The sequence below is a fragment of the Chenopodium quinoa genome, unplaced genomic scaffold, assembly GCF_001683475.1.
Source record: "Chenopodium quinoa cultivar QQ74 unplaced genomic scaffold, ASM168347v1, whole genome shotgun sequence".
In the NCBI taxonomy this organism is placed as follows: domain Eukaryota; kingdom Viridiplantae; phylum Streptophyta; class Magnoliopsida; order Caryophyllales; family Amaranthaceae; genus Chenopodium; species Chenopodium quinoa.
The window spans coordinates 19,482,930-19,555,018 of NW_018742204.1; the positions used below are offsets into that span (position 1 = coordinate 19,482,930).

The 72,089-nt window shown below is 37.3% G+C and overlaps 3 protein-coding genes and 1 non-coding gene across 4 annotated transcripts in view; 3 read left to right on the plus strand and 1 right to left on the minus strand.

Moving 5' to 3' along the window:
* The first annotated feature begins 9,584 nt into the window (after positions 1-9,584).
* Positions 9,585-9,658, plus strand: TRNAI-AAU. The gene has a single exon. It is a non-coding gene; the product is annotated as a tRNA-Ile (tRNA).
* Positions 9,659-18,204: 8,546 nt separating this feature from the next.
* Positions 18,205-20,016, plus strand: LOC110721636 (protein BIG GRAIN 1-like E). Its single transcript, XM_021900831.1, has one exon. It carries the CDS (start codon positions 18,794-18,796, stop codon positions 19,802-19,804), a length of 1,011 nt encoding a protein of 336 aa, XP_021756523.1. The 5' UTR covers positions 18,205-18,793; the 3' UTR covers positions 19,805-20,016.
* Positions 20,017-37,402: 17,386 nt separating this feature from the next.
* Positions 37,403-37,744, plus strand: LOC110683339. Its single transcript, XM_021859720.1, has one exon. It carries the CDS (start codon positions 37,403-37,405, stop codon positions 37,742-37,744), a length of 342 nt encoding a protein of 113 aa, XP_021715412.1.
* A 32,806-nt stretch (positions 37,745-70,550) lies between these two features.
* Positions 70,551-72,089, minus strand: part of LOC110683420 (protein FAR1-RELATED SEQUENCE 6-like) — a 12,276-nt gene continuing 10,737 nt past the window's right edge. Inside the window, exon 4 of the mRNA XM_021859826.1 lies at positions 70,551-70,815. Within this exon, the coding sequence (XP_021715518.1) occupies positions 70,551-70,815 (265 nt within the window). The remainder of the gene's footprint in view (positions 70,816-72,089) is intronic.

Consider the following 72,089-nt stretch of genomic DNA (forward strand, 5'->3'; position numbering starts at 1 on the left):
CACCCAATCAAACTCGAGCATATATTTGACTGAAACCAGCAAACTAAGTGAGCAAAGTCTATTGACAAAGATGAGATAATTAAGTGAGCAACAAGATGAGCAGCTTCTATTGGTCCTCTTCCAAGCATTGGATAACATGAGGACCACCACTTATGACAACAACATAATGATCCTCCAACACTCGGCCGAATGGGGGAAGACTTGGCCACAAGTAATGTTCTTAGTTATTTATTATTCTTACGCCCTTAAAGATATTAATAGTTAAAGTAATAAATTAAAAGATATGTCAGTTAAAATGATGTATTTATTATATTTACGGAGATAATATATCGATTCTATATTTTATATACTGTATATCGTATACCACACGTATGTCACTTTTCTTTAAAAGTGTAACGGGTTCTAACCATACTTGGTATATGTCGGGCTAATTATCAATTTTACGGGAGATAAACGGAATAAGAATCCAAATCATAATGAAAGTTGATTGTTCATCTAAACTGGCAACTTTTGATGTGTTGCCACTTTGTCCCTCTAAGAAACATATACAAAATTAAGCAGAATTTTGAAAAATTACTAACATCAGTGGTATTATTCATTTAATGGAAATGTCACATTGAAAGGACTCAATATTATATAGTTGTCCTTGTTGATAACATTTGTTGTCACATACTATTGTCGTAAATTATGACAAGGGGGTAACCCCTACCACTAATTTTGTTATCCAGATAGTGACTATGGACCTAGCACAATATGGAAATTTCAGCAATTTGATGTGGCTAGTAGCCTGGTTGGTTTGTGTTTGGTTAAATATAGGCCTAGGATTTATATCATTTTCGTGTGAGATCGACATCGTTGAAAAGGCGCTTTGAATACATATAGCTCATATTATTGAATGGAAATTAAATATCAATCCATATCTATGTTATATGTTATAGCTTGTAGAACAGATGCTACCTCCGTTACAGGTTATGTGCAACGATTCGACATAAAATAGAAAAGAAAAATGTCTAATCGTTGCACATAACCTATAACAGAGGTATTATAATAAATACTATAGTAAGTATTTAAACAACATTTTTCACTAATAAAGGGTTGTTTGGGTGTATGTTGTTGGCTTATTTGAATAGCTGGAAATATTAACTATATGGATTGACTTTTTAACTTAGTTGTTTAAGTCGGCTGTGTTACAAAAGTAATTGGTATAATTATTAATTGTTGTTAGCTGGTTATTATTATAAAGTGGGCATGCAAGCCATAAGCCAATAGAAAAAACTACTTCTATAAGCTTTTGGTGGAAAAGACAGCTTAAAAGCCAACAAAAAAACAACTATCAAACATATTTTTTGGTTGTTTGACCAAACTAAAAAATCACATAAAAAAGACAATTGTCAAACACCCCCAAAGTCTCAACTACATTCATTTAGTGAGACTCTTTTATGATGGATCATTTGAACTATTGGTATGATGATTTAAAAGTTTTTATTTTATTAGTAACGACCAATTAGATCTATAGAAAATCAAGGTTTTATCATTTTTATGTCATATTTTGTACGTCGTATATTCTAATATAAGATTGACATGAATACTAATGGTGGTACTAGTCAACTAGTGATGGGTTGTGATGGAGAGAGTTTATATATGCTTTTAATGGTGCCAGGTATTAGAGGAGTATGTATGGTAATCTACTAGCTCCGTTACATATTACTTGCAATGATTAGATATTTTTCTTCTCTATTTTATGACAAATCATTGCAAATAATATGAAACGGAGGTAGTATCTATATTTGTATGGATGAGTCCAGTTTTTATTATTTTCAGATTACTCATAATTAATAATCAATTGCAAGTCCATATGACAAAAAAAAAAGATTTAATATCTAACAAATACGGAGTACATACTATTAAAAGTAAATTTATATATACACACTTGCTCCCTCCGTTCCAATGGAATTGCTCCATTTGACCATTTTTATTGTGGAATGCTAAATACCGCCGTCCATTTTTATCATCGCCGTCATCATTTGAAGCAAGTTGACAATTTTGCCCTTAGTAAACCCTAACCCAATTTTCACCCTTATATTTTCACTCTAAAGTTAATAATTTTTTTTATCTCAATCATCCACCTTTACCACACAACCTCCACAAACAACCAAAAGCAGGGCCACTTTAGGCAGCAGCTGTGGCGGCGGCGCTAATTGCGGTGGTGGAGGCGGCGCGGATTCAAGTATCGGCGGCAACGGCGTCAGAATGGATGGCAAGGAGGTGTGTTTCGAGTTTCTGAATTTTTTTTTTTCTGTTTCGTTTTTTTTTATTTAATGAAATGCAGGTAACCGGCAGCGAAATCTGGTTACCGCTGCTGGCAACCGGCGACCAAATCCAGTTACCGGTGCTGGTAATCGGATTTGGACTTCGGTTACCAGCAGCGGTAACCGGATTTCGCCGCCGGTTACCTGCAGCGTTGAAACTCGCGGCGGTGTAATGTGCTGCTGGTAACCGGATTTGCCCTCCGGTAACCGCTGTTCACCGGATTTGACCACCGGTTGTCACGGTGACCGGATTCGGTTACCAGGTTTTAAAATTTAAATTTTTTTGAATTTTTTTTTTAAAAAAACCTTATTATTATTTTTTAATTATGCTTATATTTTTATTTATTTGTAATTAATTATTATTAGTAATGTCCCTAAAAAAATGAATTATTTTTAGTAATGTTAATTTTGTTGGTAATAATTCTGTCAAAAAAAAAAATTTAAAAAAATAATTGTTGTTGTTGTTGTTTTTTGTTGTTGTTATTATAATTATTATTATTATTATTATTATTATTGTTATTATTATTGGTTGTAAATTTTTAGTTAATTTGGTTATGACAGTTGACTAGACTCAAAATGACGTTCGATCGTATTGATGGGTCGGGTGAGCGACATACTAATTCTCGTGTAGTGGCTGCTTCGGCTAGAAGACAAAGGTCATCTGTTGCTATAGCCGAGGAAGCGTGTGTTGAAGATGATTTTGAGGAGGGACGAGAGGGGGAGGATATGGAGGAGGAGTGGCACGAGGACCAAATTACGGCTTTGATGGGTGATGATGGGAGTTCCAGACATGTTCGACGTCGGCGAGGTAGAGAGCAAGGCCAGGCCATACATGAGAGGTGCCTGGCAGAGAGGGGAGACGTTGATATCCAGGTGCAGGGTTACTTGATGTTAGTTCTTGGCAACACTCTCTTAGTCGATAAAAGTGGTAGTCGTATTATTCCTTCTTGCATCTTAGAGGTGAAGAAGGAGGATGCTCGACTTTCTCTTTATTCATGGGGTTCAGCTACCCTTGCTTATCTGTATCGGCAGTTAGGCATTGCCTCGCGGATAGATTGTAAACAGATTGCCGGGTGTTTGACGTTGCTACAGTCTTGGATTTACGAGTATTTTCCCGCATTTTGACCTATTCAGGGCTGTTTAGCCGTAGCACCGACTGATGGTCCGGCCGCCATGTGGGACACACAGGCACTGGATAGGGACTACCATCGTGTAGTTTCTTTTCGTAGACGTCTTGATCAGATGGCAGATCGTGAGGTATATTTGGCGCAATGTATTTATTGAAAATTATTGTTTTCACACTTACTAATTATTAACGTGTTGTCATTGTTTTGTTGGAATTGGTTGTAGGTTAATTGGAGGCCCTACACGTTGACTCCAGCTCATTTGGTCCCGAGGACTACTTACTTGGGTTGGATACAGTATCGAGACATTGTTGAGCCATACCACCCTGACAGAGTTGTGCGACAACTTGGATATGTTCAGCAGATTCCTCATCCCATTCTTAGACTTGATTATGCTTACCGGCCAGGGTATGAGACGCGGAGTTACGTGGTTAGCTCCGCAAGTGCACCTCAGTTCTGGGACAGATTTCACTCTGGGTCTTATTGTATACCCTTATCGGATTATTTGCCGTTGCTAGACGAGGAGCCTACTTGTTCTGATGATTACTTGGAATGGTTCTATACGTACTCACATCCATGTCTTATGAGTACTGATGAAGTGCTTCTCCCACCACCTCGACCCGATAGGACAAACGTGGATTACGTAAGTTTATTTAAATATTTAATTTCATTTATTTAATTTTTATTAATTAATTTCATTACCTTCGTTAATTAAATTATCTTAATTAAATTAGACTCAATTAAATTTTTCATTTCATTTGTGTAGTGGGTGCAAAGATTCATGTCTCCATTGCGCAAGTTCATAGCTGAGCAGGGAGGCAACATCACCCCCACGGTGATCGAGGCGCAGGAAGCAATCATGGAGTGGAATGCCATGTTAGAAGATTGAAATGTTTTATTATATTATTAGATTTGGTTTTAGTATTCTAAGTGTTATTAGATTTGGTGGTTTGATGTAATTTTAAGAGTTTTAATATTATAAGTGTTATTAGATTTGGAGCAAACAATTATTAGATTCAATGTCATGTTTTAAATGTTATTATAATAGTATTTCGAACTAAGTAGTAGGAAAACAATACATATCCTATTAACATCATTCACTATCAGATAGATTTTTCCATGTAGCACGCCTATCTTGATATCGGTCCTCCCAACCTATAACGGTATCATCACGTATACGGAACCAAGGAGTAGCAATAGGAGGAATCGGGAAATTATCTTCGAACTCCAATCGCACGAAATGCCACCCTAATGATAGTATGCAAAACTCCCTATACGGACCAGTGGCAGTTGATGGAGCAGTCCAAGGTAGTACAGTGAGGCATGGGTAGACACTACGACCGTCCCTACCAATACCAAAACACATAACAACGACATTATAAAAGTTGGCAACCGGAAACAAGTCATCAATAGCAATCATCCAATGGTCCATGCCGCATCTCCCTCCAGTCCATGTGATACGGTGTATTGCTCCATCTAACTCTCCAGCAGTGTATACTTGAGAATAAATGTCGCGGTGAGCAGCAACCTCATTTACAATCGAACGTCGAGCTAACATCCATTCATTTTGGTTACCTATGAAGAAATCGGCAACACATCGAAATCCGCAGTTTCCATCACCAAGCGGATCACTCCACCCTTGTAAGAACGGAAGCATGAAGGCTGGAATTTTGTCCAAATATGAAAATTCCTCCAAGTTCAAATCATTCCCTACAAGTTAGGACAAATTTAGAAAAAATAACAACAACAACAACAACAATAGAAAAAAGAATAACAATGAACCTGAAGGTGTAAAAATGGGTGGTCTACGACCACCACGACGACCACCCCTACGCCCACCTCGACGGCCACGAGAACCCAAAATATGCTCAAATCCGCTACGATTACGCTTAGTAGAAGTAGACCATTGGCCTGTCGGTGGCCGACCCCTTGTAGTCTCGTTGATCTCTGGATCCGTAAAATCTGTCTGATCTCGGTGTAGCTCCTCAAATAGGACCCGGCTGACACCCCTCACAAATCTCAGATCACGATCTAAGACCTCATCCACCAAAGACCTAAACAAGGATGCATCCTGCTCTGACTCCTCAGCAAAAACATGAATATCAACGCCATCACCGATCACTAAGGTCTTCCAAAATGGATGGACCTGATCCAAATACAACCCAGTGCCAGCACAAATTGCTGTCCACATGGTGCACGCACATGGGAGACCATGCGTCGTCAGCAACGCACACCCACACCTATCAAACACGTCATCAGATAACTCTCTCATCCTCCTTAACTCTCCTTGTAAAATATCAAGACCTCGAAATGACAAAAGGCCGTTAAGGTGAAGTAAAGGCATGACGTTGTGCTGCGAACCCATTCGCCATCTCGAGTCCTCTAATTAGTGACGAATCTCGATCAGCATACCCTCAATGTTGCTATGCACACGGCAGAAGATAGTGTCTAACGCTCCCGTAGAACTGTCGAACCATTGTTTAAGCACGGAATGTTGGCTCTCTACTCTACATGTGTTGACGTTGCCGAAATGCATAACCAAATTCGTCCAACAACGTACAAATTTCTCCTTGTGGACCAACCATTGCTCCTCAACGTATTTCACCAGTGGTGGGTTCGATGCTCCCCATGTCACTTTCATAGTTTGCAACTCTAACTCATACTCGACAATAGTGGTCGAACACATTACAATTATCCATCTACCATTTCGAAATCTCTCGGCCATCACCATATCCTTCCCACACAAATAGTGCGCCTTTGCCAACACATCCTTGTTAATGTGCCACCCGCATAGTAAATGCGCGCAGTCTGGGAAGACCTCTTTCAATGCCTTCATTAACCCCAACTCACAATCAGTTACAAAAAATTTTGGAGCCACCTCATATCCAATGTACAACTTTAATCTTTCCAAAACCCACTTGTAGCTATCATAAGTTTCACTCTTCAATATAGCATATCCGATCAGAAAGTTTTGGTTTGTAGGTGTGACACCAACGAGCTCGAAGAATGGCATGTTATATTTGTTCGTCTTGTAAGTAGAATCCATCCCAATGACATGTGGATATGTACGTAGCATATTGGCCATCTCTAGGTGGGCCAAAAAAGCATGGGTGATAGCACGGGTATCCGGGTCGACATTTATCCAAGTGACATACTTGTGCTCATTTGCCAAGTGAACAAATTGGTGGGCAACATCTTGACCTTCACAAGCATCTAGCCGAACACGATTTCTCACATTGTAGATATGTCTCTTGTTAGGGTTCTCGTTCGGGAACTTCTCTTTCACGGCTGCCATAATGTGACGGGGCTTGGCTGCAGTAGAAGTCATGTCGATAACAAGTGCTTTTGCAGCTGGACTAAGACCACTAATTTGTCGGTGACCCTCTTGATATACCATGAGCGGATGGTTATGCATGCCTTTTAAACCCTTTCTTGATATAAGGACCCATCCTTCCATGTCCCTCAAACATCGAGCCGAGATTTGAAACGTACATTTACAACCTTTACTCTTCGTGTTCTTGCGTATAGAATTCTCTCTATCCCGATTTTCCCCTCTTTTCCTCTCCCCTCGATCACATTTCATATAATTAATTGGAAGCCCGTTTCTCTGTTTCTTATACGATGAATTTGTTAAAAAACAATCCTAATGGAGTGGCAATCTCTCTTGCCCAATCAAGAGCTGCTTCGTAGGTCGGGAACACTTCTCTAGTCTGAAAATGTGGACTATAATCAACACCATCACCGCCGTAGTCCGGTAATGACGCCTGATACAAATAAATATTTTTTTAATTAATAATAACATTGATTATTTAATATTAATAACAATAATTTAAAAAAAAAAATTGGTCAACCGGAATCCATGGTAACCGGATTTGATCTCCGGTTACCGTGGACCGTTACCGGATTTCACCTCCGGTTACCATGATCAACCGGAGGGCAAATCCAGTTACCGTCCACGATAACCGAAGATCAAAACGGTCACCGGAGATCAAATCCGGTTACCGTGATATCCACCAACGGTTATGCACGGTAACCGGAGGCCAAATCCGGTTACTGTGACAATAATCGGAGACAAAACCCGGTTACCGCAACGGTTAACCAGTTTTTGTCTCCGGTTGACGTCGTCAGTCGGTTTCTCCGATCAATATTTCGACTCACAACAACTGGAGAAAAAGTCATACCTGTTCTAAACGTGATGGTGGCGTCACCGGTTCATTCTCTGTCGAGCCACCACGATCATTATCCATTTATCGTCGACTTTTACCGTCGTTGTGGCTGTCCGGTGTAGAAGGTGGTGGTTGAGATGGTTGTTGTTGATTAGAGAAAGAAAATGAGAAAAAAAGTTACTAAGGGCAGATTTGTCGGTTTGCTTGAAATGATGGCGGTGGTGATAAATTTGGACGGCAGTATTTAACAACCCCTTTTTAATGAGGCAATTCCAATGAGATGAAAGAAGTAGCATATGTCCATTACATTTAAAGGGGATTGTCAATCCATCTATTGCAAGTTTTAAGTTACTACTTTGGTTTGATTATTCAACTTATCTTAAACAAATAATTGATCGGATTCGAAGTCACAACTCACAAGTACTACGTAACCTCACCCCCCTCCCCCCCCCAAAAAAAAAAAATTTCAACTAATAAATTTGTACTAAACAAAAAAAAAAAAAAAAAAAAAAAACAACCTGGCTTACAATTATTTAATAGTGAGGATTAAAAAATGGAAACAAACTCACACTGGACTTACAAAGTCCCAAATCCCATGGAAACAAGTTCTCAAATACCCCACTCGTGAAAATCACAAATTTACAAGTCACAATTAACAATCAACATGTAGATTTATCGAAACGAAAACACAAAAATTGGTTAAACGAAGAATACAGAGTTCAAATATAGCCGAAATGTTATTGAAATTTGACTATGTTTAGCCTAAGATAACATGACCTAGACACTGAAATCCTAAAGAGAAAAGAGATAAGAAGAAAGAGATTAATATAACAAATCACCATACATATGAATGTGTAAGACTGTCTATATTGCTGTAAATTTTGCATATATAAGGATTTCGATCAACTCCTCGTACACTTTGTCTTAGTTTAGGCCAACTCGTCTAATATATTTTTTTTTTTTTTATTCAAACGAGGCATTAAGCCAGGTAAAAGAGTAGGCCAACTCGTCTATTATGGGCTTTTTTTTCATGCTTGGCTTGGGCCTTGGGTTATGGACAGTTGGACAGTTGACACTAGGGTCGTTTTCCTATACAGTTGACCTAGAAATCTAAATTTCATTATATATTTATTTATATCTAGGAGAATGAACATTTGAATGACCTTGCTCTTTTGTGCTATTCTGTCCTACTCTGCTCTGTTGAAATCTGTTTTGCATTCCCTATCCTGCCCTGCCTTGCTTTGCATTGTGTGAAAGCAAAGCGTAGCTCTGCTTTGCTGAAATCTGCTCGGCTTTGCCCTACCCTGCTTTGTCCAAAAGCTCAAAAGAACAACGCCTAAATCTCACATGTCCGTCAACTCAGCTATATAAGTATGTACAGTATAGAGGAAAGACAATAGGACCCTCTACTCCCAATTATATGTGATAGATCACCGTGCTTGAGTGTAGACGGGGAAAGAAAGAGAATCCTCTACTCATAATAAATCATCATAATTTACTCACAAAATATATGGTGAATCGGTGAATTCGTTTCACTTTTAGTTTACCAATCCCAATATATAGACTCCAAAAACTAACAAAATATGAACTTTTCAAATACTTAAATGAATTGTCCTAAAACTTATACTACCTCTGTTTCTTATTATATGTAACAAAGGAATATTTTATGTCTCACAAATAATACCTCTTTGTTGCACATAATAAGAAACGGAGGTAGTATCTAAATTTCAAAAATTGAAATTTTCAAAAACTAATATGAAAGCATTGAAATATCCAATAATTTACATCTTTTACACAGTATCACCTGCCCTGTTTGGACTCATATAATAACTAGTGAATCTCAAATAAAGATATTCATCTAAAAACTCTATATTAAAAGACATTATTATGGATATTCGCTTGGAAACCTTTTGAACTTCCACGGTATTATTCATGATAAATTAGTTTAATTATAAATATATTATGTTACAAAATTAAAATCAATTGGCCCATTAGCTCAGCTGGTTAGAGCGTCGTGCTAATAACGCGAAGGTCGCAGGTTCGAGACCTGCATGGGCCAAATATTTTTTTATTTCCCCTTCATAAACTTTTGGGCCAATCAATTTTTTGATGCTCTTACACAGCAACTTTCCATAATGCTACAAATTAAAGCTTCGAGGAACCCACGCTGTTGTCACAAATATCATTTCTCTAGATACATTATATTAGTACTCCGTATTTGGTACGTCGTATGATACTATCAATGATCAAAAGTAGAACATACATGGTCTAGTACTCACTACTAGTAATAGTATAAGGGGGGCTGAATATACTTTTAAACATACATGATCATATTGCAAAAGGTTCGCTTTTATCACACCCTCTGTCGACATCACGTACTTATGTACTTACATCATTGTTGTACATACTCTTACTATCTTTTACTTGTAATACTTTGATCTTTTTGCTCGGAACTAATAGCAACATACGTCTTATATATGCAACTTTTACTTGTATACTTCGTTCTCTTTATTTGGAATTAATAGCAACATACGTCTTATATACTAGACGTGATCATTAGTCGGGTCGGGCCAGGCCGAAGCTAAAAAATTTAGCCCGTTTCTCGAGTCATGCCAAGCTTCAGGCTGGAATTTTTGTGCACAAACCCGTCCAATATGGTTGGGTCATATGGGCCTTTTTCAGGCCGAGCATAAAAATCTATTAAACATACATAAAAATGCATTCCTAAACCCCCTAAAAAAATAATTTCGGGCCGGTCCGGGCCCCACCCTATTCCGGGCGGAAAAATTCTGCCCAAAACCCACCCAAAATCTGGTTGATCTAACTTTGATCACCTCTATTATATACATGTAAGTTTTACTTTATGCTTCGATCTCTTTTTTCGGAATTAATAGCCGTCTTAATTATATATGCAGCGCAATTCTTAAAATATTTTGTACAACAAGAGTACATACTGGAATTAGATAGGAACAAAAGAAAATTTGCAAGTTATGTACTGTTAGTGGGACTAAAAACACAACTTAAATATCAGAAAAGGAGAACAAATAGTCCAAATTGAAATCATAAAACTAGATAAGAGTAACAACTTAATTTCTCCTATCCAATCACATTTAGAAAAAATAAAAAGAAATAATAATTAATGTATGATAATAGTCTCAATGAATCATAGAATAAGAATGGGGAAGTTAATTCAATGAGGGCTCCCTTACTACTTGAGCCACTACTTTTGTCTAACTAAGATATGAAACATGAAACATCCAATTTTGGACTAGTTCAATATTGTCCTAGTTGAAAATTAACAATAAATTCTGCTGAAAATGGACTTTATTTTTTGGACTTGATAAATTGAATTATTAAAAACATTATGAACATGAAAATTAGGGTGATCCACATATTTTTGGTGTTCCAGGGAAGACCGTAAAAAATGTAACCAATTTGGGAGACATAGATTCTTAAAGGCACTATATGTGCATTAAGAACAGCCACGTCCATAAATGATGAGAAAAGTTGATAAATAAAACTGTGGGCTTGGATACATCCATTATTCATCTACAAAGCTATTCTATTCGAGTTCACATAAAAAGGTTAATCGGTTATGTTTTAACACTATCTGTATTCGCTAATCGCTTTAATGTCCTTACTAAATCTAACTTGTGACGTAATACATGAAAATAAATAATTTCATCAGATGATTTATTTTGACATTTCTCTTTGTGAGTACAACACGAATGCTTTCACAATAGAATTGTCACGATTATTTACTAATACACCAGGATATAATGATATTGTTAATGCTACTTGACTGACGTTTTTGTTTTTTTGAAGTTACACGAGCGAATGAGAACTAATTATGTAGTACGGAGTTGTTTAGGCTTTTTTTATTTTTCTTTTAGAAGTAGGGATTTGATCATACTATGTACAGAGTAGTTACATGGTGTGGTACAAGTCGTGTAACTTTGTTGATGTTGTGTTTGTTGCTTTATACAAGTATAAGTTGATGTCATATCATCAGAAAACATTATCTGATCTTCTTATGATCTTATCTCTGATTGGAACTGGAAAATTGCCTAACTGTTAAAACATAATTGGCATACACAATACACAGTTCAGTTTACATAACATGCCAACCATAAGCAACATTGTTGAAGATTGTCCCTTTTTATTACTACAATATGCACATGATTGGGCCCTTATTTTTGGACTTCCAATTTTGCCTTTTTCTCATTTAATGGTGAGAACTCAGGATTTAATTTGGGCCCAAATATTGAGTTGTTGGTTGATCTCTATTACTAGTAAGTTTTTTTTACCTAGATTATGAATTGCTCATCAGTATCTGAGTATATCACTAGATCTATATGCACCTGATGCATGAAATATCTACTACATACCTCCGTTAACTTTTAGTTGCAATTTTGGAATGCACATGATAATACTCTAAAGTTGCAACTAATAGTTAACGAAGATAGTAACATTTTTCTTTTTTAATAAGTGTTGACCTCTAAGTTTTGATGATGCCTTAAGCAAACTCATGCGTAAATCTAAGTTGTATGGACTTACGCCAAGAGAAAGAGAGATTCGAGAGTGCAACTGATTGAGGGATTAGTTGTTGGGTGCTTAAGTTTATTGAGGAACTTGAGCTTGAATCTTATATTAAAATAGGTTGTTTGCCCTATTATAATTAATAAGTTGAGCTTAAAATCTTGAGTGGATCATGATTTTTCTTCTTGATAAGGGTCAAAAGTTTTCCATGCTAAAATCTCTCTTATCACTTTGAGTTCCTTGAGTCATACTTTTAAGTTTTAACTATGTAAAAAGTTTTTTAAGTTCCTTACAAAACAATTCACCCCCTCTTGTATTGTTTATCGGAATCAAGAATAACTACTAGGACGGTTAATGTGCGTCATAGTTAGTCATGTTCGTAGAAAACTTTTGGTTTAGCCTTATTAAGTCACAACTTTAACTTTTTGCGGCATTAATAAGGGAATATATATAAATAAATATTTTTAGGGCATTAATTAGGACAAATAAATAGAAGAACATTTTATATGGTATAGTTGTCCAAATACTAATTCACAAGAATCATCTCAAACTTTTAAAAGGTAGGGATAAGTGAATTGTAAAGTCACAATCACTAATTTGTAAGAAAAATGTTAATATATACTATTAGGAATGATCAAATATACAATTTTTTTTTTTCTTTTTTTTTTGTATGTGGCGTATCAGGGTTGTGTATGTAATGAACCCTATTTTGTGTAATGATATACGAAGTATATGTTTGTGGTTAATAGATGAGACTTAAGGAGGTTACTTTCAAATATTCTCTTTTTTCCTAATCTTAACATGGTACCAAGAACTACTCTAAAGTAGGGTATTAAGTTTTTTAAATCCTTTGTGTGATTACTTGTCGTGATCTTAAATTCGTGTTATTGTGTAATGTGCTATGGGAGTATGATCGTTGGGCTTGCTTGTTCCTTACTGTGTGGTGCCTTACTCATGATTTTGTTGTTGTGCGAGTACTTGCTCTTTTTTTTTTTTTTTTTTTTTTTACATAGAAATCGATCTAGTGAAAATTGAACCTATGAAATATGATTGGAAGGTTTGAGAGTTTCCACCTTGAGAAAACTCAAGTTTATTTATCTTCTTGATGAATGAAATATGCATGCATTAAGAGACAAATTTATAATATTTGAATAAAACCGCTAATACTATAACTCGATCTATAAGCAATTTTAATGTGAACAATGCTATTAGATTTGATTTTTATTTCAACTAATCAAAAAGATAAATCTCTTCCCATGCACCTTTCCACTATAGTTTCTTACCCTCTTTTTTTTTTTTTTTTTTAAAAAAAATAAAAAAAATTGGAAAAATCTTATTACAAGGGTTTACAACAACCACACCTTTTTTCTACCAAAAAGGCTACATTTTTAGGGTACAAAAATGAGTACAATGAAAAGATTTAAGCAAAAACTAAAAGTTGGTTGCTTTTATACCATATGGACGTTTCCACAAATAGGGGGCAAACACTTGAAGTCATCAACCCCTAGCCCCTAGCTAACTAGGAGAGGATTGGATTAGACTCGTATATGTTTTTATGTAGATCACCACTTGATGAAATAGTGTGTGGCCCCTTTTATCCTCTTACTAATTTAAATTATAAGTTCGATTGGTCCATTATCATATTATTCATATATATATAGACCATGTAATTTCTATTCATATAATTATGTGTTACGTCAACACCATGCAACCAAATTTCAGAAACTTCCCCTTCTTGTATATATGAGGTATATATAAGAGGGTAGATACACAATTATTAATCTTATGTGTTTTAGCTAGATAATCTTATATGGTGTGCTTGAAGTTCAGCTCAGTTGGAGCAAGCTTCGGTTTCATGGCTTTAATTTATCTCGGGTTCGATTTACACTATCCTTTCCGCAATTATTGTCTTATTGACCCCTTTGCTATTTCTCGTATAAGTAGTTAAGTTGGAGCCCATCTTGAACTTACTTTACAAAATTATATCTGAATAGTAGGTAAAATTTGTTAAAAAAGTACTGTATATACACAAATAATAATGCAATTTAACGGGTTTTTTTTTTTTTTTTTTTTTTTGGTGAATTTTTCATTTTCGTTGACTTTACATCTTTCTTATGAGTAAATATAATCCGTAAATCCTTTTACCTCCACTATTAAAAAAAACATATATATCAAATCATAATTAAATTGAACATGTACTCATATTGATGATTAATATAATTATGTCTAATACATTATGTCTTAGAGATTTGAGCAATTCTTGAATTAATCTCAATCTTCATATCAAGATTTAGGATTGTTATCCTTGAGGAGCACCCGTCATTGAAAATCACACACAAATATTGTCGAAATTGGCAAATATAAAAGACAATGCGTCACAAGACTCACAACTTATATGAGATTTTCAACTAATCAACGTGGCATAGCTTTCTTCATCTTTGTTATTATATAAAGTTCAAGTTTTTAATATTTTATTTCCTACACAATTGTTCTATCGGGAATCTTCTTCTAAGAGCTTATACACGAGTGATTTATGAAGATTGCGTACCATATATGAGTGACACTATAGCAATAAGTATATGGTTTACATTGAAAGAAAGCAATGTAACAACAAGTATCACTATCCCTAAAGTTAAAAAAACTACCCAATGAATTTCAAGTATGAAGAAATCTACCATAATGCACGTGACAACTGTCGTATTCCCGTTGGCACAAAAATTGCCATATCACCATGACAATAACTAGGCATAAATAGCTACCATGACTAAATCCGTTCATGTAGTTTTCTTGATGTGAGCCCTTCATAGATGTAAGATATTGGACACCATAAATTTAAATTTTCAAAATATATGCGCTAGTTATATGATTCGATGAGCCTACTTAAAAATGGTACACATAACACATACATTCATACAACATGTTAAAGTAAAATGATTTAGATCAGTGAAATTAATGTGCGTGATTTCACAATTAAAGAAAAAAGGTGCTACTATCTTTTTCTTCTTTTGGTTAAGATAAATGTGGGTCATAAGACTTATAACTACGTGCACCATGTTTGTGCTAATTTGAGTCATATGAACTAGACTAGAAATTAAAACCCAACCTCTTGTTATGATAGGACATGATCATGTGGCAATGTGGCATAAATTGTTGAACTTGCTAATTTTATGGAAATAAATTAGTTAGAGTGCTAGTTCTTTTATTTACCTCTATTAGTATCATTAAATAACAGTTAGGTGATTTCTGTAAAGATAATATTAAACGATTAATTCAACCAAAATACAAAGCTGATGGTTGAACTCCAAAATCAATTTATATTATACTCTATCAAATAAAATAAGATGAAAGGAAATTGAAATTACATGGATACAGTACTCAACTACAATCTTCTATATTCTTATATTAATGAGGTTGATTGGTAGTAGAATAATATGTAATACTATTATATAATACGAAGTATAAGTTTATAGGGACTTAATTCTCATACTCTCTCCGTCCCTTAATTAGATTCTACTTCTCTTTATTATGTGAGGACTAAATGTTAGAAATAAAAATTTAATTAAGGGACGGAGGGAATATTATTGGATGTATATTAATCTATAATTTAACAAGAATATATGATGTGTCATTGAAATTGATGATGATATTTTGGAAATATTGAGATAAGTGTTGTGAATTTTGAAACTACTACATTGTGAATTTGTGATCTTGGACCTAATAAAATTATAACGTGGGATGCAGCTATATTTGGGATTTGGGACCGCATAGACTTTCAACGTCATAAATGAAATAACGTCTCTTGCATATTATTGCATTATCAACATCGATCATAAATGAAATATTTTGTCTTGGTAGATCTACTGCTCTTGAATATTGATTATTAACATTATAATCGTTTTGCATTCGCACAACGTGCCACAAGACAAATTGATGGATTGGGTTAATTAAGATAAATTTTACTATACCTCTGATAATTTTTAGTTGTAAACTTGCAATAAAAGGGTATTATTTGTAAGATATAAACAATTTCTTTGTTGCAACTAAAAATTAACGGAGATAGTAGATTGAATATGGACAAATTGGTTTATTTATTCATTCATTAACAATACGTAGTGAGCAAATTCATTAGGTACTCACCCGGTTTTTGAATGGTAGGTTACGCATGGCAAGTGCAGTACTTGGTACGAGTAATAAAATTGGGGACTTGTTGAAATTGCGTCATCTTCTAAATAATTTAGAACCGGGAGTGATTGGATACTCGGTTGGTCATTAATGGTTGAAATATAAGGTACTAAGAAGTCATTAATATATGGAGCAAAATAGTAAGGTACTTGGTTTCGAAACGATTGGTTATGGCAAGTCAAGTACTTTCTTTACTAAATATGTGGACTTGTTGATATCGCTTTGGCTTCTCAATAATTTAGTACTGGAAGGGGTTGGATACTTAGTGATAAATGGTCGAAAGACAAGCTAAGGTACCTTGATACAACATTATCTAAATTAAATCAAATTTGAGAACAAAGGGCTCATTCTTAATCTCATTATATATTTATATAGCTTCTAATTACTAATAGGCTAGCTAGAATGAAGTGGGAAAAATCGTTCCTTTAATTTACTTAAAAATTAAAAATTGGGAAATTAGTCAAACACATTTCTTTTCTCTTTTTGCAAGACATTGAATTTGAATAGGTTTATTCATCTATCTAAAACCCAAACCTGCTCAGATAATCAATTATATGGATTCAGAGACCAGGCCAACCGTAATTAGTATTGGCAAGAATAATAAGACAACTAGGCAACTATCTAGGTTAGACTATATCACTGTATATGCATGGGACATTGCTATAATAAGATTTCAAATTTTCTACAAAATAATTACAAGAAAAAAATTTAGCATGATGGTTTTTCTTATATTGTAGAAAGTATTAGGGCCTGTTCACATTTACTGAACTAAGCTGAATTGAACTGATTGGAGTTGAACTAAACTGCACTGAATTGATTGGAGCTGAACTGAACTGAACTGAACTAAACTGAAATGAATATTTTATGAGAGAGGAAAATTAGGAGCTGAACTGAACTGAACTGATTGGAGCTGAACTGAACTGAACAGAAATTAAGTAAATATGAACAGACCCTTAGTTAGTAGAAAATACATATTTGCGAAACAAAATTTTTGAGTATTATATTCTAACTTGTACTATTATTTAACCTTAACAAAGCTTTGAATAAATTGGGTGGCTAATGCGGGAAAATATTGGTGAATTACTAAGCTAGTTTGAAGAGTCCTTTTAGTTTTTGGCTATATTAATAAGGGAAAAATATGTAAACAAATATTTTTTTAGGGGTATAAACATTCACACATTGTTCTTAAGAATTCAACCAAATATCTAGTTAACACGAGCTGAGGGCAAATAAGTAATAAAAATTTTAGAGGGTATAATTAACCAACCACTATTCATAAGAGTTGTGGAGTAAATCATTAAATCACACTAGGAAAAAGTTAGATCCAATTATCTTTATATAAATAGGGGCATTATATAGGTAAACAAACATTTTAGCATTAAATTTGTAACACTATTTTATAAGTGTTTTATCATACTTTAAGAGGTTAAGGTAGGGATTTATTGGCTAATATGTCTTGGAACTTTTTTCTACATTTAAGTTATAGACGGCCAGATGTGGTTTATTGTGAAAGTAGAAAACCCTTTTTTAACACCATAATGTGTCTCACATTAGAACTTTCATTAAATTGGTTTATAGTGAGGCAAAATCAGTAGACCAAAACTAGAAAATTCATATTTGGTACACTAGTAACTTTCTTTCCCCCTTAATCTATCACCCTAAAATCACAATATTTCATGTTAAGTGACAACTCCAATTAGCACATGTTCAGTAACCCCCACATAATATATTTTTATCTCAATCAAAAACCAAAAATCACGCAAAGAGAAATTCAAATTTTATTTTCCACTCATGGACAACATAAGAAGGCAAGAAGGGAGAGATAAAAGAGAAGGGCCAAAGGGGTGCCCCAATAGACATATAGTGTCTCTATAATACTACTAGATAGATATAATCAAAGATGTTCTTGAGTCACTTTCACCCTCACTCCCTCATTCTCAACCACATACAAGTCATGCCACACTTATAGTTTGAATAACTAACACCCCAAATATTAATCTTGGTAATGTAGCTATTATAACCCCATACATTATATAACTTAAGTAGCACAGTATTTTTCCAAAGAATCCAAAGTATGACAGATCGCACTATGCCCCCCCACAATCCCCAACATATATAATTCTATTATCTTTCACTTACCATACAAAAAAAAGAAAAAGAAAAAAGAAATTCCCATACTTTGTTTTTTCCATCTTTTTATTACACTAAAGCTAAAATATCACATCTATTTATATATATTTGTGGGACTACAATTGCATTAACTTTCATCATAATATTATTACCCTTCTTTTTATCATTTTAACTTAGTCACACCCTCTCTTTGTTAACTACAAGTATTATTATAAAGCAACCACTCTTCATACCACTCACAATTATTTCAAAAAAACACACAACTAACTTAAACCACAACATTGCATAATAATCCTCCATAAACTAGCTCAACACCACCAAAACTCCAACACCCACCACCACCATGTCTAAGAAGCCCTCCCATCGACGGATCGACTCCGAGGAGCTCGATGTGTTCGAGGCGGCTAATTACTTCTCCGGCTACAATGACAACAACATCAACAACTACTTGGTGTCTCAAAAGGCGGTGTCTAAAGAAGAGAGACGCGGTTATTTAAGGGAAGGTAGGGTTAGCCTCGACGTACCTTCCCTTAAACATTATTACATCCACCAACACAACAACCCGTTGTCAATAGTTGAACAACAACAACAACAACAACAACAACAACAAAAAAGCAAGGATAAAAAGAAATACAAACAACCTAGCTCTCCTGGTGGTAAGATAGCTCAATTCTTGAACTCACTCTTTAGTCAAACAAACTCTAAGAACAAGAAATCATCGAATAAATCCTCATCTTTAAAAGATGAAGATGAAAGTCCGATTAATAGGAGAAAAAGGAGAAGTAGTATTAGCCATTTTAGGTCAACTAGTAGTGCAATTGATGCAAGATCAATGTACTCTACTTCAAGTTCCGGGTTTCGAACACCGCCTCCTTATAACCTTAACACTCCTACAAAATCTTGTAAAGATTTTAGGAATTTTTCGGATTATAAGGATGTTTTGGCTACCTTATCCAAGTATAAAATCCAAGGAAATGGGAATAATAATGGGATTCCCAAGGATGATCATAATAATAATAATAATAAAGTTATGAAAGGATCATCCAATAATAATATTGATTGGATTGATGAGAAATTAAGAATGGTTGAGAAATCAAAAAATTACAATAATAATAATAATAATAATAATAACATTTCATCACATGTTGTTTATCAAGAGAAGAAAGAAAACTACAAGAAATTTGATCAACATGATGATGAAGATGGAGCTGATAGTGATTCAAGTTCGGATCTTTTCGAGTTACGGATCGATTACGAATTCGGGTTTTGTTCGAGTGGATTGCCCGTTTATGAGACTACTCATATGGACAATATCAAGAGATCTTCAGCTACTAGTGTTCCCATCAAAACTTGAAACTTTGATACAATTTTTTTTTTTCTTTTTTTTGGGATGAGGATTGATGGTATTGTATGTAGTGAGAAATTCATACATTTTGTTTGGTTGATTTATCTTGTTAAAATAAATAGTTTGAATTTTATTTGTTTGTGTTTTTGTTCAAAAATGTAGCAAGAAACTTTTTTTTTTCTTTTGTTATGTACAGTATGGAATGTTTATTTGTCTTGGAAGACCATATTTTTATTTTTAAATTTTTAAAGAATATTCTCTCATTGGGTTTTGGTCTTTTGGAGCAAATCTTAGTGCAAAAATAAATATAATTAATAAAAATAATAAATAAATAAAAGGGTATAATGGTCTATATTTTGGAAAAAATGCATGAGTAGATTGAGGCATGATTGATGAGTTGAGACACTCTCCAAACAAATTTATCTTTAGTACTTTAGTAAACATTTTTTTTTTTTTGATAAGATAATTTAGTAAATTAATAAAGCATCTATGAAATCTAGTTGTGGACAATAATATTCTTTTGACTTGAATAAAAAGTTGTGCATGCAAATAGTGCAATGCAACATGCTTATTATTTTTGTTATTATGATCAATGATTTTGTATCTGTATTCAACTTGAAGTTCTGAAAATATAATTATTATGATTAATAAGACTATGTTACCATTTTGAATAACAATACATGAAAACTATTAGAAATTTGGATTTATGCTTAAAATCAATTTTTACAACAGCGCATGAAAAAAAGGAATTTTGCTTAATTTGAGTTGATCTATGGAAATTTGTACGGAATATGCTTTATTATTTCAATGAATAGAATTTTTTTTGTAAGGATCGATGCATGTAGATGAATACTCGAATATAACTAAATAAAAGGCACACTTGAACTGGGGGTAAAATATCACGAAGAAGGTAATGAAGACGAAATGAGAGAATGATAATGAGTTGATGTGGTGGCGATTTAAGGGATTATATACTAATAATTGAATGAGAACGAAAAGCCTAGAGGTGACCTTAATTATTTTTCTCGTTTTGGGGTAATACTACTATTAAATTACCCTAATATGGTGATTAATAACAATGACCCTCCAAATAATGGTTACAAGTCTCTCATTTGTACCTCCTATACTATCACTACCTTATTCCTTGCTTCTACAACTACCTTAATTCACCTCCATCTATATTTTTGTACCGTTATTCTCTTAATATACATGATTCACTATCCAAGGATGCCATAAAATTTAAGATTTTTACTAATTGAAACCAATTTTATAATGTAGGTATAAAAATTATTTTAAATGATCATAACTGATTTCGTTGATTGATTTTTTTTTTTTTTTTCTTTTTTTTTTTTTTTTTTTTTTTTTTGTAATTAAAATGTATTCTTACTTGAATATTCATTATTGTTGTGTTTATCCTATGAACATAACTTTAGGGTGGATGTTATGTTATTCAGCATTATAATTGTCTTTAGATCCACATATAAATAATCCTATCATAACTCTAGCTAACTTTTTTCCAACCGTACCGTATACCAAATTATTCAATTAGGACACAAACAAAATAAAAGTATAATAAATACATTAATTTAAAATTCATGAACAAGATATTGGCCTAATTTAATAAATTGAAGTTTGTATCTTTATGAGAAACATCACATAATTCAATATCGTTTCACCATTTTGTCGTACATAATATTGAGTCTTGAACCTATATTGACAGAAACAGAACAACTAATTGATAATAATAATGATAAATTTAGACAAAATAGATTGGAATAATTACACATTTGCAAATTCTTTTCATGGAGTAGAGTGACTTTTTAATTATGATTTGTAAGTTGTAACCACTAACCACCTTTGTATAGAAAAGCAACTCGATGCACAAATTTAAATTACCGTCATTGACGCTGATCCATGTTCTTCAACAAGTACGGATGTCAATGGTCGATCCAATCGATACACTCGTGAACAACTTTGACCAAAGTTTAATTCATTATACGTTAAGTAAGCAAATAAATGAGTTACAAAAAATAAAATAAAATAAAAAAATTTTGAGGCTCAAGCTCAGATTAATTTGGTTATAAAGTAGATAGGGTATTGTTAATAAGCTTGTTTGAATCATGTTCAAGCTCATATTATAAAAAATTTTAAGATTAGCTTGACTTGATTTCAAAGAGATTGTTCGTGAATCAAGCTCGGACAACAATAAACCTAAATAACTCAAGCTCGAACAAACATTTAAAAAGTTTGGTTATACTCAGCTTGAGCTCTAGATGTTCAATCAAACTTAACTCAAACAGACTAATACTTGGAGTGATTCGGTTCGTTGACATCCTTATTATCCACTGGTATTTACTTTATATAAGTAAGGGACGGTAAATTACTAATGGAAATCACCATATACTTGTCATCCGAAAATGTTGTATATAGTGGAGATTGAACCGTCATATGTCAACCTCAAGGTGCGAAAGTGCTATTAGCTTGGCTGAATCTATTTTGTAGATGTCGTAGGACCTTTTCTTCATGAACTAAATCTAGTATATCCCTAAAAAATAAAAAATAGGTCTATTTCATTATGATCATGTAAACCAATAATGTACCATGTTAAGCCCATGAGAAAACCCAGATGTGAGTGGTGTGTTGTTGTCCCACATTGGTTTAGTTTATAAGTAAGAGTTTGTATTGGAAAAAGTATCCCACATTGAAGAAATAAGAAAGTTGTGTCCACTTTATAAGGCTAAGGGACTACTCCCCCATTGCCATATGGTTTTGAGGTGGAACCTCTTTGGTCGTATAAAGTGGACAATTGTGTCGGGTGTGGCCAAACCCGTTTATCATACCACATATTTTGTTTTTAAGTTATATTTGCTGACGCATTTCTAATCTTTAAGCAAATTTCCTCCCCACAAAAAAGAAAAAGATAAAACTCTAAGCAAGTAACCATATCTAATTTGAACCAAAAATTAGTAAGAGTTTTAACCATATCTAATTAAAAGTTGAAGTAATAGAAATTTTATTTGGGTATGCATTATGCAGGCTATGCACTATTAGGGCTATACACAGTTTGGTCTGGACCGTAACCAAAGCAGATCAAACCGTATTTTAGCGGTTTGGTTTGGTTTACGGTTTATAAAATTACGGTTTGGTCTCGATTTTTTTGTAAATATGGTTTATGGTTTGGTTTGGTTTTGCAAAAATTATAAACCAAACCAAATCGTAAACCAATAAACCGTATTTTAATATTTATATAATTTTTCAATAATTTTTTTTATATTATATAAAAAAAATTAAAGAATAAATAAAAAACCATGAAAAATAGATAAAAACTATACCGTCAAAACTCTATAATTAATGACTATAATGTAGTACTCATATGAATATCTTTTATTGTTATGTATTATTTTTATTATGTGTTTGCACTTGATATTTTTATTGTAACTTTGTAGTACAATTTAATCCGTTTGGGCTACTTATTTAAACATTATTATAAATTAGTGAAGTATTATTTGACAATTTTTGGAAAAAAAAATATCATCTCATCATAAATCGCAAACCAAATCGCACCAAACCGTATTATTACGGTTTGATTTGGTTTGGTTTCAATACTAATATGGTTTGGTTTGGTTTGAAAAATTTACTAAAAACCGTATTTTGCGGTTTGGTTTGGTTTGGACTCAAATCGCACCAAACCAAACCATGTTCATCCCTATGCACTATGCTGAGAATGCTGACTTGTCAAATCTGTGTGAACTGCTAAAAGCCTAAAACTGGGCCACAATTACTGACCCACATATCAGCGGCCCATTTCTGTTATCAAGCCCATATGAATGTAGCCCAACGTTTGTGTAGAAACAAATATTTTGTTGTAGTTTAGGTAGTTTGTGTATAAGCACTTTAGAATAACGTAGTACGAAATTTTTGTTTACATGAAAACACAATTGAAATTCAAATGTGTTGAAATAATGTCTAACCCATCCCGTCCAAAAAAAAAATGTCTAACCCAAGGTGAATCATATACACAAATACACTATTGGAATATCGGATATAACAAGCTTGGGCACATAACATTTTGTGCTAAGACGACTCTTCAATGGGAAGTGCAATGACAGTAATCTTTATAACACGAACAAGATAATGTGTTACCTTCGTCTTTGGCTGTCAAAACATATTCATTCACCAGTAGTGAGTAGTCATTGCAGCAACATATTGTTGGGTTTGAGAGTGTGGAGAACGGTTTCAAGAAGGCTAAGGGGGTGCATAGCTTAGGAGATTAAGCTATGGGCTATTGCTTGGTGTAAAGCAATGGTGGATGTCAAATGGCTGACTTCAAATGGGCATATCTCAATATCTAGAAGTGATATTGAGATGATTCAAGTTGGAGGTGATAGCTCGTCTCAAGAGCTTTCCAACGCTTGGTCATAAGCTTGATTTGGTTAAGAATCGAGGGAGTTATGGCCATTTTACGAAGACTTGTCTGAGCAGTGCGGGAGTTCGATCGAACTTCTAAAAGGTTCGGTCGAACCTGTTGTAGATTTTCATTTGCAAAAGCTACTGACTCGAAGTTCGAACGAACCTCTGGAGGTTTGACCGAACCACCCTTGGTTCGGTTGAACATGGGGTAGGTTCGGTCGAACCTCGTGTATGCCCTATTTTCTACGGTTTTGCGACTTAAGCGATGTGGCTTATTTAAGACCGTAGGATTGTTTTATTTAGCCTAGCACTATATATACTTATGTATTGTCATTGTAATAAGAATGAGATGAAGGGAAAGATGTAGAGAGAGAAAGCCTCATGAAATGCCCAAACACTTAGGGTTTGAGTGTTTGAGAGGGTGAGTTTGGGGTGGGAGCTTTCATGGTGATTGAAAGCTTGTAAACTACATTGTTATTCATCAAATTGTTACTCCATAGTGGATTGGTGGTTTTTCTCCCGGTTCTCGGGTTTCCCACGGTAAATTCTCCTTGTCTCGTTTATTACTTGTTTTTCCATCTTCATGGTTGTTAATTGTCGTTAATCGCAAACTTAGCTAGCACATTCGTAATCCCTTTCAATTGGTATCAGAGCCAAGGTTGTTTTGGCGGTTTTTTAGGGTTAGTTTGTGTGGTATGCTTGTTGTTTGTGATTAGAAAGTCCAAAGATTGAATTTTTTGGTGTTAAAATTTCAATTTTGGTGTTGTGGGTGTTCAAAATTTGAGTCTTTGGTATGGATTTCAATAGGTTGTTATTGGAATTGAAAAGTCTTGAATTTTGTGTTTGATTAACAATGGAAGACGGAGTAGGAGAATTATTTCTATGGAGTGTTGATGTTGGAGTTGAAGGATATCAAGGATTACCCCATCTTGATGTCCGGTAGTAAGCTCAACATTGATGGCTACATGTTGTGTGTGAGGGAGGGCCATGGAGAAATTGTTGAGGGAACTCGGTTGAATTTCATGGGACAATTGAGTGGTGCCTTATAACCTTTGAAAACATATGGGTAGTCATGAGGGGGTGTGTTCTTTGCGGAGGCATGGCTTGGTCGGATTTCCATTGAGGAAGAGCCATGGTTTTGGTGTTTCAATGGTGGAAGATGGCCGGAAAAGGCATGCCAAGTGAAGGGGTCTCACATGGATTTTGTGAGGTGAAGTGAATCTTTGAGGTAGGTGTAGGGAATAATTTCAAGCTTTAATCCCACTAGCTTGAACCCCACTGTGATCATACACTAAAGTACGGTGGCGTCCAAAAGAGAATTGAAGAAGATAGAGCAAAAGAGTCGCCAACAAGTTTTTAGGAACTTGTAAACCGTTCACGAGGTGAAGGTTACACCCCTTAACGATCCAAGAGATCGTAAACTCCATAAGGTCTAGAACCAAATAAGGGTTCGGGGATGAAGGTACAAATCCAACCTAAAAGAGATTGAACGAACCTGCCCTAATAATAGGCCTCTACTTTATTCTGATCGTATTCATGTGCGCTATTTAATTAACATGCAATCAATAAGATTACCCCTAAAATTGTTTATCTATGTTGGTTGAATTTAATGCACAAATAAACTATTATTGGCGATCACTTGAAATCATAATCAAATTAACCCTAAACAAGATTATTAATTATCTTATTAATCGTGATTACAAGTACAAATTCCCTTTAAACATGCAATAAAGGTGATCAAGCAATAACGATAAAGAATATCAAGCAACATAATAAATAATCAATATCATGAATAAACATGAATAATAATCATAATCATGTTCGAGTTAATATTAAAGCATAATAATAATAGCAAGATCCTAGGCATGATACTAACAAGATAAATAACAAACCCTAGCATGTCACTAAGCAATAAAAACCAAATATTTAACCCTAACATGATACTAACAATCATGAATATTAGGAAGAACATAGGAAGCATCGCAGGAATCATATTTAATATTAAAATTACCCTAGACATGATACTAGGAATATCATAATAACAATTAAAACATGATTTCTACATCATAATATCAATAAATCAATTAAAGCACTTACTTTGATGCCCCGTATCTATTTCTAATAACAAAATACACACGTTAGTAACTTCAAGGAAAATAATAAACAAACAATTAAATTAAATAATTGAAATAGAGATTTGGGGACCAAACCCTCAGAAATTAAACCTTTCACGTCTAGGGCGAAGGCAACTTCGAATATGGCTAGGTGTTTCTAGATCTTGCGAATGCGGAATTTTGTATGTGAAAACAAGTTTTGAAAAAAAAAGAGGAATGAATTAAGAGAGAATTAGAAAATTAAATATTGCGAATGAAAACTGATTGTTGACGAGAATTGGTGAGAATTGGTGATAATCAGTGAGAATTGGTGAATGATTACGGAGTTTTTAATACGTTATTGTAGACACCCATTTGTGTCTCCCCAAAACCAAACCCAGTGATGAGTACCTTTCACGTCGAATCATAGTCGAATGAAACGAAAGTGTGGAAAGTTTAGTGTTGCGGAAAGTTTTAATTTCTTTTCTCTTCTTTCTGTTTTTGAAAACTTTATTTTAAGAAAACAGCCAATCCAGTTTGGTTGGTCCATGATACGGGTCCAATAGTAGTGTAGTTCGATGGGGCTTGCAAAGACCTTTCCAACGATATATTATAGGCCCGATTCCGATGAACATTGAGGAAGTTATGGCCAATTTGCTAAACTGGGCCCGGTTTGAGCTTTATATGCGGCCCAATGATCTAGGGGAGGGCCTAATATGATTTATCATTCCTAATACAATTAGGAATGGTTTTAGTCTTCTAGATTCTTCTAGAAAGTTCTTTTCATTCCTAATTCAATTAGCATTGATAAGTTGACTTTGTTGACTTTTCAGAGTTTTAATCAAAATCAAATAGCATTTTCGAAGAAATTATATTATTTTATCTTCCAGTACGGTAAACTTATCGGATTTTCGAAAACGCGTTAAAATCAAGCTTGGCGTCCAACCCCAGGCCTTGGCGCCTGGAACCAGGCCTGGCGCTAGCCATTGGCGCCTGGCGCTAAGGTTGGTACCTAGCGCCAGCTAGCCAGGGTTGGCGCTAGCTCTGTTTCCTGAGCGTCAGACTCTGTTTTGTTAATTTATCTTTTTTGGCTGATTTTCTCTATAAATATCGTATTAAAAAACTCTGTTTTCATTCATCATCTACATCTATCATTCACCGATTTACACCAATTCTTTTAATTTTCTCTTAATCATTCATCTCTCTCATTCATCTTTCTTCTCTAAACTTGGTTTTCTCATACATAATTCCGCATTCACAAGATCTAGAAACACCTAGCCATATTCGAAGTTGCCTTCGCCCTAGACGTGAAAGGTTTAATTTCTGAGGGTTTGGTCCCAAATCTCTATTTCAATTATTTAATTTAATTGTTTTGATTATTATTTTCCTTGAAGTTACTAACGTGTGTATTTTGTTATTAGAAAGAGGTACGAGACATCAAAGTAAGTACTTTAATTGATTAATTGATATTATGATGTAGAAATCATGTTTATATTGTTATTATGATATTCCTAGTATCATGTCTAGGTTAATTTTAATATTAAATATGATTCCTATGATGCTTCCTATGTTCTTCCTAATATTTATGATTTTTAGTATCATGTTAGGGTTAAAGATTTGATTTTTATTGCTTAGTGACATGCTAGGGTTTTTTATTAATCTTGTTAGTATCATGCCTAGGATCTTGCTATGTTTATTATGCTTTAATATTAACATGAACATGATTATGATTATAATTGTTATAATTTATGATGATTATGAATATTATTATTATTATTTTGATGATGATATTATTATTATTATTATTATTATTATTATTATTATTGATTATGTTGCTTGATACATTATTTATTCTTTATTGCTTGATCACCTTTTATTGCATGTTTAAAGAGAATTGGTACTTGCAATCACGCTTAATAAGATAATTAATAATCTTGTTTAGGGTTAATGTGATTATAATTCAAGTGATCGCCAATAATAGATTTATTTGTGCATTAATATTCAACCAACATAGATTAAACAGGTTTAGCGTTAATCCTAATGATTGCATGTTAATCAGAAAGCGCACATGAATACGATCAGAATAAAGTAGAGGCCTATTATTAGGGCAGGTTCAATCTCTTTTAGGTTGGATTTGTACATTCATCCCCGAACCCTTATTTGGTTCTAGACCTTATGGAGTTGACGATCTCTTGGATCGTTAAGGGGTGTAACCTTTACCTCGTGAACGGTTTACAAGTTCCTAAAAAACTTGTTGGCGACTCTTTTGCTCTATCTTCTTCCCTTTTGGACGCTACCGTACTTTAGTGTATGATCACAGTGGGGTTCAAGCTAGTGGGATTTTGAAGGCTTGAAATTATTCCCTACAGTTTTTAGCGACTCCACTGGGGAGGATTTCTATTTTAATTCCTGAATTTGTTTCGGCAATGATTTAGAATGAGTGGATAAGACTCGAAAATTTCTAAGTATTTCATGTGCGTAATTTTGATTAACATTATTGTCATATGCATAAAAAGGATCTCATTGGAAAGACCATCCTTAATGAGTCAAAAACATAGGATTTTACACGTAGGAAATTTGAGGAATGTCTTTCACAACTAGGACTGAAATAACACCGCGCGAAACTGGAGGATTTTATTGAGCACAGAAAGCTGCTGAGGCATGTGGGAAGTAGCGTCAGGGGCCAGAGCTTGGCGCCACACTTTTAGCCGTAGCGCCAGACGTCAGTATTGGCGCCAGGCGCTACAGTTAAAAGTTGGCGCCAGTCTCTGATTGCTGGCGCCAATTTCCCCCAATACCGAGCAAGAAATATGTGTTCTAATTTCGACCGGTTTTTCGTATTGTTTGCTCGATCCTACTTCCTGATTGAATTTTTTCTCACTTTTCTGAAACCCATATGTGTTCTACATATGGACATAACCCTCTGGGGATTCATGCTCCATCTACCCGATTGAACGCTCCGTGCAACAAAGGGTACATCCGAGATGTTGAATTCACCAAACCATGGAAGCGAGTTTTTTCTAAAACTCGCGGTGTCCCATCCACTCGCGCCAACCCTTCACGGTTAGGCTTCCGCGTGGTGCATCCGGACAATTAACCATGGACCCTCTTTGACTAAACCATATCCCGAACTTTAGAGAACTAGAGCCATGGTTAGGTTGCAAACGCATTGCATCATATTTTGCCTACTTGAATAATTGTGCATTATTTGTTGTGCATATATATTCTGTGTTTCTCTTAACCGTTTGTTGACTTGTGTTGAGATTAAATAAATTAATGACTTAAAGAACTTTGCCTAATTAATTAATTAATTAATTATTTAATTTGAGTCAATAAAGTCTAATATTTTAATCGGAATTGATCTAGTACGACTTTAGACATACCCCAGTTGACTAATAACACCGAAAATAGTCCCAGACCGAAGCTCCAATATTGGCGCCAAGGTCTCAGCTGTAGCAACACTATGAAGTGTAGCGCCTGGCGAAAGCTCTGTTGTCTGGCGCCAAGCTCCATGGTGTGACGCCAGTCCTGTCGCTTGGCCGACAGTTTGGATTATTGGTCGAGTCATCACCTAATGTCTAATTAACCAGTTTGCTAATTAATTCTATTAATTTTCGCTGTCAATGACACCTTGTTGAGTCATTAATCGAGTCTTGGTCACATAGTCTAGCCACATGGTCATGACACGAGTCTTAACATGTCACATACCCTCACTAGTCTTAGCACACATTTTGAGTATATGTCACCATGACCATGTCTTAGGTTCATGCATGAGTCGGTCTTTTCCGTCATTTGAGTTGGGGGGTACATTCTATTCCTAATTATTCATATCCCTCTACCTCCATCATCTTATTCTTCTTCACATTCTTCCATCTTTCTTCACTTCCTCCATCCATTGCATGTTGAATAAAGTTTGAGTCAAATAGTTAACAATAAGTATCCCCAAATTCCATTTCCACAGTACTTGGTCAAGGAGAGAAGGGAGATTAATCAAGGACAACCTCTTTATTCAAGTCTCACTTTTTGATAAACCGATTCGTCAAAAAAGGAAGGCTAGGGCTATAATGGCAACTCAAGAAGAAGTCAATGATCTTAAGAACCAACTGGCTACTGTGACTGAGACACTGAAACTTCTCGCACTTAGGGTCGATGATCCCGTGAAGCAATAACAAATGAGTCTCATGCAAGAGAGTCTAAGCAAGATATCTAGCGACTATAAATTTCAGGGCATGAGTTCGCAAGGGGTCTCGCTGGACAAGGAACTTCTTCTACATAAGTTCAACGCCACTGACATCCCAAAATTCAAGGCAACAGATAATCCTTACTTTCATCTAAGAGCTTTTGAAACCATAATGAGTATTAAGAGTATCGATAAGAAGGTCTTCCCCACTCTGTTCTCACTATCTCTTAAAACTGTTCGCCAACAATGGTACTTCTCCCTTGATAAAGAGAAAACCTCTACTTGAGAATCGATAGTAAACGCTTTCATTGATAGGTACAAGTGCAATATCCAAGTTGAAACCGACCATAGTGATATGTCCATTTTATATAGTGTTTTATCCCCGTCCCTTGGTCGTTATTAGTACTGTTTTTGGCTCTTTCGGGCCACTTTTATTACTAATTTGTGTGTTCTAGTGTTTTCGTAGTTTTAGTTGTATTTTACGGAAAATTGCACTCTTGGAGCATTTTCCCAGGCTTTATGGATCGACTACGGAAGCTAGAAGGACACGACCACTCTTGAAGCCCAGGATCGGCGAGAGCCGGTGATTAAGGGCTCGGTATGTGATACCGGGGCTATTGGATCAATTAATCAAGACCCGATGAGGAAATTCAGATTGGGCCGAGGAATCAAGCCCAATCGAAATCCAAGCCTCAGAGAAGAAGCCGGGCCCGATCGGGCAAGCATACGCCCGATCGGGCGAGTGCACGCAAAAGCAAACCTCAAGGAAGAAGTGCGCCCGATCGGGCGCAGCATACCAAGCAAGGGCAGAGTAAAAAGGCGGGCCCGATCGGGCGGCCCTTCGCCCGATCGGGCGCGTGTTTTTCTTAGTAGATGATTAGTTTTGTTTTAGTTTTTTGTTTTAGGAGTGTTTAAGTACGAATTATGTACGGAAATTGGGATTACCTTCTTTCTTAGACTTTCTCTCTCTACTTAGTATTTTTCTCTCTCTACAATTCTCTCTAAACTTTTGTTCTTAATACTTCCTTTAATTCCAGATTTATTTTTGGTACAATTTCTTCCCTTTTTTTTATTTCAGCTATTTTAATTGCTTTTCTTGATTATGCTTTTAATTATTTACTTGGTTGGCTTAGTTATGATGATTAGTGAGTAGTTTCATTCTAGGGTTTATGGGGATCCATAATTAATATGAAGGGATAGTTTGTTATTATTGATTATTGATATTGCATGATAATTTCCTATTGAATTGTTTTAATTCTTTGCAATTAGATTATGAATCGAGTAGATGTAATTTGATTGTGAAGGTTTAGCAATATTGAATTGATGAATCGAGCAGATGTTGATTTAATATTAAAGGCTAATTTTAATAGGAACTTAGGTCTAGTAAATTGCGAGAGCTTGTTAATCATGTTATCTGTGCATTGTTAATTATTAATTACTTCGTTCTATCCCGGAATATTAATTATTGGTGAACCTGTGACCCTAGGCTTCCTTATTATTGTTTCTTTTCTCCCTAAACTTATTCTTCGTAGTATAGAATTCATACCTAAAAATATCGGTTACTTAGATAATTTAGATTATAATATTAATTAGAATTAAAAAGACCTGTTTCCCAGTGGAGTTCGATCCTACTTCCCTATCTACTTTAGTTAGTGATTTAGGTAATTATTTTTTATTAGGGGATACGACTTTACCCTATCAAAATTTGGGGTAGTTGCCGGGGAAACGGTTTTATTTTTGTTTTCTGATTATATTTTTGTAGTCTAGATTATCCCCCTTTTTGCCTCAGAGAACATTAGTTCTTTGAGGCAATTCTCATATTTGTCTTTAGTTCTTTGTTTATGCCCAGGTGTTCCAGATTAGGTTACATCCCTTTTGATCCTGAGATCGAGCGTTCTTTTCATAGGCAAAGGAGACTCTATAGAAAAATTCTGGCGGGTTCTGAGGAGGACAACGATCGAAGAGATCCTCCCCCTGATTCTAGTGACACAGATATTCCTTCAGATTCAGAATCAGAGATGACGGCCCAGAAGAAACTCAGTGACTATTCGCAACCGAAGCTCACAGATTTCCCGCACCTTACTCCCACTCCGGCTCTAGATGGAGTTCAATTTGAGATCAAGCCCCAATTTATCACTATGATAGAGAGGAAGCAGTTCAGCGGAGCTAAGGGTTAAGATCCCAATCTTCACATCGCAGATTTCTGCCAATATTGTAACACCATTAGACAAGTCGGGGTCACGCAAGACCAAATCAGGGAGATTCTTTTTCCCTTTTCATTATGTGGCAAAGCAAATATGCTTTAATGGTTTGAATAGAACTGCACTTGGTATTACTGACTGGGAAACTCTTGCTTTGAATTTTTATAATAAATATTATCCTGCAAAGAGAACAGCGGTGCTAAGGAGTGTTATTCAGAACTTCGCTCAAGAGGCCGACGAAACATTATATGAGGCTTGGGAGAGGTTCAAGGATCTACAGAGAAAGTGCCCCCACCACAATCTAGCACAATGGCAATTGATCCAAGCATTTTATAATGGACTTGGAAATTCTTCTAGATCAGTACTAGATTCGGCAGCTAGTGGGAGGTTTATGAATTTAAATGTGGATGATGCAGGACAGGTTATCGAAGACATGGCAATACACAATTCCCAATATGGGAATCCGAGAGGGTTTGCAAATAAAGGAAAACATAGTGTCGATTCCGTATCCTTTTTGCAAGCTCAATTAACATCTATTTGTCAAAAACTAGATAATCTTACTGCTGCTCCTAACTCTGTAGCTAATGTTTCTGCTGTTGCTAACCATGAAGCTTTTTGTGAAAATTGTGGAATTGTAGGTCATTGGGAGCAAGATTGTAGGAGCTCTATGGAACAAGTTAATGCCTTTCAAACCTATAGGCAAAATAACCCCTATTCCAATTCCTACAATGCCGGTTATAAAAATCATCCTTATCTTTCATACCGGAGCACCAATGTACAAAATCCTCCACCTCCACAACAACCACAACAGCAAACACCACCACAGCAAAAATATTATCATCCTAATTCTGGCCAGAAAAGCCAAGCATCACCCTCATCATCTTCCGACCCTGCCGTGACAGAAATTAGAGCAATGCTTGCCAACATGCAAAAGCATATGGAAAAGCATATGGAGAGTAGGGAAGCGCAAATTGATTCTATCCTAGCCCATAATAAAATCATGGACAATCAAGTTGCACAACTTTCATCTACCCTACAATCCCGTCAGCAGGGAGCTCTACCATCACAACCTATCCATCCTACAGATCATGCTAATGCAATCACTCTAAGGAGTGGTTCACATTATGACGGACCTCCTATGCCAAAGGAAGATAGACCCGTTCCTGATCTAGATTCCTCTATACCAAACGGTAATCCTGCTAGCCCTGCAGGGCTACAAATAGATACTAACCCTACTAATGTTTCTGTGCAGGGTAAATTGCAGGATAAGAGAGGAGATGTGCAGAGCCCAGTTATTAAGCTTCCATTCCCTAATAGACAAATGAAGAGTAAGCTTGATAAACAATTCGGTAAGTTTTTAGAGGTTGTGAAAAACCTGCAGGTAACAGTTCCTTTCACTGATTTAATCACTCAAGTACCTGCTTATGCTAAATTTATAAAAGACATTATGACTAGGAAAAGGGCCTTTAATGAAGTAGAAACTGTAGCTTTCACAGAGGAGTGTAGCGCTTATTTGCAAAATAAATCCCCTCCTAAATTAAAGGATCCCGGTAGTTTTTCTATCCCTTGTCACATTGGGAATGTTTTTATTGACAAAGCTTTGTGTGATTTGGGTGCTAGTGTCAGTGTCATGCCATCATCTATCTGCGCTAAATTAAATATGGGAGAGTTAAAAATTACTAATATAACTTTGCAAATGGCAGACCGTTCGGTAAAATACCCATTAGGTGTTTTAGAGGACGTACTTGTCAGAGTTGGTAAATTTTTCATTCCTGTTGATTTTGTTGTTTTAGATATGGCAGAGGACACACAAATACCCATTACATTAGGTACGCCTTTCCTCCACACTACAGGAGCGATTATTGATGTAAAAAATGGTAAACTAACCCTTTCTGTAGGTGACGATAATGTTACCTTCAATTTAGGGAAGGTTTTGAAAGGGCCTATGTTAGAGGAAAATTGTTGCTACATTGATACAATTGATATAATGGACAATATTTGTGATGATAGCTTGCCACAGGTTCTTGTGAAGGATCCCTTACAGGAAGTTCTCTGCGGGAATTTATCTAGCGACAATGCAAGCGTTTGGGGTAATGAGGTACAGGATATTGAAAAGGCTCTTTCCTTAAAAGAGTTAAGCCCCAAGGAGACAATGAAGTTAGTAAATTTAGTTCAGGAATCAAAACCTGAGGAGGTCAAGAAACCTGAGCTAAAACCACTCCCTTCTCATTTAAAATATGTTTTTCTCGATGAACTGGAACTACACCCCGTGATCATCAGTACTGCACTCACTGACCTACAATCTTCCCAACTTCTAGGGGTTCTCAAAACCCATAAGAAGGCTATAGGGTACAGTATTGATGATCTCAAGGGTATTAGCCCTGACTTTTGTATGCACAGGATACATCTAGAGGAAAATTACAAGCCCTGAATTCAACCCCAACGAAGATTAAATCCCAACATGCAGGAAGTAGTCAAGAAGGAGGTGATGAAATTACTTGATGCAGGTATTATCTATCCTATTTATGAATCCAAGTGGGTAAGTCCTGTGCAGGTAGTGCCAAAGAAGGGTGGGATGACTGTGATAACAAATGAAAAAAATGAATTAATTCCCACTAGAACTGTAACAGGGTGGAGAATGTGCATAGACTATCGTAGATTAAATATCGCCACTAAAAAGGATCACTTCCCTCTTCCCTTTATAGATCAAATTCTTAAGAGGTTAGTCAATCACAAATTCTTTTGCTATTTGGATGGGTATTCAGGATTTTTCCAAATTCCGATTCACCCTGAAGATCAGGAAAAGACTACCTTTACATGCCCTTATGGCACTTTTGCATATCGTAGAATGCCCTTTGGTTTATGTAATGCACCCGCTACCTTTCAACGTTGCATGATGAGTATTTTTTCTAATTTCATAGAGTCTATTATGGAGGTCTTTATAGATGATTTTAGCGTATATGGTTCTTCATTTGATTCATGTTTAAATAATCTCGCTAAAATTTTGAAAAGATGTGAAGAGTGCAACTTAGTCCTTAATTGGGAAAAATGTCACTTTATGGTGACAGAGGGAGTAGTCCTTGGCCATATTGTATCTGATAAGGGCATACAAGTAGACAAGGCTAAAATATCAGTGATTGAGCAATTACCTCCCCCAGTCAATGTTAAGGGAGTTAGAAGCTTCTTGGGTCATGCGGGGTTTTATCGCCGCTTTATCAAAGATTTTTCTAAAATTGCTAAACCACTGACACAGCTTTTGCTCAAGGATTCCCCATTTATTTTTACTGACGAGTTTCTTGAGGCTTTTAACAGGATTAAGCAGGCTTTGATATCGGCACCCATCATATGTGCTCCTGATTGGAACCTTCCCTTCGAGATCATGTGTGATGCAAGTGACTTTGCACTAGGAGTCGTGCTCGGACAGAGGAAGGACAAGGTTTTCCATGCTATTTATTATGCTAGCAAAACCTTGGATGAAGCCCAAGTCAACTATGCCACCACAGAAAAGGAGTTTCTTGCTGTTATTTATGCTTTAGAAAAATTTAGATCATATCTAGTTGGTTCTAAAGTTATTGTTTTTACTGATCATGCAGCACTAAAATATTTGATAGCCAAGGCGGAATCAAAGCTAAGGCTACTCCGGTGGGTTCTCTTGCTCCAAGATTTCAACATAGAAATAAAAGATAAAAAGGGAGCAGAGAACGTTGTGGCAGACCACTTGTCACGTATCAGGTATGATGAGGGTAAGGATTCTTTACCTATAGATGATTCTTTCCCTGATGACAACCTATATGCAGTTGTAGAGCAACACCCATGGTATGCAGATTTCGCTAATTATTTAGTGGGTGGTACTCTACCTCCTGACTTGTCTTATCAACAGAAAAAGAAATTCCTTTATGATGTTAAACATTATTTTTGGGATGATCCTTTTTTGTTTCGTGAGTGTGCAGATGGAATATTTCGCAGGTGTGTTCCCGAATGGGATGCTCATGGCGTTCTTACCGCCTGTCATACCTCACCTTATGGAGGACATCACGGCCCCAGTAAAACGGTGGCTAAGATTAATGAGTCAGGCTTCTATTGGCCTACTATGTTTAAAGATGCTTACACTTTTGTGCAGGCTTGTGACTCTTGCCAGAGGACTGGCAACATTTCGCGGAGGCATGAGATGCCCCGAACTGGGATTCTTGAAGTTGAAATATTTGATGTTTGGGCTATCGATTATATGGGGCCGTTCCCATCTTCCAATGGGAATTGTTACATACTTGTAGCCGTAGATTATGTGTCCAAGTGGGTAGAAGCCATAGCTTCACCAACAAACGATTCTAAGGTAGTCATCAAGCTCTTTAAGAAGATCATATTTCCCAGGTTTGGTGTTCCACGGGCTATTATTAGTGATGGGGGACACACTTCCATGAAAGACAATTGGATAACCTCCTTAGGAAGTATGGTGTGTATCATGGAATCGGGCTTAGTTACCATCCCCAAACTAGTGTTCAAGTTGAGGTCTCTAATAGGGAAATCAAGGTGATCTTAGAGAAGGTAGTAGCCAAGTCAAGGAAGGATTGGAGTATGAAGCTTGATGACACACTTTGGGCATACCGAACAGCATTTAAGACACCGATTAGTACTTCACCTTATAGATTAGTTTATGGTAAGGCATGTCATTCATCTTCCCGTAGAATTGGAGTACAAAGCCTTTTGGGCGATCAAAGAGATTAATATGGACTGTAAGGCCGTGGGTAAGAAGAGACTTCTTCAACTCAATGAGTTGGATGAGTTTAGATTGTCGGCATATGATAGTGCACGGATCTACAAGGAGAAGACCAAGAAGTGGCATGACAAGAGGATCTTACCAAGAGAGTTTGCACTGGGTGATAAGGTTCTTCTCTTTAATTCTAGATTGAAGATTTTCCCAGGAAAGTTGAAGTCTAGGTGGTCCAGTCCCTTCACTGTCACAAAGGTGAACAAGTTTGGTTCGGTGGAGTTGGTGAATGACAAAGGTGAAGAGTTCAAGGTAAATGGCCAAAGGTTGAAAGTGTATCATGAAAGGTGCTACCATTAGAGATGTGGAGGAGACTCTCCTAACTCCACTTCTAATATGAGCTTCAAGGTGGTAAGAAGGTCGTGCGGGACCTAGATAAACCAGCGCTTTGCGGGAGGTAACCCGTATTTCATGCTTTTTAGGCTAGTTTCCCTTTTCCTTATTTTTTATTTTTATTTTAGAGAGGCGAGGAGAGTGATATTTCACCAGTTATAAGTGTTGTTGTACAGGTATGAATTTGACAGGTATAAAGACTTAGAAAAATTTGAAGAAGAAAAGAAATCGGAGAAAAAGGAGTGCAGTCGAGTTGGGCTCGGGCCCGATCGGGCGAGGCTCGCCCGATCGGGCGCGCAAGCAAGGTTGAATTCGGCGCTATTTTCGCCCGATCGGGCAAAGCAGCCCGACCAGGCGGGCAAGTAAGGTCGAATTCGGCGCTATTTTTGCCCGATCGGGCGCATTTTTGTGGAAAATCGAGTGAAGGAAAAGATATGTCGGGCGAAGCTCGCCCGATCGGGTGCGCAACTGGAGTTCTGGAAAATCAAATTTTTGCCCGATCGGGCGCGCCATCAGCCACGACCCCCTTTATTTTTTTTTCTCTTCTTTCTTTCCTCACTTTCTCCTTATTTCATCTTCTTCATTTCACTTTCTCTCTCTAAAACCTCCATTTTCAAACCTTCAACCTACACTTCAATTCAATATCTCCTCCAATTCTTCCATCAAAACTAAAAAATTCTTACATATTTCAACTCCCCTCATTTTCCTCTACAATCTACACTAATTTTCCACTACTTTCTCTCAAATTTTCTCAAACCCTTAGAGAGAGAAAGCTCCAAGCATCAAATTTTTCCCCATATAATGGCCTCAAAACGTTCAAGGACCCAAAGGGGTGAGAGTTCGAGGGCACCACAACCAACGGTCAACCCGGATCTTCAAATTCCGGGATGGGAGGAGGTTTTCATTACCTCGGAGGAGCAACGGGTTAGGATGGTCAACCTCATCGATCGCCAGGTAATCTCTACCCGTTTTATTCATCATCCCACACTAGTTAGGTTAGGCCTAGATAAATATTTGGAAAAATTGTTCAAGGGTATAGGCATGAGTGGTTTCTTTCAAATGTGCCATGATACATATGACTACTTAACATTGGAATTTATTTCAAGTTTTAATGTTATTAAAATGAATGCACTAATTACTCATGTACAATTCCGATTATTAAACAACGATGTGAGACTAACTCTTAAAGAATTTGGAAAGTTGTTTGATTTAAAATCGGATAAACCAATTGAACCCTCTCAAGACCACACCGTCGTGGTCTATAAGAGGCTAATTGGGGAGGATTTAGTGAACCTCCAGCATGCCAAAGGGACGTGGATTCAATATCCCGTCCCAAAACTTTGGCAAAGATTTGTCGGCCTCACTATTTTTGGGAGGCATGAACCGGCAAATGTTAGGAGAGATGAATTGGAACTATTGGCATCCTATGTAATTCTTACCGCTGAAAAATTGAACATACCCCATAGGATAGCCAATCACTTCCAAAGGGCGGCCAATGCGGCCGAGGCTAGTAGGTCTAGGGCACCTATTTATTTTGGGGGGTTAGTGACCCACATTTCTAGGAAACACCTAGGTTGGAACCCGGATGGGCATAGGAAAGTTGTAGGATCGAACCTCATGGACCTGCCCTATTTAGGAAGTTTGAACTGGGTGCAACCTGTGGGGAGTGATACTTGGTGGATAGTCCACCGACAATCGGGTAGGAGAGACCAAGCCTTCACCTTACCCAACCCCGCCTTGACCAAATTTGAGAGGGGGAAGCCTTCTTATACTTTCGAGATAAATGGTCAAGGTGAGGTTCAACCACCTCACCCTTCACCACAACCCCACCATTCCCCCACTCACCATTCACCACACTACCAACCATCTCCACCCTTCACCTATGGCATGCCCACTTCCTCGGTCGATTACAACGTCGACCCCAATGCCCCATACGACTTTTCGGCTTTTAGGAGCCAATTAGACCGCATCGAGACGGGGAAAGGGAGAGTTGAGGGTATGATCCAAAACCTAGACTCTAGGTTAAGCACCTTAGATGGGCGGGTTGGTTACATAGAGAGGAACCTAGGGAGGGGCCTTTATCCCATGTATGATTATTACGCCCGTCGGGGGGCTATTCCTCCCGATTCACTTACTCCCGATTGGTTCCAATACCCCCAAGGAGGGTAATCTCACCCCGGTGCGTATGGTACTTATGTGGACTACTCTTCGGTCCACGGATATGGGGGTGATGCTCCTTTTGGGGGTATGGGTGGGAATGTGGACCCTAACTACTTTGCAGGTGGTTCGGGGTATGGAGGTGGTGGCTCTAGCCATGGAGGAGCTAGTTCTAGCCACGGCGGGGGCTATTCGAGGATGGATGAGGATGAGGAGTAGGCTACTCTCCCAAGTCAATGAGGGCATTGCTTGATTTGGCTTGGGGGGGTGTTCTTTCACTTGGTAATTCTTTTCCTTTTCTCTCTTTATTTGCTTTCTAGTATAGTTTTTATTTGCTTTCCTAGGTTAGTTTTATTGCTTCTTTATAAATAAAAATACAAAAAAAATTGAAAAAATAAAAAATTCAAAAATACGTTCCAATGAATTATGAATCATACTTCCCTGTGCCCCGTACTTGAGAAAAATTTGTTTTGATTCTTGGTTATTGATAATGAGCATTGTGGATTTGTTGGTCATGATTTGAAGTTTAATTGCTTGGATTCCTAAACATGAGTCAATTTTGCCCAACTACTTGTGAATATAGTGCTTGACTAGTTGATTTGGTTAGGAAATGTGTGATAGTTCCATAATTCCTGGTATGTCAATGAATTTGAGTATTGATTTGCAACTATGAGTAGTGTTTCATGACTTATTATGCACATGAGGAGGACGAAGGCGTTCATTCTCTTAGGTATCCTTCAGAGTATTTAGATACATTTATTCCCTTATTGTTATCCATGTTGTTGCTTGTGCCCTTTTATTGTTTATTTAGCCACATTACAAGCCTATTTAAGCCTCATTGGTTACTAGTTCCAAGCTTGGCTTGGGGGAGCTATTAGTTGGTGAGGTGAGGGAGTTGTGGTGTGCACATTATTTGCACAATGTGGGAATAAAAGAAGAGTGATTGTTCTTTGATTTTTTATTGGAAAATATTGATGTTGTGTTTCAAAGTTGAAAATTCCAATATGAGTTAAAAAGAAAAAAAAAGAGCAAAAGAAAAAAATTAATGCTCAAATGTTCTATTTGAAGGTTGTTCTAAAGAAAAAAAAAAAAGAAAAATTCAAGTTTGAAAAAAGTAATAAAGAATGAGTTCAAAGTTCGTTTTTCACTCAAAGTTCTACATTATCATATTTTTATGAGTGGTTATTGTAAGTGTTGGGATTGTTTATGATGATTAGAGTTGTATTTGGTGGTTTTTGTTGGAGTTGGTTATGTTTATGGAGATGTATGATCATCATTATTTTGATCATGGGTTTATTAGGTTTTGGCTCCCTTAATGCATAACTTTTCTTTCACATAATCCCAAATTTATCCTACCTTTACCCTAGCCTTACATTACAAGCTTAAAAGACCTTCCGACCTTGTGCATAGAAGTTATGTAAATGTGAAAGTGTTGTTTGTCAATGCAAGTTATGACTTGGCATATTTCGAGTCGACTAGTAGGATGAGCATTCAATGTTTTTATACACACGAGAGTGTGAGTTGGGAGGGCATTGTTCACATTAAAGGGGTTGGTTGGAGAGCGATCGAGTACATCCTTTACTCGCCACATAAATGAGAGTTGAGTGTGTGAGCACTAGTCTTGAATTCTAAATGCTCTTGTGGTTTGCTCTACTTGATAATTGTTAGGGAGGAAGGGTGATTAGATGAATAAGATTGATTGATGTTGAAGCATGTTCATTAGATTTGTCTTGAATCGCTGGTTTTTTATTTGATTATTGGGGTGAAGTATGTTTTATATGTTCATTGATGAGCTCTTTGCTTAGGGACAAGAAAAGGTTTGGCTTGGGGGAGTTTGATATGTCCATTTTATATAGTGTTTTATCCCCGTCCCTTGGTCGTTATTAGTAGTGTTTTTGGCTCTTTCGGGCCACTTTTATTACTAATTTGTGTGTTCTAGTGTTTTCGTAGTTTTAGTTGTATTTTACAGGAAATTTCACTCTTGGAGCATTTTCTCGGGCTTTATGGATCAACTACGGAAGCTAGAAGGACACGACCACTCTTGAAGCCCAGGATCGGCGAGAGCCGGTGATTAAGGGCTCGGTATGTGATACCGGGGCTATTGGATCAATTAATCAAGACCCGATGAGGAAATCCAGATTGGGCCGAGGAATCGAGCCCAATCGAAATCCAAGCCTCAGAGAAGAAGCCGGGCCCGATCGGGCAAGCATACGCCCGATTGGGCGAGTGCACGCAAAAGCAAACCTCAAGGAAGAAGTGCGCCCGATCGGGTGAGCGTAGGCTCGATCGGGCGCAGCATACCAAGCAAGGGCAGAGTAAAAAGGCGGGCCCGATCGGGCGGCCCTTCGCCCGATCGGGCGCGTATTTTTCTTAGTAGATGATTAGTTTTGTTTTAGTTTTTTGTTTTAGGAGTGTTTAAGTACGAATTATGTACGGAAATTGGAATTACCTTCTTTCTTAGACTTTCTCTCTCTACTTAGTATTTTTCTCTCTTTACAATTCTCTTTAAACTTTTGTTCTTAATACTTCCTTTAATTCCAGATTTTTTTTTGGTACAATTTCTTCCCTTTTTTTTTATTTCAGCTATTTTAATTGCTTTTCTTGATTATGCTTTTAATTATTTACTTGGTTGGCTTAGTTATGATGATTAGTGAGTAGTTTCATTCTAGGGTTTATGGGGATCCATAATTAATATGAAGGGATAGTTTGTTATTATTGATATTGCATGATAATTTTCTATTGAATTGTTTTGATTGCTTGCAATTAGATTATGAATCGAGCAGATGTAATTTGATTGTGAATGTTTAGCAATATTGAATTGATGAATCGAGCAGATGTTGATTTAATATTAAAGACTAATTTTAATAGGAACTTAGGTCTAGTAAATTGCGAGAGCCTATTAATCATGTTATCTGTGCATTGTTAATTATTAATTACTTCTTTCTATCCCGGAATATTAATTATTGGGTAACCTGTGACCCTAGGCTTCCTTATTATTGTTTCTTTTCTCCCTAAACTTATTCTTCGTAGTATAGAATTCATACCTAAAAATATTGGTTACTTAGATAATTTAGATTATAATAATTAATTAGAATTAAAAAGACCTGTTTCCCTGTGGAGTTCGACCCTACTTCCCTATCTACTTTAGTTAGTGATTTAGGTAATTATTTTTGATTAGGGGATACAACTTTACCCTGTCACATAGACAACTTGAGATGCTAAGACAGAAAGAGAATGAAGGCTTTACTTCTTTCTTCAATAAATGGAGGGAAACTTCCGCCAAGATGACTGAGGTCCCCACTGAAAAGGAGTCTGTGAGGATGTTTATCAAGAATCTCCAAGAGAAGTATTCAAAGCACTTAAAATATCAACACAACTTGAATACTTTCAAGGCCGTTTATGACATCGGAATTGAAATCGAAGATGACCTCGCAAAGCAAAAAGCTAATAACAATAGTAACCACGGTGGCTGGAAAGGAAAGAAGAACGACAATCCTTCTTCTTCCGAAAACGCCCACTCTAGTAATAATGTTAGTACCTTTGACCATAATGGTGTCTTAGCCATAGATAATCAAGGATCTAAAAGGAAACCCAGGCGAGAGTTTACACCCATTGGAATGACCTACGATGTTGCTTTCGATCGTCTCTACGAACGTGGATTAATCAAACCTATTGGCCCTACCGAGGATCCAACACCAGAAAATCGATCTTCGAGATGGAATCCAAACTCCTATTGCAAGTACCATCGAGGGCGCGGTCATACTACTGATGAATGCTACAGGTTTCAAAACCTCATTCAAGATCTCAAAGAGGCAAATAAGATCCCATTGCCCCTAACTAGCGAGAAGACTGGGTGATGATGAAGCAAACGACACAAGACAAGAGGCGAGCTTCAATGACAAGATTTCATGACCTCTTTTTCTATTTCTTTTTCATTTTTTCCTTTCCCCAATAAGTCTAGCATAGGCACCTTTTCTTTTCCTTTAGATTTATTTTGTAGGGTCATTATTTATTTTCTTTTAATAAAATGAGCATTTATTTCCTTGCATATGATCATTTCATTACATTGCATTCAAAAAAAAAATCCATGTCGAATTAAGCACAAGGTATACCAATGATTTGAGGCACCCCTTGTAGCCACATCATATTTCCTTTCACCTTTCAAATTTACAATCCTTTCTTCATAAACCACTTTGAGTTTCAACTAACGAGAGACATTTCTTTTTTCAACCTACATCTACCTAACCTTGGGATGGGATGGTGTGTAACTTATGCAATTCTAAAAGGCTTGAGTGATTTCAAAAGATCAAAATAAAAATAAAAGCAAAAAAACAAATAAAAGTGTAAAAAAGGGCAAGTGTTCCAATGTCTTTGATATGAAAATATATTCGATAAGAACACGTCTCAGATTGCGTCTCTTATCGAGTGCTCGGTACCGTGCCTGAGAAACATGAATGCCAAGTGAGTGATAGACCGCATGATCGGGATTTCCCACACTTATAAAAATGAAATAAATGCTAAAGCAAAAGAAAGAGCTAAAAAAGAGTAGAAAACCTCAAGCATGAAAATACAAATATTCAATAGCAAAGTTACACACCTTGGGGGCTTATCTAGGGTCTTGAGCCTTTATCCCCTTCTTCTTCAGCCTTTAGCCTAACCGCGTTACAACCCTTAAAAGACCTTTTTGAGGTATACACACTTGTGCGAGGTTCGGCTAGAGTTACGTTCGGCCTGATTCCTAACAGATACGTAGGCAACCTCACATCGAGGTGCGGCCGTAATAAAAATGCATTCATATGCACATTAACACACTTGCACCATGATCATATCAAGGGATTTCCTATGCTCGCCCCTATTCACTTAGAGCTAGACTTGGGGGCTTGATCCTTATATTATTAGCTTACCTAGCCTAAAAGTCACCACCATTTGATTCTTTTCAATATATCTTTCCACACACTTAGCTCTTGCGGCCTAGCTTTAGTGTCACTTTCACACACATCACAGATACATGACCAAATATACTTCCCTTAGGAACCCTTTGTCATGGAATCTTAACACAACGCTGAAGCATGCCTTGTCATATCAACATCACACATCACTCATAATTGTCATTACATCGAAGTATGAAGTGCTTAGCCTCTGTGCCTAAGTTACCCAAATACTTTCATCATTGAGTCAACCATTGAGATAGCCTAGGATGGATTAATCCTTGCACCTTGAGAGATAGTATCAAACAACATTTGACTAAGCTCATTCAACATGCACCTTCAAGACTTCGATTCTTTTTTCGCGTCTTTCTTTTTCGGGAGAAAGTCGGTACCCTCCACAAAAATGACGGAAACTTTTTGCTTTTTTGGCATTTTCGAGTCGCACGATCACATTACAATGCACACACGGGCCATGAGTCACACGTGTCATTTCACTGTAAGTCGAGTCAACCTCGAGTCAATCACAGCGAGTTAAGTTTATACCTTGAGTCATGTCAAGTTAATGAGTCAAGCAACACTAAGTCTTAGGTCAACCCTAAAGAGATTAGCAAAGTCCTATAGTCAAAGATATAAATGTAGGTACATCCCAGCAGGCAATTAAGGGCATTCCCGGATTTTTTTCGAAAAAACCGCGAATATGATACAGGAGATTCACTACTAAAAAAGAAGGTTTTTGCGACTGACTTGAACGGTCGCAAAAAATAGCAAAAACGGTCGCAGATTATAATTGCGACCGTCAACGGTCGTAACGTGGTTGTCGTTATTACCATGGTTGCAAAAAAAAATTACGACCGCTTGACGGTCGCAATTAATTTGCGACCGCTTGACGGTCGTAATTAATTTGCGACCGCTTTATTTATTTTCAACGACCGGCAATAGAACGGTTGCAAATATTATTAATTGCGACTGTTAACAAGCCGGTCGCAAATATGGACACTTGCGACGGTCTTAGGCGGTCGTTAAATTTAAAAAAAAAATAAAAAAAATTACAAAACACACCCAAAGACTAATTCCCACTGACCCCTCCCCCCCAACAACCTGCTGCACACGTTCACAGCCTAAACCCCCTTACCCACCACCACCGTCCTCCCTAAACTACCACTACCCACGACCACCCACCACCACCGCCCTCTCTAAACATCCAACACCCACCACTACCGCTATCTTTAACCCAAAAAAAACCTACAGAAAATAAATCACCCAACCATAGATATACGAATTTATTATAAAAAAAAACCACAAAACGAAATCAACAAAACCACCCACTAAAATCAAACCCACCACCAGCGGCCTCTCTAAACAACCAACACCCGCCACCACCGCTATCTTTAACCCACCAAAATTAAATCAACCAACCATATATATGAATTTAGTAAAAAAAAATCACAAAACTAGATCAACACAACCATCCACTAAAATCAAACTGAAATCAAACCAAAAATTGAAATTAACAAAAATGAAAGCCAAATTCAAACCGAAATCACACCGAAAATTAACATATATCAACACGAATATTAAACCCAAAATTAACAAAAAAAAAAAATCAAAACGAAAATGAAACCCAAAAGAAACCAAAAAAACAAAAAAAAAAAATCAAAAATCAAACATGAAATTCGAATAAAAAAAATCAACAAAATTAGAACAAAAAATTAGCCAAAAAAATTACAAACACGAAAACATACCTCAAACACTAATTTTACTTCGAATTTGGTTTAATAAGGCCAAATTCGACCATGAAAAGTCTAGATCTAGACTTTTCATGGTTGAATTTGACATTAAAAACCATTAACTTGCTTTAAAACACCACCAAAGCATCGGATCGTCGAACTCACCACCACCACCGAAGTTGTGGGAAAATTTCAGAAACTAGATCATAAGAGAAGAGGAAAGAGAATGAGTGGAAAAGAGGAAAGACGAAGAGAAAAGAAGAGACGGAAATGGAAGAAAGAGAAGGGGAAGAGGAAAGAGAAGGGGAAGAGGAAAGAGAAGAGAGCGGGGAGGAGAAGTGTGAGAAGAGAGAGAAAGGAAAGAGAAGTGAATAAGAAACGACGCTCACATATTTAGGGTTATTAGGGGGAGTTGGCCACTTTATTTATACCTATTTTTTATAAGGGGACCCCCATTCATCTCAGAGATGAACGTTTGGTGTTTATCTCGGGGATTTATTCGTCATTTCGCAATTATGACTAAGGGTATAATTGGAATATTAAAGTTAACAGAAGGTGACTCAGAAACGGCTGTTTTTATTGAACGTTATCCTCAACCAAAGTAGACTAATGGAAACCTAGGAGAGAGAATGTGACATACGAAATGTTGATGTTCATTCATGGTGATAGTTGAGATAAAAGAGGCGAGTGTAGAGGTGGATCGAGAACGAAGGGTCGCAGAATCCGGCAACCCGTGATGATCACTTTTCCGGCCTTGTTACCAGAAGGGGGATGTTGCTGTATGGTCTCCGAGCAAGTTAGGTGGGTCTCCGTGTTGGTAACCCGGAAACATGGTCAATATCTTTGTATTTGATGACTAGCTGTAAGTATTAATTGCGTTTGTTATATTTAATTCACATTTTAACGTTCTAGCCTTTTAATAATTAGTCCCGACTGAGTGTTGTTGAGCTTGCTTATCTGTTTGTCGAAGCTCAACGAATGTCCTGCATGAATTGAATGTTCCTAAATTATGAATTGAATTGTGCTAATTAACCAATTGATTGTCCCGCTAATTAATGAATTGATTGTTTACTGAGTTATGTTGAGGTTGTTAAATAGAAGCGACTGAGTTATGCTGAGCTTCCTAATATGCTTATAGAATCAATCGATTGTCCTGCAATTTGAACAATTGAATGTTGGTTAATTAGGAATGGAATTCGGCAAATTTAAATTTAACAATTGAATTTTGCTACCAATTGATTGTCCTGCTAATCAATGAATTGATTGTATGAATATGTGTTGCTATACTGCTAATTATGCAATTGATTGTTATTTTGATTAGTATGTATTTTCTTTGCATAAATGGTTACTTTGTATTAATGTTATTGAGTTATGCCTGACTTTGCCTATCTGAGCATCTTCACTTTGCAGTATGTGTCCAGGTTTTAGGACCCTTATTCTTTTTTTTTAAGAAACATTGAATCTTACTATATAGGAAAATAGTCAATATAGTTGCCTTGTGACCAGTCATATTCTTTAATCTAATTTATGAATCTTTGCGAGGGAATTTTAGGTAACATCTTCTGATTTTCATGCTTGAGTTGATTTTGTTTGCAATTCATCGTACAATGTCAGATGAAGTGTTGGGGATTCTATTTTGAAATTCCTGGTTCTTTGGTTCATTGGTTTACATTCCTGGGTCTTTATTGTGCTATTTTCGTATTTAACCATTTGAAACTCTCTGTTTTGGAGAGCGTTTCTTTAAATTTTGACATGTTGACCATTCTACATTTTAGAACGTCTGGTCTCATCTTCCTTTTGTACCTAGCCCATTGTCGAGGTCTTCATGTAGGTGATTATTACTATTCTAATCCCTTTATCTTATGTTGTCGATTGAAGCTATCGTAGATTAACAAGCTGAGTAAATTATGTGCAGTTAATTCACATAGGAGAATGTCTTCCTTGCAGTTAATTCACATAGGAGAATGTGTTCCTTGGATGATGGGTCTGGTATAAGGTGGTATGCGTTATCTAATTTTCAAGTTTTAGTTAGAGGTAGTGGTTAAATTATGAACTTGTTTCTACATGTGATGGTGCGAACTTATTTGGTGAATACAGGTTAGTAATGGATCTAGGCAACCGCATATGAAAGGGCTGCATACTGGATTAAATGGAATTTTTTTTTATTGACTGTGTTGTTTAATTGATTGATTGGTTGATGTTGCTTTACTTGTTTGATACCCTTGAACCCTATTTTGTCCTAGGGTTTATCAGCTACAAACCCTTTACTCCTCTTTGTTCATATTCAATTGTAGATTAACTAATTGTGGAACTTACAATGTATAGATATCATTCTATTGGGAGAAATGTGTGTAGTTTAATATGATATTGTTGCTGAATTTCACAATTGATGTTTATTTTGTTGTCGAATTTGAGTAGATATCATTCTATTGGGAGAAATGTCTGTAGTTTAATATGCTTGACCACATCAATGGTTTAACCTTATTCATTAGAGAAGTTATTTTCAACACTATATTGCTAGATCTGCGTATGTCTAATTGATTAGGAAGGGGTTTTAGAGCAGGTGTGATCAAGGAGATCCAATTTTACTTTATTAACAATCCATAGTTTTGGCAACATTTTTGAGTTTTTGATGTTCCACGCCTGATGAGTTATAGAAGGCACTCTATAGAAATGTTTAATTCAGTATTGAACCCGGAAATTAACCTAGTAACGCTCCTTTCTGCACTGTTAGCTGTTATAATAAATAAAAAGGTCTTATACTTGGATCTCAATAAAGTACTATTCCTTTTAACAGTTATAGTACTAAGAATGAACACAATAGCAACTTTATCTGGGGCTGAGAGTGAGGGGAAAAGGGTTTTTCATGGTAGGAATATAAGATGCTTCTTGGAGTCTTAGGAGGCATGATTATCGTGAAGTATTGGAGTTGGGGCGATGGAATACGGTTGAGGCGAGCAGCTGGGATTATTCTGTCAGGTTTACTTTGTTTTGTGGTTATATGAAAGGTCTCAATGATGTGAGAAGAGTATGTAGAAATTGCTGGTCTTGTGTGCTGTGGAAAACACTCTAGGCACCATACTGGTGGGGCTGTTGGATTATGCTCCCTTGTATGTATCCTAAATAACTACATTTATGGCTCTAATTTCAAAGGTACGGTTTTGATTACTTCTTCATCAAATGTGTGATGGTGTCATTATAAGAGTGCATTATTGTGGGGAATATTTTCAAGCCTTTAAAATCCCACTAGCTTGAACCCCACTGTGATCATACACTAAAGTACGGTGGCGTCCAAAAGGGAAGAATATAGAGCAAAAGAGTCGCCAACAAGTTTTTAAGGAACTTGTAAACCGTTCACGAGGTGAAGGTTACACCCCTTAACGATCCAAGAGATCGTCAACTCCATAAGGTCATGAACCAAATAAGGGTTCGGGGATGAAGGTACAAATCCAACCTAAAAGAGATTGAACCTGCCCTAATAATAGGCCTCTACTTTATTCTGCTCGTATTCATGTGCGCTTTCTGACTAACATACAATCAATAGGATTAACCCTAAACCTATTTAATCTATGTTGGTTGAATTTAATGCACAAATAAATTACTATTGGCGATCACTTGAATTTATAATCACAATTAACCTAACAAGATTATTAATTATCTTATTAATCGTGATTGCAAGTACCAATTCCCTTTAACCTGCAATAAAAGGTGATCAAGCAATAAACAATATACAATAATATGCATATCAAGCAACATAATAAATTATCATCATAAATCATAATCATAAATATTAGAAAGAACATAGGAAGCATCATACTTAATATTAAAAACACCCTAGACATGATACTAGGAATATCATAATAACAATATAAACATGATGTCTACATCATAAAATCAATTAAAATCAATAAAGTACTTACTTGGATGCCTCGTACCTCTTTCTAATTACAAAATACACACGTTAGTAACTTCAAGGAAAATAATAAACAAAGCAATTAAATAATTGAAATAGAGAGATTTGAGACCAAACCCTCAGAAATTAAAAAAAAAACCTTTCACGTCTAGGGCGAAGGCAACTTCGAATATGGCTAGGTGTATCAAGATCTTGTGAATGCGGAATTTTGTATGAAAAAGCAAGAAAGAAAGAACGCTGAAAGATTAACGTTATTGAGAATTGATGAAAGAAAGATGATGAATAAAGAGAATTGGATGAATTAGATGAATGATGAAGACTAAGGAAAATTGGTGAATGTTGGTAATTATTGATTGTAGATGGATGAAAACGAAGTTTATTAAAACTTAAGAATAAAAGAAGTGGTGAATGATAAATGATAATCCGTCCCCTAAAACGGAGTTTTTGATACGATATTTATAGAGAAAATCAGCCAAAAAAGATAATTTATCAAAACAGAGTCTGAAGATCACAGAAACAACTTGGCGCCAGCCCTGGCTCATTGGCGCCAGGACTAGTGGCTAGCGCCAGGCGCCAATGGCTGGCGTCTGGCGCCAATCCTGGTTCCAGGCGCCAAGGCCTGGGGTTGGACGCCAAACCGGCTTTTAACACGTTTTCGAAAATCTGATAATTTTACCGTACTGGAAGATAAAATAATATAATTTCAGTCGAAAATGCTATTCGATCTAATTAAAACTCTAAAGAATCCTAATTGAATTAAGAATGATAAAAACCTTCTAGAATGTTCTAGAAGACCAAAACCATTCCTAATTACATTAAAAATGATAAATCATATTAGGCCCTCCCCTAGATCATTGGGCCGTAATTAAAACTCAAACCGGGCCCAGTTTAGTAAATTGGCCATAACTTCCTCAATATTCATCGGAATTGGGCTTATAATATATCGTTGGAAAGGTCTTTGCAAGCCTCATCCAACTACACCACTATTGGACCCATATAATGGACCAACCAAACTGGATTTTCTGTTTTCTTAAAATAAAGTTTTCAAAAACAGAGAGAAGAGAAGAGAAAAGAAAAGAAATAAAACTTTCCGCAACACTAGACCTTTCCACACTTTCGTTTCATTCGATTATGATTCGACGTGAAAGATACTCATCACTGGGTTTGGTTTTGGGGAGACACAAATGGGTGTCTACAGAAGCCCCCACTTTGACTGAGTTTGGAGAAACGCAAGTTTCGAAAAACGAAAGCCAAAGTAATGATAGGGGCGGAGAATGATTTAGAACGTTCTGCGATCCTAAATCAATCTTGTAACGCCGATACCTGCAAAACTAGCATTAGTTAAACAGATAAAAGAGTTAAGAAACGCGTATCTTGCACCGTCGAGCACACGTCTCTGAAAGTAACTGATTGTTGCTGCTTTGATGACCTCCTGCAAGCTAAAGAATGTCATCCCACTTGAAAACCGCTACGCCTTGTAACTGATTCCAAATTAGAAGATTGCTTCGCCTGAAACTATCCTCTCCGCTTTGATAATATTCCACGTCCAAGGGAATATCATCGAAAATTATTTCTCTTGAAATAATTCTCATCCGCATTATGATCACGTTCCATGCCTCAGGGACTATGATCGAAGACAATTTCGCCCGAAATTACCTTCAGTTGTTCGTGGCAACTTTCCGCAAGCTAGGGAATGATGTCGAAGACATCTTCTCTTGAAGTCATCCTCATTTGATGCGATAATCTCCCAAAGGAAAATACTGAAGATCCACGCCCGTCGATCTTTAAAAGTTCGCCTGAACTTTGCTTTTTGCTATGCTTGTACGTCGGCGCTCTTTGCTCTTGAACCTATATGTCGGTGCCCTTTTTTGCTAATGAACCTGTATGTCGATGCCTTTTGCTAATGAACCTGTATGTCGGTGCCTTTTGCTAATGAGCCAATGCTTAGGCGCTTTAAGCTTAGTGAGACGATCTTTTCATCAGGTCAATCACTTCATGTAATCAAGCCGATTACCTAATCATGTCAAATTGCTCAGAGGGGCTAACTCGCGTACCAAGGAACCCAAAATATATTGCAGAAGGCTAGCACTACCCCAAAAGGTGGCTGGCTGCTTTGTCGTCGCTGAAAATCGATCAGCGCCAGTTTTATCGCATTAGCGCCATGCGCTGAAATTGGCGTATGGCGCCAAAAACATAATGTGACGCCAATGCCTAGGAACTGGCGCTAGCACGGGAATCACTTTAAATTCCCGTTTTCAGTTCATTTCGTGCTCTGGTTTGTTGCGAACGCTGCTCGAAAGAAGCCGAAACTTTAATTGATCGTTGCCCATTCATTTCTCAACCGAATTCGCTCAAATTTGTTGCAAATCAAAGCTCTTTTCATCCATATTCCCGATCTATGTAAGTTTCCTTCCAAATCACACCGGTTTTTATGAATTATTGGCATGTTCATTCACGAATTTAATGAAAATTCGAAACTTATAATACTCAATTTGCTTTGTTTATCAATTTTTATGCCATGAAATTGCTTGTTTATGTTTGTATATTGCCTTGGGAGTAATTTAAGACTTGTTTGACTCAATTTGGCGAAGAAATGAGCAATCCACCATTGTTGGACCTCCTAAGGTCGTGAAAAACAATGTGGCTCGTTCTTGATGTTTTTGCTAACAGTTCTTGTTCAATTTGTCACAATAATCACTATAGTGTTGCAAGAAATTGTTTAATTGCTTAAAAAATGCTTATCATGCTCAATTCGAATTTGTGCTCTGTTTTAGTACTACGTACTCTGTTTTGCGAACATAGTATCATGCGGCTAGGCAAACCTTTAGATACTATATAACCTTGATTTATGATGATTCTGCACAATGTAGCATGGCTAGACCACGAGGCTCCGGTTCACGATCCCGAAACACTAGACGGGAGCATGAGCCCGTGGAGGACGACATTACACCGTCTACTTCGCTTGGTCAGTTCCCAGAGTGGGATAAGCAGACCTTGTTCTTTGCCCCTGTCCACCACATTTCTGAGAGGGTGAGACGGGGAATCGAGCCGGGAAGGACACGACATCACGGCTCTGGCTGCGATGGTCTCGGTGATTTGTATAGGATGCATATCGCCAGAGATCGAGAGACGAGACTCCTATGGGAGTCTTGCGAGTTGGTTGCCCTATTTGAGACCTCCGAGGCTATGATCGCCTCCAGCGGGGGTCACCACATAGTACGCGCTCAGGTGGAGTTCTTTTGGGACACCACCAACACATTTCATTTTCCATGGGGTGAGATGATGGTCACTCCTACAGACTTCAGTCTCATCACAGGACTGGAGTTCTCTTCTGTGCCGCTGCCATTCGACGGCGGTATCGACGTCTTTTCTCCAGAGGTCGAGGAACTACTGGGGCCGATTGCTGTTCGGGCCCGAGCTGAGGTCGAGACGACTCAGTTTAGTGCTAGAGGGATTCGCTGCTCGACGCTGGTAGCGGCTCTTGATGACGATGCGACCACCCGAGAGCAGCGGGTACGCATTTTTGTGCTGATGTTATTGTCAGGGACATTCTCTCCTGATAGGGGTAGTAGGGCATTGCTTTACTATCTCCCTGCTGTTCGCGATCTCCGGCGGATCGGGACTTATGACTGGGCCAGCTTGGCCTATACTGACTTCGTTCGCGCACTGAGGGACTCGTGTCGCCACCGGTCTCTTAGGACGAATGTCACTTTGTCCGCTTTCTGGAAAGTTGTAGAGGTAAACATTATTCCCTATAAAATTTAGCCCTATATGTTTAGTTAGCATTTACTCATGCTTTAGCCTTTTGTAGATCTGGTTCTATGAATACTTTCCTTCCATTGCGCCGGCGAGACCATCGCCGAGGGGGTATCTAGTGAGCGCCTCTTGGGGCGGCCACCATGTGGACCTGTCTACTGTACGCGTCCGGAGTCGGATCATCTCGGTGCGTTTTTTGGTGCTTATCTTGCTCTTCTGTGACGTTTTATACATGTTCTTACCTGATTGGTATTTTTATAGGGACCTGAGGTAGTATACCGGCCATGGGGTGGTTGGACAGTCCCTGGATTAGCCGCACAGTACTCTGCTGAGCGGCGTTACTTTCTGGGGACCTACGGAGCAATTGCGTATTTAGGAGAGAGAGTTGCTAGACAGCACTCTTCCGATGTCTTTGTCATTCCTGTTCCCCCACCACGCCACATGTTCGACGAGAGAGAGTTGTCGAGCATGGCTGAGGAGCCTGGTTCTCTTTGGCGGTCCCATGTGATCCTTGGGCGGAGTTATGCTGAGGAGCTACTTCCTTTGTTAGCTCCAGCCCTCGTGTCGGCCGAGGATGTGAGGGTAAGATTCTTGGCTTTTTGTTTTTCGCAGAGTAGCCCCCTAGTAACACCTTACTGATTTCTTTTTCTGTTTTATCAGGATGGTCCCACTGAGTTTGTGCCACCCCGTATGTCCATCCACTACCACGGGATGTACGGGCCGATCGAGGAGATGATTTCTCCGGCTCCTGAGGGCGAGCGCTTCGTGGAGCGGTCGATTCCTCGTCATCAGACCAGAGTAAGTCTAGCTCTAATTCAGAATCTTGTATTCAGTTATCATGCATTTTTACTGACTTAACTTTCCTTGACAGTTCTCACGCGAGGTGGTTTCGGCTATGGCACGATGCATAGATGCCTTCCGGAGCAAACTCGTTCGGATGAGGAACGCAGCTACCTGTCGTCGAGACGACGCTGTCCGAGAGGTAACTTTTCTTTACTTATTGTTTCTGAACTATGCTTCAATTTTCACCTTGTTTCTGATTTATTTCTTTTTGCAGGGTCAGCCGATTGCTTCTCACACCCGTACGAGGCCTGAGGGGCGAAGAGAGCCGGCGAGTTCTAGCTCGAGACGTCGTCGCACTTCGTCAGGAGGTAGAGGTGGTCGTTCCGAGGTTGCTCGTGTCGACGTTGCTGAGGGCTTAGGGTCTTCTTCTGAGGAGGTTCCGGCTGCACCATTAGGAGAGGCTACCTCGGCTTTCAGAGGTGGTGGGATGTACGAGGTTGGCTCGTCATCACAGCAGCCTCCGCGGTCTCAGCCTCAGGTTGGCCTTGGCTGGAGCGGTCCTGTTTTGAGTTTTCCTCCTCCTACGGAGACTGGAACTGGTGTTGAGGCTGGAGCTAGTGGAGAGGTGACTCCTCGGACGGCGCAGTTTTATGGCATGATGGGCCTACGTCCTCCGGCGCCGTAGTTTATTTCTGTATATGCATTTTATTTTGACTTTTTATAGAACTTTGCCTTTGACTTGTTATTTAGACACTCTGTTCTATAAATCTATTATTATGTATTATTATTATGTTAGTGTATGTTAGTGTGTGAAAATGTGATAACAATTTTTCGCAAAAATTCCGTCATTTTTATTATTGATGGAGGGTATTATCCGACTCTCTCCCCCAAAAGGAAAAAATAAAAAGGAAAAATAAAAACGGAGAGAAAGGCTGAGTTTTGAATTTTAATAAAAAATCCAAAAAAAGAATAAAAAAAAATTAACTAAACATAATTGCTATATTTAAATAATTAAGAAAAGGATAGAAAGATATTTAGAAGAAATTAAACGGGGCCATAAAGTCATTAACCGACTCCAATTTAATATCAAAACGCAAACTGAGCACGCGAGGCTGTCCTGCTGACTTGGCGCCAGCTAGCGCCGGCCTGTGGCGCGTGGCGCCAGGCGCTATTGCTAGCGTGTGGCGCCAAGAGCTGCTGTGTGGCGCCAATTTCGGGTGTGTGACGCCAATTGACGCTGACTACGTATTCCAGTCAGGTTGAAATTCCTCGAAATTTGTGCATAAATAGCCCCCTGCTCAGTCGATTATTCACATAATTCCAGCGAAAAAATTATTCTTCTCTTTAGAAAAAAAAATCATGACTTTAGCCACTAAAACCTTCACCCAATATTCTCATGAATGGTGTCGATCTCTCAATGCTAGAGAAAGAAAAGAATTGGATTTATTTCACTTGGGGGAATATATGGCATAAAAGGGGTAGATCTAGACATAGACTTCATACATACCGCTTTAGAATATTGGAACATTGACACACATTGTTTTAGAAGGGGGTATGATGAAATTAGCCCTTTGCCAGAGGAATTTGGTGCTATTTTAGGCTTCCCTGCAATAGACCTGGTAGTGATCCCTAGAGTAGATGCATATTACTATAAGGATTTTGAGCGGTTCTTTAATTTGAAGTAAAGGGATTTATCAAGGATAGTGAATGGCAACATGGTGAACTTAAAAGAATTCGCACGCTATTATTTTGATAAACTGCTTTCTGAATCTCTTCACATATATAGAAGAAGGGCGTTCTTATTCTGCATGCTTAATCAATATTGTCTTAGTAGTGGTAAAATTAATGAGGGTCGATCAATTATAACCACTGTGCTAGAACAAATTGAATCAGGGAGAAATCTGATGCCTTTAATAGTTGGAGAGACTATGATTGGTCTAGATGAGTTGAAAAGGGACCCAAAAGCACCTCTTTGCGGTTCTCCAATTTTATTACAGGTAGAAAAATAATATTTTTTAATTGTAGAAATTAAAAAAAATATTTTTGTATTGTAATATTGATTTATTTGCATTGAATTTTTTTTTTTTTTTCAGATGTGGCTAATGGAAAGGCTAGGAATAATTAGCCCTCCGGACGACATTGAAAGTTATACGCCCACTTTCTTTGTAAGAAGAAAGAAGCGCATCCCTAAAATTGGGCGACATGGGTGGAAGAAAGTCTTTGAATCACGTGACTTTTCTATCAAGTGGGTCATCCCATGGTGGAAAATAAAAAGGATGGTTGGTGTTAACAAGCAACCTTTCTGCCGTCTTCCAAGCTTGTCTCTCATGACATATTATTATCCCTGCAGAGTAAAGAGACGATATGGCTTGCTTCAAAATATTCCTTCCGGGGATCTTCGTCCTCCCTATGAGTATCTCATATCTCAAGAAGTAGATAAATTTGACACGTACTGGAGCGCTAGACCTTTATGGGAAGTGATTACCCAAAAAGTTCCCCCTTCTTTGCCTAATGATGTAAAGAAGTGGTTGCTGAAGAAGTCTTCAATTGATCAGGGTAGAACTGATGTGAAGAATCGTCTAGGTGACAGGGTGACACCGGCCAAGGAACGCTTAGGTGCAAGAATTGAGTTCAAGACACCTATAATGCCTAAGAAGAAGAATTCTACTAAAGACAAGGGGAAAAGGAAAGCTACCACTACAGACAAAAAGGTTTGGGTGGAAAAGAAGCATGGGGTGCTAGCGGAAGGGGAAACAATCCATTCTAACATTGAATGTAGGTCCTCTAAAGGATGCCTACTAGCCAAAGTAATGGATGAAGAGGAGGAGGCAGAAAAAGAATTGGAAAAGAGCAAAGAAGGAGAAGAAAGATTAGAACATTGCTTAGCTTTCGATTTATTAGATTCTTAGTTTTTATTCAAAGTTAATTTATTTCAGCTTTATTTAAATTCCATTAACAATGCAATTTTATTTTATTAATGAAATTTCAGCTTTCAACTAAATTGTTACTTTAAATTTGTTTTATTAAAGCAATGAAAAACCGAAAAAAATTGATTTTTCAGAAATTCTTCAAGTACGGAAGTCGAAAATTTTCCGAAAAATACCGAAATTCGCCCAGATTTTATTACTGAATTGGCGTCAATAATTGCGAATTGACGCCAGATATTGAGGTCTGGCGCTAGGCGCCAATTCTGTCGTCTGGCGCTGATGGCCTTTTGCTGGCGCCAGGCTCTGTTCTGCAACGCCAGTTGCTTTTCCGACTTTTGTTGACTTTTTGTTGATTCTGGAATGCGGAGATGTCGAAAAATAAAGTGGCCGCACCCGTAATGGGTTGCCTACGTATCCTTTCCTAAGGAATCAGGCCAAACGTAGCTCTCTTGAGTGTCCTACTCAAGTAATTATGGGTAGTATTTTTTAAGTTGGTCAAGATTGGTCATGTTTGAGAATTCATTGCCATCCATGTCAGTTAATTTTGCTGCACCACCTGACAGGATTGTTTTGACAATGTAGGGGCCAGACCAATTAGGTCTAAACTTTCCCCTTGGATCTAAAACATTTTTCCTTAGTGCCTTTAATACCAAATCTCCTATTTTGATATTTCTTGTCTTGACCTTCTTATTAAAATGTCTAGCCATACGAGTTTGATAACACTGAGTGTGATGTAGAGCTTCTAGTCGTTTTTAGTCGAGTAGGATCAATTCTTCATATCGTGCCCTAGTCCATTCGACTTCATCGAGTTTACTTTCTAGCGCAATACGGAGAGATGGTATTTCTTGTTCGACAGGTTGTACGACATCCATTCCATATACCAAAGAAAATGGTGTATTTCCTGTTGACGTACGGATTGACGTGCGATAGCCCCACAATGCAAAGTGAAGCTTGTCAGGCCAATCCTTGTAATTTTCTGTCATTTTCTCGATGATAGTCTTTAAATTTTTATTAGCTGCCTCGACTGTTCCGTTTGCTTGAGGTCTATAAGGGGACGAATGATGATGTTGGATACCATATTTATGTAGCAATTCTTCATATTCGGCTTGAAAGTGAGTTCCATTGTCACTTATCATTTCATGTGGGACTCCATATCGACAAATGATATTTCTCTCGATAAAAAGTGCTACATGTTTTGCGGTGAGTTTAGCATATGATTGTGCTTCAACCCACTTCGTAAAGTAATCAATCGCTACTAGAATAAATTCATGGCCTCCTGTCCCTGGAGGAGCGATCTTTCCAATTATGTCAATTCCCCATGTAGAGAATGGCCATGGTGATGTGTAGGTGTAGAGAAAAGATGGTGGAACGTGTTTTAAATTGGCATAAATTTGACACTTAGGGCATCTTTTTACATATTGATGGCAATCCCTATTCATGGTAGTCCAATAATACCCCTCTCGCATTATTTTCTGGACTAACATTTTTCCATTTATATGAGTTCCACAGATTCCTTCGTGGACCATTCTCATTATTCTTTGTGCATCTACCTTCCCTACGCATAGGAGAGCTCGACCTTTAGGTACCCTTTTATGTAGCTCGTTATCTATGAGTACATATTGAGAAGCCAAAAGTCTCAAGGCTCGTTTTGCTCTTTTGTCAGCATGAGGAGGGTATTCTCCATTGGTGACGTAGTTGAGCATGTCTGTGTACCATGGCTCTTCTTCTCGCTCTTCATCTTCGTCTTGGACTGGATTGTCATCTTCTATAGCCTGTATATATGCCGGTTTGTGCCTTTTTTCGATAGTTAGAGGCATTTGCTCGATATCCGTGGGAATCCTAACCATTGAGGCTAGTCTTTCCAAGGCATCAGCGAATTGATTTTCTTCTCTAGGTAGATATGTGTATTCTACCTTCTCTAACTGATCGGTGAGAGTTTCCAGGTAAGTTTGGTAAGGAGCTAGGCTTTCGCTCCTAACTTTCCACCTTTTTGATATTTGATTGATGATTAGAGAGGAATCTCCGAATATCCTTAACTTCTTTACTACCAATGCCAGGGCTGTTTCAAGGCCTACCACACATGCTTCATATTCAACAGCATTGTTGGTAACGTCAAAATCAAGCTTTATTGAGATTGGGACGTGTTCTTCTTTAGGTGATACTAGTAGCACTCCGACACCACATCCCTTTTGGTTTGAGGCTCCGTCAAAGTACAAGGTCCAAGTATCATCTTCAGTGACCATCAAATCTTCATCTGGAGATTCACTGTCCTGTATTGGTGTCGAGTCTTCTATTAGAAAGTCTGCCAGAAAGTCTGACACCACGGATCCTTTAATAGCTTTTTTATGGCATAAACCGTACATCGAACTGGGCTAAGTTGACTATACATCTTGAAATACGTCCATTGAGCGTTGATTTCTCGAACAAGTATTTGAGTGGATCCAATCGAGATACCATGAAAACAGTATGCACCAACATGTAATGTCTCAACTTAGTTGTGGCCCACACCAAAGCGAGGCACAATTTCTCGAGTGGTGTATAGCGTGTTTCGTATTCGAGCATCTTCTTACTTAAGTAATAGATTGCATTCTCTTTGTTTTCTACCTCTTGTGCTAGCATGGCTCCCATTGTCTCTTTGGTAACCGTCAAATATAACCTAAGAGGTATTCCGGGAAGTGCTGGCGCTAATACGGGATGATTTGCGAGATAGGCTTTGATCCCGTCAAAGGCTTTTTGACACTCGTCATCCCATATTACTGGTACATTCTTCTTGAGCTTTTTGAAGATTGGTTCACATATCGTTGTTAGTTTTGATATGAACCTACTTATGTATTGTAACCGGCCAATGAATCCTCGAATCTGTTTCTCGGTCTTGGGCGGTGGCATTGACATGATTGCTTTAATCTTGGTTGGATCTATCTCTATTCCTCTAGAGCTTATGACGTATCCCAAGAGCTTGCCCGAGGTAACTCCAAAAGCGCATTTTGAGGGATTTAACCTCATATTATATTTTCTTAGCCTTTCGAAAAATTTCCTTAAGGCTACTTGATGGCATGGACGGTCTTTTGATTTTACAATCATGTCGTCTACATATACCTCGACTTCTTTGTGCATCATGTCATGGAGCAAGGCAGTTGCTGCACGTTGGTAAGTAGCACCTGCGTTTTTTAACCCAAATGGCATTACCGTGTAACAGTAAGTGCCCCATGGTGTGATAAAAGTTGTCTTCTCCATGTCTTCTTCCGCCATGAGAATCTGATTGTACCCTGCGTATCCGTCCATGAATGAGAGGAGCGCGTGATTTGCTGTGTTGTCTACCAGAATATCGATGTGTGGCAAAGGGAAGTCGTCCTTTGGACTTGCCTTATTTAGATCTCGATAGTCGACACACATCCTTACACTTCCATCTTTATTTGGTACTGGGACGACGTTAGCGACCCATTCAGGGTATTTGGATACCTTGATGAAACCTGCAGTTATTTGTTTTTGAACTTCTTCTTTTATTTTAAGTGCTACGTCGGGTTTCATTCGACGTAGCTTTTGTTTTACAGGTTTCATTCCTGGAATTAATGGTATAGTGTGTTAAGCTATTTCTCTGTTAATGCCTGGCATATCTTCATATGACCAAGCAAATACATCGATAAATTCTCTAAGCAAGTTAATTAAATTGGTTCTTTCTTGTTTATTCAATGTTAGTCCGATTTTAACTTCTCTTTTATGAGTTGAATCATTTGAGATGTCAACTATTTCAGTCTCTTCAATTACTAGTGTTTTCTTTTCAAGTGTTTCCATTGCTTTAATAAATTCTTTATCTTTTTCATCGTTAGCTAAGCAATGTTCGTCATCTTGGGTTAAGGAAGAACACGAGAAGTAAGGAGAATGAGCGATATTATTATACTCTGAGATCATTACATCAAAGAGTGATATGTCCTCAGGGACTGGATCACTAACTATCCTAGGAGAAGAAACAGGAAAGGAAGGCGTTATAACTAAAGACTTAGAAGATCCTATGGGGAAAGACTCTGACTCTGACTCTGACTCTGACTCTGACGATTCTTCAAACATTGGCCCTTGTCCTGTTGTGATTGATATCTTCCTCCCACTTGGAGTAATCACCTTGATAGTCTTGCGCCACCCTTGCAGTAATCCTTCAGCTGGAGTAATTAGCTTCGAGGGATCGAAGTTTTCGCTTTGTAGGACCGTTTGAATGAGTGAGGAATTGTCTTCCTCATAAACTGGCTCATTCTTTTCTCGCCCAAACAGTAATCCCATGACGTTAAAGTCAAAGCATGGAGGTATTTTCTCCTTATGAACGGGAATTGGGATTTCATAGCAATCCAACAAAATCTCGAATCCTGGTTGTCGTATGCCATTTACAACAAATGGTTCGGGAAATTCATAGCATGGATAGTCCTCTCCTTCTTTTATAAACTAACCATTAAGCGTAAGAGGGTACTGATCCATGGGAATTGCTTTCTTTTGAATGCGAGCGTCCCTACGTGCTTTTAATTTGTCCTGGGCTCGCTTAAGATCTTTCCGAGTCGGTTCGAAACCAAGTCCGAAAGTATCTAGTTTAGGGAGGCCAGGTGACTCTATCGATTTTGCTATCCCCTTCTTCTTCCCTAAGGTCATCCCAGGGAAGTGTCCTTGTTTTTTCAGCATAGTGTTGATAATCATGTTGGAATGGGGGTCGTGGCAAAGAGATGTCCTTTCATCCTCTTGGATTAAGAAGACTTCTTCGTTAAAGCCCCATAGGTCTTCATCATCTTCGTCGTGCTCCACGTTGATGATTGAATTCTCTATTGACTTGATCCTCATTGGCGAAGCATCAATGGTTATGGGGATTCCTCCAACTATAGCTTTCACTTGTTGGTGGAGAGATGAAGGGACGACCTTTAGATCATGGAGCCAAGGGCGTCCTAACAACAGATTGAATGAGGCTTTGATGTCTACCACTTGAAAAGTAGTAGCATGTTCTATTGCTCCTGCCGTCACATTTAGGGTTATTTTGCCAAGACCTTGACGTCGAGTATTATCGTAAGCTCTTATTCCTTGTGTAGACGGAGATAAATCCTCATTCTTTATGCCGAGCATCCTCGCAGTTCTAAGTGGACAAACGTTAATAGCCGATCCATTGTCTACAAGTGTCATGGGAACATTCATTCTCTTGCAGACTACTGTGAGGTTTAACGCTTTGTAGTGCTTGTCACCTTCCGGGGGTAAATCTTTATCAGAGAAAGTGATTAGATTAATTGGACTAGGGAGATCACTCGTGAGGAAGTTAACTAGTCCCTCAGGAGTGGTGTCAGAATCGATCCCGATTTTATCCAAGGCATTCATCACAGCCAACCTATGTTCTCGAGATGTTGCTAGAAGCTTCCATACATTCATCTCAACTTTTGTCTTCTTGAATTGTTTAACAATGTCATTTTCCTCGATGATAGGTATGGGAACTTGTTGTATGGTAGGCATGGTTTGCGTTGAAACAGGAGGTTGTATTCTCCCGGATCTTGTGAGGACGTTTATTGATGCATCTTCTTCAGCCCAAATGTCGTCTGTGGTGTATGATATGGAAGGTGAAGGTTCTAATATGTCTTTTAGATAGACATCTTCTTCATCACTGTCCCATACTCCATTAACATTTATATCCTCTTCTTGTTGAATTTGGACTAATTCCTTTCTATCAATCATTTTCTGCACCAAATCCTTGAATTTGAAGCAGTTTTCTATGGTGTGTCCTCCTGACTGATGGTATTGACAGTAATATCTATATGTTCTTTTTAATGATTCAAATGGTCTCGGTTTGAGAGGTTTGACCTTGCCACTCTCGGAGAGCATTTTAAACATTTGTGCATACGGGATCCCAATTGGAGTATAAATTTTATTGCTCTTCTTGAGTCTTTCGGTGACTTGTAAGGGAAAGTATTTTGCCTCATAAGTCGTTTTTAATGGTGTGAATTCTCTCTTAGGTTCTTGATCATATTCCTTGCGAAGTTCATTCAGCATTTTAAGAGTTTCATGTTACAGATGTGATGTCTTCCTCAGATATAGTGTGAGTATTCGTATCTCTACCTCATTTTCTAGTTCTAGAGGATTATCCTCGACATCGAAAAAGATCTCTTCTTCTTCTTCTTCGGTCACTTTGACAGGCTTAATGAGAGATGAGGGGTCGACTTCGCTTTCTTCATCGGAGATAACCAATGTGTGAGCTAGAGGTGCATTATCAATACTCGGTTTCTTACTGGTAGGAGGTATCGGCAGCTTATTACTGTCAATCAGGTCTTGGATAGCTTCCTTAAGTTTCCAACAACTTTCAGTAGAATGGCCCCTACCTTGATGATACTTGCAATGTGCATTGGGGTTCTAATTAGGCGACCTTTTCTCGACTGGTGGATCTCCAAATGGTCCAATGGGAGTTATAAGACCTTTTGCATTTAGCCGATCAAACGCGGTGTCATAACTCATGCCAATAGGAGTGAAGTTTCTCCTAAACAGTTTCTTTTGTCCTTGGTTGTTCATGGCAAGGACTTCTCCTAAATTAAAGGCGCTAACATTATTTGAGTGGGCGATTTTGGAAGAAGAAGGATTGTCGTTCTTCTTTCCTTTCCAGCCACTGTTGGAGTTATTGTTGGCAGCTTTAGATTTAGCTAAATCATCTTCAATATTAATCCCAATATCATAAACAACCTTAAAGGTATGAAGGTTATTTTGATATTTAAGATGTTTTGAATATTTTTCTTGGAGATTTTTAATGAACAATCTCACGGACTCTTTTTCACTTGGTACCTCAATCATCTTAGCTGAGGTTTCTCTCCACTTGTTAAAGAAAGATGTGAAGCCTTCATTCTCCTTCTGCTTGAGAATTTCAATTTCTTTATGGTCAGTTTCGACTTGAACGTTGCACTTGTACCTATCAACGAAAGCGTTTGCTATGGATTCCCAGGTAGAGGTCTTTTCTTTTTCAAGAGAAAAGAACCATTGTTGGAAAACGGTCTCAAGAGATAGCGAGAACAGAGACGGGAAAATTTTCTTATCGATACCCTTGATAATCATTATTGTTTCAAATGCCCTTAGATGGAAGTAGGGGTTGTCGATTGCCCTAAACTTTGTGATGTCGTTGGCACTGAACTTCTGCGGAAGAAGATCCTTATCCACCGAGACCCCTTGGGATGTGAGTTCTTGAAACTTGTAGTCACTGGACAACTTGCTTAGGCTTTCTTGCATGAGGTCCATTTGTTGTTGCTTCGTGGGATCCTCGATCTTAAGTGCGAGAAGCTTTAGTGTCTTAGTTACAGTAGCCAGTTGGTTCTTGAGATCGTTAACTTCTTCCTGAGTTGCCATTATAACTCTTGCTTTCCTCTTGCGGGCTATAGGTTTGTCGAAAAGTTGGAATTGTACGAAGAGGTTATCTTTGATTAATCGTCCTTCCTTTCTTGACCACGCGCTGTAAATTAAGCCAATTTGCGTTTTAATTACTTGACTCGAATCAGTTTGACTTTATGGCTTTTGTTTAAATAAAAGAAAAAAGTATGCATATTTTTAGGGAGCAATAATGTACATGTGTTTAGAGAACTTTAAGTACTATTATTTATTGGTTGGAGGATTAATATCCGACTTACCCCCCTAAAAAAAATGACGACAAAATAACGCGCGCACACAAGACTCCCTTAATCATGGTCAAGACATGTGTAATGGTGTGTGTATTGAGTGTAAGTGACATGCTTGGACTCTTGTGTAAGACCATGGGACTTAATGCCTAAACTCGAATATTGATTCAATTAAGCAGAATTAACCGAATTAAATAGGAAACTGAATAATTAGACATTAGTTGATGACTCGACAAATAATCCGAACTGTCGGCCAAGCGACAGGACTGGCGTCACAATATGGTGGTTGGCGCCAGACTTTTTAGTAAATGTCTGGCGCTACACACCATACAGTGGCGCTACAGCCCATATTTTGGCATCGACATTGGAGCCTCGGTCTGGGACTGTTTTCGATATTATTAGTCAACTTGGGTATGCCTAAAGTCGTACTAGGTCGATTTCGATTAAAAGAAGAAAAAATTTTATTAACTCAAATTAATTAATTAATTAATTAGGCAAAGTTCTTTAAGTCATTGATTATAATCTCAACACAAATCAACAAACGGTTAGGAGAAGCATAGAATATATATGCGCAACAAATAATGCACAATTAGTCAAGTAGGCACGATATGATGCAATGAGTTCGCAACCTAACCATGGCTCTAGTTCTCTAAAGTTCAGGATGTGGTTTAGTCAAATAGGGTCCATGGTTAATTGTTCAGATGCACCGCGTAGAAGCCTAACCGTGAAGGGTTAACGCGTGTGGATAGAACACCGCAAGTTTTTAGAAAAAACTCGCTTCCATGGTTTGGTGAATTCAACCTCTCAGATGTACCCTTTGTTGCCAGGAGCGTTCAATCGGGTAGATAGAGCATGAATTCCCAGAGGGTTATGTCCATATGTAGAACACATATGGGTTTCAGAAAAATAAGAAAAAATTCAATCAAGAAGTAGGATCGAGCAAACAATACGAAAAACCGGTTGAAATTAGAACGCATATTTCTGGCTCGGTATTGGGGGAAATTGGCGCCAGCAAACAGAGACTGGCGCCAACTTTTAACTGTAGCGCATGGCGCCAATACTGGCGTCTGGCACTACGGCTAAAAGTATGGCGCCAAGCTCTGGCCCCTGACGCTACTTCCCACATGCCTCAGCAGCTTTCTGTGCTCAATAAAATCATCCAGTCTCTTGCGGTGTTATTTCAGTCCTAGTTGTGAAAGACGTTTCTCAAATTTCCTACATGTAAAATCCTATGTTTTTGACTCATTACTGATGGTCTTTCCAATGAGAACCTTTTTATGCATATGACAATAATGTTAATCAAAATTACGCACGTGAAATACTTAGAACTTTTCGAGTCTCATCCACTCATTCTAAATCATTGCCGAAACAAATTCAGGAATTAAAATAGAAATCCTCCCCAGTGGAGTCGCCAAAAACTGTGGGGAATATTTTCAAGCCTTTAAAATCCCACTAGCTTGAACCCCACTGTGATCATACACTAAAGTACGGTGGCGTCCAAAAGGGAAGAAGATAGAGCAAAAGAGTCGCCAACAAGTTTTTAAGGAACTTGTAAACCGTTCACGAGGTGAAGGTTACACCCCTTAACGATCCAAGAGATCGTCAACTCCATAAGGTCATGAACCAAATAAGGGTTCGGGGATGAAGGTACAAATCCAACCTAAAAGAGATTGAACCTGCCCTAATAATAGGCCTCTACTTTATTCTGCTCGTATTCATGTGCGCTTTCTGACTAACATACAATCAATAGGATTAACCCTAAACCTATTTAATCTATGTTGGTTGAATTTAATGCACAAATAAATTACTATTGGCGATCACTTGAATTTATAATCACAATTAACCTAACAAGATTATTAATTATCTTATTAAGCGTGATTGCAAGTACCAATTCCCTTTAACCTGCAATAAAAGGTGATCAAGCAATAAACAATATACAATAATATGCATATCAAGCAACATAATAAATAATCATCATAAATCATAATCATAAATATTAGAAAGAACATAGGAAGCATCATACTTAATATTAAAAACACCCTAGACATGATACTAGGAATATCATAATAACAATATAAACATGATGTCTACATCATAAAATCAATTAAAATCAATAAAGTACTTACTTGGATGCCTCGTACCTCTTTCTAATTACAAAATACACACGTTAGTAACTTCAAGGAAAATAATAAACAAAGCAATTAAATAATTGAAATAGAGAGATTTGGGACCAAACCCTCAGAAATTAAAAAAAACCTTTCACGTCTAGGGCGAAGGCAACTTCGAATATGGCTAGGTGTATCAAGATCTTGTGAATGCGGAATTTTGTATGAAAAAGCAAGAAAGAAAGAACGCTGAAAGATTAACGTTATTGAGAATTGATGAAAGAAAGATGATGAATAAAGAGAATTGGATGAATTAGATGAATGATGAAGACTAAGGAAAATTGGTGAATGTTGGTAATTATTGATTGTAGATGGATGAAAACGAAGTTTATTAAAACTTAAGAATAAAAGAAGTGGTGAATGATAAATGATAATCCGTCCCCTAAAACGGAGTTTTTGATACAATATTTATAGAGAAAATCAGCCAAAAAAGATAATTTATCAAAACAGAGTCTGAAGATCACAGAAACAACTTGGCGCCAGCCCTGGCTCATTGGCGCCAGGACCAGTGGCTAGCGCCAGGCGCCAATGGCTGGCGTCTGGCGCCAATCCTGGTTCCAGGCGCCAAGGCCTGGGGTTGGACGCCAAACCGGCTTTTAACACGTTTTCGAAAATCTGATAATTTTACCGTACTGGAAGATAAAATAATATAATTTCAGTCGAAAATGCTATTCGATCTAATTAAAACTCTAAAGAATCCTAATTGAATTAAGAATGATAAAAACCTTCTAGAATGTTCTAGAAGACCAAAACCATTCCTAATTACATTAGGAATGATAAATCATATTAGGCCCTCCCCTAGATCATTGGGCCGTAATTAAAACTCAAACCGGGCCCAGTTTAGTAAATTGGCCATAACTTCCTCAATATTCATCGGAATTGGGCTTATAATATATCGTTGGAAAGGTCTTTGCAAGCCTCATCCAACTACACCACTATTGGACCCATATTATGGACCAACCAAACTGGATTGGCTGTTTTCTTAAAATAAAGTTTTCAAAAATAGAGAGAAGAGAAAAGAAAAGAAATAAAACTTTCCGCAACACTAGACCTTTCCACACTTTCGTTTCATTCGATTATGATTCGACGTGAAAGATACTCATCACTGGGTTTGGTTTTGGGGAGACACAAATGGGTGTCTACAATTATTTATTTTCATCTCAATAACATCATACTTATTTATTTGAGCATTAGATTTACTGCGGAGATGCACATACAATTTCAAAAGTAAGCAACTTCTGGCTACTTTCCAAAGTTGGAAATCCTGTAGATGTTTGGTTGCTGAGACTTGGTAATGGTTCACCAGTATTGCATTACTTTAACAGCGTTGTAAGTAATAAGCACAAGTGATATGGGTTTGCTTAGAATAAATACACAACAAGCATATAACTGATTAGTTGTTGAATTATTTTTTCATGCAGTTGTGTGTTAGAAGGCAGGTGGCTGACCTTCTGTACAATTTTATTGGTTCAAACTTCTTCCTTTTTACTGTTATACAAGGAATCTTGTTGTATTTTACTTTGTTTTACCGATATAGAACAAAGAAGTCGCCTATTTGTAAATTTAGATTTACTAAGAATGTGTAGAATAATACCACTTTATTTGGGCCATTCTACATTGAGCTTGACTACTGTGCTTTCTGCTAAGCGTTATGCTAAGCAAGTTATGTTAAGCAAGCATCCTTTTTTTATTTTTAAGATTTGATGCTAACACCTTAAGAACTGTAATCGACATTTATTAGTGCATGCATGATTCTTCACTTAAAACAATTCAATCACTAATAACTTTTGACTAAGTTTACTTTCATCTACTTTACCTATAGTTAATGTTAGTTATGGAAAACTACTTCTACTTTTTGAATTAAGATATAAACTATGAAACCACTTCATTTGGCCCATTCACATAATCTTGACTACTGTGGATCCGGCTAATCAAGTCCTTTATTTATTTTTTGACAGAAGCAAACACCTTAGGACCTTTATTTGAAACATAGAAGTGCACACATGACTCTTCACTTCAATACCAATATATTTTGACTAAGTTTAGTTTCATCTACTTATAGTTAATTTTAACTAGGAAAACTGAGCTCTACCTTTTGAATTAAAGTAGATGTGATCCGAATCATCAAGTTGAATTATTTGTTTCCATTCAGATTGAAAACGATTTCCAATGCACATTCGACAAAACCCATTTGATGCAATAATAAAGTTGATCATTCACCATATGATGAAATAATGAAGTAGATAATTAAACCACACAATCTTAATAACCTTACATAAATTAAAAAGAAGCTCATACAAGCTTCACTTAAACATTACATAAACATGGTTACCATGGACTACCCATGATAATACCTTAATTAATACGTAATAATAGAAATTACAAATTGAACGAGTTCCTTGTTAATACAGACCAAAGTGCATACAAATTACATAAGAAACAAAGGTGATACAATCCAACCAACACAAACACCAAGGCAACCCCACACATACTCAGGCTCCATCCTCATCAGCTGCTCCCTCCCCGTCAGATGCAATCGCCGCATCACCTTCGCCATCCACACCAGTAGCTCCCTCCTCGTCCTTTGCACGGGGTTCATCAGCTGCTCCGTCCTCATCTTCTTTAGGTGCCGGCTGTGTGAAATACAGAAATCCATACAATTGATAACGGGTAATAATTGTAATTTGAATTTCACTAGCCAATTACCTTCATTGTGCCTAAGAGCCTCATTGGGAAGTCTTGTGTCATCGTGACCAGCAACTCATCTGGTTTGACTTCTTTCTCGTCCCATATCACAGCAAGCCCACCCATCAACCCAACACTCTCATCCAAAGTCCAATTGAACTAAAAATTTCTTCAAATGACTTACGATAGACTCTTGCCTCAACAATTATGAATATGATAGGCTTGTGAACAGCGATAATTTTCTGGACATTGGACTTAAATGAGGGACGAGTAACGCCACGGGCATTCCACATAGCAATGGAAGAACCTAGACGAAAGGCATTTTCACCTACTTCATACTTTGACTCAAGGCTAACGTCAGTGTACCTTATGAAAGGATCGACACGAAACCTTCCAACACATGCTATTACATCAAGCTCACTAATCTTCTCATGCAAATAAAAAATCTGAAAACCATCAGAGTAGCATGCAAATTATGAACAATTATCAAATGGCTGATTATATGATCACAATATTTCATAAACACATATGTGTGTTCAAAGGAATTCCATATCGAGGAATAATCAAGCAACGTCACTCATTGTATTTAACATAAACGGTATAATAATGCCGACGGTGAACATTATTGAGTATATGGAGAGATTTGATAAGTCAATAAAGAGTACATAGATACAACCGTATAATAAGTAAAGTTAACGTGTTGAATTAGTTATACATACGTAATGAGTTTAAGGTTTAGGGTCTAGGGTTTAAGGTCAACGGTTGAGGGATAAGGGTTTAGGGTTTAGGGTTTAGGGTTTACAATTAAGGGTTAAGGGTTAAGGGCTGAGGGTTTAGGGTTGAGGGTTGAGGGTTAAGGCTTAAGGGTTAAGGGTTTACAATTAAGGGTTAAGTGTTTAGGGATTAGGGTTTAGGGTTTAGGGTTTAGGGTTGAGGGTATAATGGTAATTTGGTCCCATGAACTTAGTGTCAAAAGTTCCATAAGCCTTAGTGACAACAAGCGCAATTACATCAAGGGCATTGACATATGTTTGATCCTTCATGTCCCAAATGTTTCCAATATGCACGTGTATCCTTAACAAATACTCATACCTCATCTTGATTGTACCACTCCTAAATTTATTTTATTTTTTATTTTATTTTTTTTGGATCTTTTCTTGTCTTGGGAACAAATAGCATGAATTCAGTGTGATTAAGCAAGCACAAACATAAGAAATATGAACTTGTATTAAGACAAATGAAGCTTCTTCATTGTATTAAATTATACTTCCTCCCTTTTTAAATATATACTTGTTCTACTTTCCTTTTCCGACCCTATTTAAATATTTGCTCCCTTTCCCTTTTTAGAAACCTTGTTAGTTTTCTTCGTTATCTGTATTTAAATTATATCGTTGTGTTAAAATGTTTGAAATTTTAATTTTACGACGCTTTCAAATTTGTGTACGATGTTATAACATTAAATAATATTTGTAATGTATCAACTACTCCCTCCGTCCCCTTTTGACAGTACCTAATGGATAAATTTTAGTCCCACAATGTTCACCCCATTTGCTTTTACAAACAACCATTAATATTAATATTTTTACCAAAATTCCCTCCAATTTGGAACAATATTTGTGCAAATTTACCTTCTCCCAAATTTGTTTTTTTTTTTTAAGATAAAT

Coding starts and splice junctions, on each gene's coding strand:
- LOC110721636 (XM_021900831.1), top strand. CDS start 18,794: ATGTCTAAGAAGCCCTCCCATCGACGGATCGACTCCGAGGAGCTCGAT.
- LOC110683339 (XM_021859720.1), top strand. CDS start 37,403: ATGGACTGTAAGGCCGTGGGTAAGAAGAGACTTCTTCAACTCAATGAG.